We start from the raw sequence: 72,089 nt of genomic DNA on the forward strand, positions 1-72,089 counted from the left end.
GATGTTGTCAAATATTTATGAATTTATATAAAATGTGAAAAAAACAACTTATTATACATATATTTCAAGATAAATTAAAACTAGTTAAGAAGAACATGTGTAGGAAAATGCGAAATAAGCCAGATATTTTATTCTGAAATCGAAAATGTCTGTACAGTCGCCAGTATATCATGCATGCACGAAGTTAATCTAAATTTAGTTTTAGTGCTTATTCGTTCATACGACACAAAGGCACAACTTTTTTTTTACGGATTATTTTAATTTCCTGCAACGATATCTATTCAAACGACACATAAACACTGACTTCGATCCTAATAAAAAGACGAATGCTTCGGTTATTGTAGGAAAATATTTACGAAATATCTTCGTCACAATCGGCTCGGGGCGCTAATTTGTCTTTGTAGCATTTTATGAAATTCGTCTTCAATGTATAATTTTTCTTGCCTTTTTTGTGTTATTGTAACATCTATTCATCAATATATTACAATTGAACACAAATACAAATCGCATAATTTCCGTTTAACTAGTACAAACAATGCAGATATCGATTACATTTTGGCCCCCGAAAGTGGGCGTCACCATTCAATTTGATATGGAAGGCTTAAGTCAGTTGCATCCCCGGAATGCTTACCTGAAACTGTCATTGTTATATTATTTATATAACATAACTATGTAAAAAAAATACAATAAAAGTCCGCTTTATCACTATGAGAAACAACAATAACAACCGAGGATTCCAAATTATTGGACTAATGTAGAATTCGGATAATCTTGGTAGTTATCTGCTCAGGAAGACAGAAAGAGGTATATAAGTCACTAAAGTGCACTTTTTATAGTTCAATTAAGTGTAAACACATAACATACTCCGATGAAATGATAAACCGTTATATATGGGTAAAATAAACAACACTAATACTATTTTGTGCAACATTACCAACTTTGAAATAGTTATATTGATCATTGAAATGGTAAACTGACTAAAGCAATTATTCGGAAACAAACTTTGTTTAGTATTCGGGGTCCTGTTTTCAGGCACTGAGCATGCGCACAACATCCTCCGCTCGCCAAGGGCTTCTCTGATCTGGATTGTGCGCGAGAATATCGAGACTGCACGTCAATTCACGGCAACGTATAACCTGAATACGAAATGCATCACCCCGAACGAGGCTGATTTAGTGTTCCAAGATACTGAGTACGAATAGATTAAGCGTCATCGACACATCATGATGACCTTCACAACCACCTCCTCCTCCTCGTCGTCATCATCATCATCATCATCATCATCAGCAGCAGCAGCAGCAGCAGCATCAGCATCATCGTCATCGTCGTCGTCGTCGTCATCATCATCATCATCATCATCATCATCATCATCATCATCATCATCATCATCATCATCATCATCATCATTATCATCATAACCATCATCGATCGACGTTGGCCTTCTCACCCCCTCTCCTCGTAGTTGTTTTCATGATCACCATTATCATTTATTCTTCTTTTCACATCTTGGATAAATAGGATTTGTAAGAAGAACATTTTCAATAAATTGAAACTGCACATCTATCGGTATGTGAAATGTACATGATTATTTTGATTGAATTTGAATGTCCTTTGGATTAATACATCGATATTTTGAAGGTTTCGTCCGAAATATTTCAGAAGAGCACTTGAAGATGAAGCTTTTTCGAATGTCACCCAAATGCCACTCTAGAACACAAAACTCCAAAGAACGCGACAAACAAAATTTGTAATAAATGCTTTATTTTTTTGTAACACGTATTTGTTATAGCGTGAAAGCGGTGATGATCGTCTCACCTTCATCAACGCATAAGGATCTAATAAAGCGGGCACTGGAAGCTGGTAAAGTATAATCTGGATCATTTTCAGTTGTACAATGTCAAAGGCCGTTCAAGCGTACTGATGCGCATGCGCGCTATGATAATATCCATTAATATCTGTACATTAGGTTATACGTCTATTATGACTTAAGTCAAAACTTAAGGTTTAATACACAAATTATGCACACACTATTTTACAAGGTTACATTTACGTGTGATACAATCTATTCAAATATGACCCAATTTGCTTTTTTCCAGCAAAAAACATTCAGAACTGCACAAACAAACAAATCACATGCAAAATCAGTATATTTATTCTGACATCTTTTCGACTTTTTGCGAAGAGCGCTTCTTAATGGTTCATAAAAGTAATTTGGTATTCATTTAAAATCAATATATTTATATATATATATATATATATATATATATATATATATATATATATATATATATATATATATATATATATAGACAGGGATCCATTTTGTTCGGAACCTTAAAGCCCCTTTAACATTCAAAATCAACGAACATTTAGTAAAATATTTCGTAAAATAAAATTGTTTCTTCGGTGTTTCTTCTAGCAATAGCCAAACTTTGAATGCTATCTGTGGTTTGGTATCGTAGATTTAACGAGAAACAAATTGCTCGTTTTTATTTAGTGTGAGACAATATATTCCATGTAAATGTCAGGCGACTGAAAAAATGTAACTAGTCGGTAGGCCCGTATATTTCGTCAAACATTTTGTTAATCCTTGCTAACTTCAGGCAAGGCCGTGTTTTGCGAGAAACCCCTTACAACAACGGTCGAATCTACTAAAGAGTGTTATGAGCTGGCCGAAAAGGAAGGGAAGCCACTCTTCTGCGCTTTTCATAGGTAAAACAACTCTGGATTACCGAAATCATCCATTGTGTACACACCGGTCTTACTGACCTGTGTACTCATGCACAAGGAATTGTGGGTAGCACTTCTTTTACAAGTGAAAAGTAAAAGCAAAAGTAAGTCAAGTAATCGTGCTTCTGAAAAATGCCATCAGTCTTAATAGAGATTCAAAATCGCATTTAAACATACTAAATAAAATTTCTTTAAACAACATTCTATTTTAAACACATATATAACACCGTTTTCTCATTATAGAAAAATATTCATTCCTACGCGGAACTATTTTGGCGGAAGTACAAATCCCCAAATCAGGGGAATGTGATGCGTCCTAGCATAGAGGTGACAATAACGAAGTGACGTCACCATTTATGTATAGAATGGAAATCATCGATAAAACAAAAAGATAAATAACTACAGGTCACAATATACTAATATTAATCCTTAATTAGCATGTTACTTTCCGTAGTATCGGCCCTCTTAATAAATACATACGAATTTTGGAAGTGAAAACACGTATGTGTTATATGCCAATCTATAGTTAAATGTGTATTCTCGGACCAAACAACAAACACTGCATTTAAATCGGCAACGTTTTGACAAAATACTGGTTATCGGTAATAATCTGTGTCATGTGCAATTGTCTCATAGTATCGGCCCCTCTGATGGGTTGCTAAGGTTTGTTACTATGCACATGTGCTTTTTCTAAATAGTGTAACTTAATGGAAAAACGATACTCTTGCTCATGTTGTTCTAAAAATATTTTTACATTTTATTAAAAAATAAGCGGCATATAAAACATTTGATAAAGCTACTATTAATCCACGAACAAACTAACATAAGTGTGTTTTACGTAATTAAAAATCATAGCAACACCCTGGAATAAACATGACCTACTTTCCAACGATCACCGGAAATCATGAGAATGATCGTCGTGTAATAATCATGGATAACAATAAAATAAATTATAACTTCTAAACATTGAAAAAAAAAACACATTAACTTTCCAGCAATCCTTAAAGGTTTTTCGTTAAAGGCACGATACCATGAGGAGGACCGATACCATGAGAGTAAGGGAAAATGTAAAATCTTTAAATTACGTAAAAAAATAAGCCATTTTTTCACACGAGGAACCCGTTTCATACCTATCTTGTAATGAGTGTTGGAAGCAAAATGCATTGAAGAAATGAAAAAAGATATTTCATGTGATAAACAAAATAATTCTTGCACGTAACTAAGTTCAATATTTTTTTTACCGATACTTTTTAGTTGTGTGTTACCCGCCCATGCAGACGTTTACCGTTGTAGTTCTGAATCCTAAAACATAACTTGATTTCTTTGTGAACATTTGATGCTTTCCTTGAACACGGGTCGATTTTAGATGTACGAGACTTACAGTCAAATATAGATAGAATGTTGCATTACATTTATATTGGTAAATAGTCCGTGCCCTTTAGAGGCGTTTTAATTCGAAACGCGCACTCGTGATTTTATTATTTTGACAAAAACAACTCTACAAACGAATACAACAACAGCTAGAAAACAATTTCATAGAAATATTTTTTTCCATTTGCATTTAGGCGATTTGATCCCAGCCACTTCGCTGTTTACCAACAAATACGAACCGGAAGTACGGGGCCGGTGCGCATAATAAAATCTACCAGTCGGGATTTTCAGCACCCTCCAAACGAATACGTCAAATTATCCGGTATTTTTTTTTATATGTTTTATTTCTGTTCAAGCAAGGGCCGATTTTTTTTGCATTGGTCACTGGTTCATGTTTAAAATTTTGATTTTGTTTTATATATAACGTTTCATTTTCAGCTCACGTAATAAAGTTACTGGGTTCTAGTATATTCACTTTCATTAAGACGGCACATATTTGATGCAAAGTATTGATATGATACTTTCAACTATTAAGGATCCGTAAATGCTTAAAATTTATTTAAAAAAACTTATTAAAATAAAGTTAACCAATAAAACACATTAGTGTTTCGTGAGGCAAAAGCCGAAATTTCAACGCTAGATTTGATCTGGTAACATTGATTTAACGAGATACTAAGTGCTCTTTTTTATTTTTTGTGTGGGCCAATATATTCTATTTGAATTTCCCGTGACGATACCCGAACGTTAACAAGCAAACGCGGGGGCGTCGGAAGCATAACGTTGTTCTTTTAAATAATCACTATATGTTAGTAAAGATCCGTTAATTCTCAAAAACAACGTTAATTCGTAAAACAAATTGGACCCATAAAAAATCAGTGTTCCTTATAAAAGTAGCCGAATGTCAACGCTAGATTTGAAACTGGTAGCATTGATTTAACGAGATACAAAATGCTTTTTTTTTAAACACAGTTGAATTTCGGAATTTGATGACGGCAGCTGCAGATTTCGGGGATAGCTTGCATAAATTATGCAAATTGACGCAAACCGAATTAATCCGATCCTGACTCGAGATCCTCCGTAAAACGAAACAAGATTACATCGTGAAAGGAGTTTTAGATGCTAAAAAGTTGCCGAATGAATTTGTTTTTAACAAGTTTCAACACCAATGCTACTTTTAAGAGTCTTCCTATTGAAATAATCCATCGAATTGCACTTGCTGTTGTTGGAAGCTTTTTAATATAGCATAATAGTATTGGGCAGTATATACACATCTTTAATAACGTTATAAAGAGGTTAATCGAGTGTACCCCCCCCCCCCCCCCCCCTCGCCTCTTCTTCGATATAGACATTTTTATAACAATGCAAATTCTCTTTTCCCGGTAGTTGGTGTACTAATACCAATGTTATACTTATGAAATCATTAATAAAATTGTATACAATGCTAGACACATATTTTCGACCGTGCCTCTGAAGGGAGTCGAAATAACAATAAGTAAGAAAACTATTGACTTCAATGAACAGTTTTTACTCGATAGTCCTGATTATATCGTTAGTGCGCACACTTAAAGAGGTACTTCATTTAAATTCCATTCATAACTTTTTTATGCTACTAATGATTTTTCCGTTTGTCCGGGGACAACTTTTTTATTTAGCGTGAAAAAAACGAGACATATAAATGAAACTTTTAAAAAGATGATCTTAACTTTGTTATATAATCCCGTATTTACCGTCGACATGCCCCTTAAATATATTGATTATTTTTAAATATTACAAATCGTCCCAAATCGTCCCATTGGTGCAAAAAGGTACCATGTGGCATATATGTTTGCACCGATGGGGCGAAATGCACAAAGACGAAGAAACATACACAAAAATACAAGGCAATTAACAAATGAGTCGCGTTCTTAGAAAACTGGGCTTAATTCATATGCGTAAAGTGTCGTCCAAGATAAGCCTGTGCAGTCCGCACAGGCTTATCAGAGACGACACTTTTTGCTTGTAAGATATTTTTAGTTTCAAGGAAGTCCCTCCTTACCGAAAATCAAGTTTAGGCGGAAAGTGTCGTCCCTGATTAGCCTGTGCGGACTGCATGGGCTAATCTTGGACGACACTTTACGCACATGCATTAAGCCCAGTTTTCTCAGAACAAGGCTCAAATAATGCACTTCAGAGAGCTTAAACTACTTGGTTTTGGTTGACGATGAAACAACAACAACAATATAACAAATTAAAACTGGTCGAAGAAAATAAAAAAAATAGAAAATTGTATTTTATATTATTTGTTATGTCAGGGGGCATATTTAAGGACTCCACAATACATGATCTGGATATGGGCGCTTGGATTGCCGGAAGTAAACCGACGAGCGTGTTCGCACAAGGATTCGCTCACAAGAAAGATCTGAAAGCGCTTGGCGACAAAGATCAAGTTGTTGTTGTCGTGACTTACCAAAATGGCGCCATTTCCGTCGTTGACAACGGCCGATGGTGCCCGTTCGGATACGATCAACGTCTGGAGGTAAAAAAAACTCATGTACCAACTTGGTGACGTCATCATTATTGTTTTACGTAGTTGCGTGATTTTTACCTATGGTTAACAGGGTGCAGAATCAATTGGGTTTCTCGGGTTTTTCACATGGGCTGGACATAATGTAAATACGCCGTTAAGAACTTTATTTTTGCCAATATCTCAAGTTATTGAAATACGTTTGCAAAAAACTTATGTGCATGAAAGACAGTTTTTCTTGAGGTTTGCCTATATCTTAAGGTATGAGAATAAATCCTTGAATACGTCTGAAATCGGTGACAAAGTTTCACGTTGCATGAAGCATAACCGTGTACAATGAATGCAGTGGATACGAACCTTTTAAACAAGAACACAGGGTTATTAGATAAAGTTATTCTGATGTATTTCACATTGCCACAAGCAGCATAAACATCTGTCTTTTTTGCAAAAGTTGACATTCTTAAGAATTAAAAAAAAATATTGGAAAAAAGCACCACTCAGCGACATGTATACATCAATTAACGTTTAATTGGGAACCCCACAAAGTCACGTGATCCTGCACCTTGTTTAAGGTAGAACTTTTTGTGAAGTAATTGATTTTGTTATACAATTTTTGTCGTAATTACAACTCAGGAGCACAGGCGCTCGATGACAATGACTCGATGATCGACTATCCGTTGTGACGCAATTTTAGTTACCCGTTGTTTATGCATGATGCTTCACTCACTTTTTTAAGAAGACGTTTTGTCGGAAGATTTTTATTGATTTAGCACGTGTATGCTTTATAATAAACAACGGATAACTAAAATTGCGTCACAACGGATAGTCGATCAATGAGTCATTGCCATCGAGCGCTTGTGCTCAGGGGTAGACTTTAAAATTTTGAATGGCGTCACAATCATTGAGTCATTTTTGACGTGGTTAAGTACACTAAATTGAAGTAAAATGTTGTGACGTTGATCAGCTAGATGACAATTGTTGTATAGGCCTTAAAATCTGATAAAAAAAATATCGTCGTAATGTGTTTGGGGTTTCTTTAATTCCTATATTTGTATTTTGAAGTGAATAACACCTCATGTGACGAATTGCTACCGTCTCTTTAACGATGTTAAGATGACAAACATATTGCGATAAATGATACCGATTTTCTATTCGAATCTACTTTTATTTTCAGATTCTTTGCGAAAATTCGCAACTAACGATTGAAAACCGGGGAGCTAACTGTGTAACTACAGCCAATTGTCACGGGAAGCTACTCTCGCCACCGGAAGCTAACTATATGAGCAGGTACTCGGAAGCATACGCGCTGGAGCTGGAACATTTTCTGGATGTTTTGGAAGGTGACTGTTTTCCCCATTTGTATGTCCCCCAGTCTATACCGGGGGACATATGGTTTCGGCCCTGTCTGTTTGTTTGTTTGTTTGCGTCAAACTTTAACATTTGCCATAACTTTTGCAATATTAAGGATAGCAACTTCATATTTGGCATGCATGTGTATCTCATGGAGCTGCACATTTTGAGTGGTGAAAGGTCAAGGTCATCCTTCAAGGTCAAAGGTAAAATATAGGGGGGGGGGGGAACATAGTGTTTCACAAACACATCTTGTTAATTTGTTGTGTATTGGTCGTTACATAACGACGACGCGGAAATTTCAGTTAAATCGCATTTTATTTCATTATCCTTCATACTACATGCATTTTTAATTATGATATTATCAGAATGGCATTTTGAACAAGGATATATCTCTATCGAAATTGTTCAATTCATTATGTTTCTCAAATAATTACAAAATGATATTATTGTTTATTTCATTTCATTTCTTTTTCAGGTAAAGAGGAACTGAGGGTTAAGAAGCAAGACACCATCCAAGCTATGCGCTTGGCAGAACTGTGTTACGAGTCTTTGGCCAAACAAGCCGCCGTAAAATACACCGACTAATTGAAATAAATGGAAAAAACTGCGTCCAGCGTCAAAACACCGTTGGCAGGGAACGAATTATCATAAATGCTACTTAAGCGTATTATGTGTTTATTGTTATAATTTTCGGATAACATGACTGAACTTGTCGGTGTGAACGAAAATAAAGTTGTCTGGATATGAGCGGATCTATTTTCTTTTTAACCCATTTATGCCTAGTGGGCTCTCACATCCTTCTATATTGGATCAATTTATTTCCAAAATTAGGGATGTCAAGTATATTCATTTCTATATTTAGAATATTTATACAGAAATTCCTTTAAGCAAACAGCGCAGACCCTGATGAGACGCCGCATCATGCGGCGTCTCCTCTGGATCTACGATGTTTGTCAAGGCCTTTTTTCTAGACGCTAGGCATACATGGGTTAAGTAGGTATGAATAACAGATAGCTTCACTGCCTAACAAGCGGTGATGAGGGTGATTATTATAAAGATTAATTTTTGAAATCACTTGGCAATGTTCGAACCAGCCAATTAACCAGTAAGTAATTAATTAAAATATATTTAATATAAAGAGAGCTAAACAAAGATCATATTTCATTCATATTACGTGATTTGATATCTATAGAAAATTGATTTGAAAATTTAGGATATATAAGTCTGTAATTTTTACCTAAAACATGTGAATACAGACCCGGTGGCGAGCCTGTCTCGAAAGCTCGGGTGGCGGTTGCAACGAATGGTTTTTATTGTCGTTTGAGACGAAACGGGATTTTCTCTGGTGAGCAGTCAATTTCCACGCTATGCTGGTACCAGTCAATTTTTTTTGCGCGGAGGTTTGTGAGCTGTGCATACAACGTGACTGATACACATTTGGTCAAATTCCAATCAATAATAAAAAGAAAATAAATAAAAAAAACGTCACTCGAAATAAAATTATGATCGCGGTGGATAAATTATATTTATACCCCTCTGATGGTGTGAAAAGTTCCGAGTTCTTAGAAGGTATATAGTTTGCTTCGTTTTAGACAAAAGCATACATGTCTCTCGCCAAAGGCTTCGAGTTGTTTTCGTGCACGGCGAATGTTGTTACATTAAGATATTCACAGGAAACCATCTACGTTCGACTTCGTACAGGTTGAAAAACTATATTCTTGTTCATGTTACGTACAAGATAAGTATTGATGCAAAGCATCTACTAGCGTTGGGAATTCCAGTGTTAAAGGCACTCAATGAAGTTACATGGAACGATTTTTTTCTACTGTAAATATTAATATATTGGCCGATTATTTTAAACAAAATAGAAAAAGATACTGGTATAAACATTATCTATAATTTTATGTTATAACCCCCTAATAACCATTATTTATGATGTTGTGTTATAACCCCCAAATAAACATTATCTATAATTTTGTGTTGTAACCCCCAAATATTTCATAGTTCAATTTAATACATTGGTTTCCTTTTTTTACTGGCATCCGTGTGCAGTTTTCATTAATGGAACAGAACTGTGTAGGTTTTAAAAAATCTGCTTCATCTTGTAAGCGTAATTTCATAATTTTCTCAACTTCAAGGGGAGATTATTGTGAACTTATTCTTACGTTGCTCATTTACGATAGGAGTTGAGTACTCATTAATATGAAAACACTGTAAAAGTTTGAAAAACAATTGAATGAAAACTGTAAATTGCATAAAGAAGCTGCATTTCACAATACTTTGAAATTCAGTAAAAGATCATAATAGATTTATTGCTCCGATATTCATCATTTTCAATAGGGTTCGAGTAATACTGATATAAAAACACTAAATAAGTTTGGAAAGATTCAGACGAAATTTGTGAACTCTTTTAAACAAGTGGAAATTGTTTATTTTAACATTTTTTTTTAATCTGGACTTATTTTCCCGATGTTTCTCATTTTAAATGAGATATAAATGCTCATTGATATGAAGACACTGTAAGTTTGGAAAGAATCTGATGAACTTTTTTTCCAAAATCACCTTACCAAGCAGTTTTTCACTTTTATTTTTAAATTCAAAGAGACATAATTCTGGACTTATGGTCCGATATTGCTCATATAGAGAGTTTGGGTTCGGTCCTCATTGATAAAAAACCCTGTGCAAGTTTGGGAACAATCGGATGAAAATTATGGACTTCGAACAACGATTTCAAAATTTCTCAAATTCTAAGGGAGATAACTATGGACGTTATGGTCGGATAATGCTAAAGAGCCCATACCACCTGGATAGTAATACGTGTCGCGCTTCGCGCTCTATATGTGGTTCTTAAAAAAACTCCGAGGAGTGCTTGACTCTACGGAAACGGGTTGCTGGGACACAGCTCCTCCTTGATAAGCGGCTGCTTCCTTTATCGCAACTAATTGTTACAATCAATAATACGTGTCGCGCTTCGCGCTCTATATGTTGTAGGGATAGTACTTAGGGCCTATGACAGACAACCATAAAATACATGGATAATAGATGTGTTGTTTGCATTTATTTGTTAATATAAAAACACGTGTATTTTTTTAAAGATATGTTAGTGATGTATGAAATTTTAATTAACGTTGTCACCACGCGGCATCCATTGATTTTAATAAAAATGTCCAATTGTAGTAAAATGGATTTTAAAATGTCTACATAAATCAAGCTTTACTATATTTATTAACCTGACTGGAAAAAAATTGTCAGCCGCCGAACTGTTCTGTTCGTGCCGGAACCCGGGATTAAACCGGAACTTTAGATGATTGATGCATAAACATCTTCAGTCTAACGCTCTCCCAACTGAGCTATTCCGGCTGACATCATTTATGTACTACTATTTGGTGAAGTTGTGTATAGCGATCGTTATTATAAGTCTATTAATAAACTAATACACTGTACGTTTTCGTACCACTACGCCTTCCAATAAACTTGCTTGCGCGATAGGTCGTAAAATATCGTACTACATTGATTCTCCACTAAATACGCAAATTAGAAAAAACATAAAAATAAATATAGTTTGATTATGTTTTGTTTTTATACAAAACCAGAAAGTTTCGCGTATTTGCCCAGTCCCTGTGATCTTTCCCCTGTGATCAGTTGTGGATCACTTATTAATTAAAGCTATTAGCTTTGCATTATTGGCAATAAATGTTGTAATACATGTAAAAGGCACAAATGCAGTACTTATTTACACAAATTTACACAAAAAATCACCACTATGCAAGACATTCTTAAAACAAAAATATATACATTGATCCGTAAAATACATTCTCCTCCCATAAGCGAAAAAAATGCATTACATACTAGTCGCCGCTCTCCAGAGCGACGCCAATTAATAACACAACACAAAACGAATATTTATATCTATTTGTGTTTTTACAGCAAATATCAAAATAATTGTTTATACGTATTGCCAGTCAAATCCGCCCTTTAGGCTGCATGCCCTGAAAGAAAGTAGCATTTGGACTTACTTTACTAGGTGAATGACAAATCATTGGCTGAATGAACAATAAAGTTAGATATACCTGTATTATGTAGTAGAAGAAAACAAAATATTTATGAAGGGCAGCTTTAACAAAAATAAGTGTATACAGAACATATTTTGGTTATAATTCTACTTCTCCATCTCTTGAATTTGCAAACATTCATAAATAACCCTCAGTTGGCATGCATTACTCAAATTTAATGCATCGCAATGCATGCTGAATTGAAATCATTAACTTAAACAATGTTTTATAGAAATTATCTTTTAGGATGCAATTTCTGGCTTTTTACTGTACATTTTAAGCATACCAAGTGTTATCATGTACGATGCACATGCTGAATCATATATTTGTTAACACCCACTCAATAAGTTATTGTTTTTACGACCGAAATACTAAAACATATCGTATTGGATTAAAGGGCATCGCTTAAAAGCGCTAACTTGAATCTTTTCTGAACCAGCAATAATATACTAGTATCATTTGTCGTAACATTCTTACCAGAATCATGCCTGTTCGTTATTGCTTAACATATCTGCAGCATCGATTCTGGCAGAGAGGACGGATAAGGCAAAACTTAGAGCACTTGCCAGCGTTGGTCCATCCGCGTTTGCAACTAAAAAATTTACAATAGCAGAATAATTTTTTTCCCACACGTCCATCACCCAAGCCCATTTTCCCATCAATCTTGCTGTGGTATTCGTCTATCATTCCGCCATCGTATTCGTCCATGTTTGCTTGGGCATTCTTGCCGCGAATGTCTGCAGAATAAAAGAAGCAGAATTATTGTGTTAATGTGCTGTAAGGTCAGTAAGTGCGTTTGTCAAATAATATCACTTATTCCCGAAATGATTTTGTTATGCATAGACAATATGAACTCGATTTGTAAATTAATGATCACACATAAATGAAAGTGTGTAAAGAAAAATCGTGATTGAATGTGATATAAAAAAACAACATGTCTTTAATTCGATTAGAGCATTAAATTCGCTCAGTCAGATTGAACATTACCAATACCTCCGTCACCTGTGCCATAATTGTCGGGGTTTCCGAGGACTGGAATGAAATAAAAAGAACCGATATAAATACAGTGGCCCAACATGAGGTGTCCATCGGTGTGATTCACAGAATGGCGTTTTTGATTCTTACTTCAGTCGAATTAAACAAATTATCCAATGTGTTTATTCAACATCGGCTTTAAACTGAGTTTATAACTGGTACGCTTTAATTTATATATTTATGATTTCAGTGATTTTTAAAATGCAAAACCATATTATCAGTTAGTCCCGATCATGCAGAATTTGGCAAATCGTAAATGCTTATGGAATGACGAATCTTTTAATTTCCACATTAAATTATGATTTTTGTTAAGATATCTTAAATAATTCATATGTAAATAAGATATACGTGTACTATTATCTACACATTATGGTATACTTTTATTCGTTCCAGTTGTTTTGAAATGACTTACAAACTAATAAAAGAGAAAATATGGGCGTGGACTTACCGCACGAGGCTGTCAGAACGATGGTCAAGAAAGCGAAAAGCAGTGTAGACCTCATGGTGGACTTTATTTACCTCCTTGTTGCAAGTGTCGTCTTTTTTTCAGGCTTCATAAATGTAAATTAAATGATCAATTAGCAGTATATATTGCATATTTGCATTTTAGACATGTTGAATCGTCGAAATGTATTGCAATTATTGGCGTTGAAAATAACTAAGGAAAATCAATTCTAAAAGAGTTTTATAATGGTCAATATTTATAAAAGCATATGCCATTTAATGCTTTAAACATGTGTCAAAGATAATGTAAAATACGATTGACAAACCACACTGATGCAAAATAAGTTATTTATTTGAGTATTAGTGGGTGTGTCTTATTTTACAAGAGAATGTTTTTAACGAGGTTTGGTGATCAAATGTATCAACTCAATAACGGTTTACTCAATTAGAGAACTGAATATTACCGCATATGATATAGGATTTATGCAAACCTAAGCAGACGATATTATCCCGTGGGTACAATAAAGACAATTTAGACAGAAAGTGAAAATACAGCAGTAGGACAGAAGAAAACTTAGCCAAAAATTATATGTTGTTGGAGTCCATTAACATCTCCAAAACAATCGTGTACATAGGTGGTGTAAACTTTCAAATAATTGTATCTCACTTTCATATGGTTATTCAATTACATTACATTTCCCAATCTCCTTACAGCATTGTTTTTTTTTTATAATAAAAGTTATAATAAATTCAAGCAAGTATGATCGACTTCAGCAACAAAGGATTGACAATTAAAACTTAAAAACCGAAAAAAGTTTAGGATTTGCACACACTATTAATGTTCGTCGTGTTAGTGGAATGAAACAACTTTGTATTTTACGCCTTAAGTTTGATATATTTATTTCCATGTTATTGGATATATGTTTGATATATTTATTTCCATGTTATTGGATATATGTTTCGAAAGTTGAACGCGGAAAAACTTGATGAAAAGAAAGGATGTGATGCTCTTCGAAAGAGACACATTTATGACTTGGGCATCCCCCCAACCAAGAATTGTTACGGTATATGTCAGTTTGTTAACTGCTCAATGATACAATATGTAGTTGTCCTCTGGTATAATTTGAACTTAAATGACTTCAACGTTATAAATTTTTATTGTGCAGATAATGATTTTAAATCGATGTCCCGAAGGTAAATAACGTAACAAATTCCGAATGTATTTTATTAATTAAATTTCGAAATACGCGCTAAATCATGTTCAAGTTAGATAATAGTTTATTGATATATGATCTAAATGAAAATAGCACCAATACATTGCACGAATAAACATAAAGTGTCCACTCACCCTTTAAGCCAGATGTCCTCTGCCGTGGATAAAAAACCCAGGCCAGTGTCGTCTTTTTATTCCTTAATTACGGATGTTTAGAAGTGGTTTATTTGTTAAGATGGACTATATTAGGATTCTTTTTTGGTAAATATAACAACCAATAATAGCCATCTCATTACAACAATGATCTATATAATATGAGTGAATTAAGTAGTTAAACCCTTAAAGTAGTGACCGAGGATAAATCTGCATCTTTCCCTGACCTCAGTTTTGAAGTTTTTGCTACTTAAATAAAATACATACTTGAACATACTAGCTGTTAAAAACAAAACACTTACGATTTCAAAACAAGAGGAAGACTATAATAAAGCATACCAGGATTCGCACACGGATCTAAATATGTTTTCATCCTGAAGATTTAAATTATTGTGATACATATTTCGGACACAGGACTTAAGATGTTTACTTGCAATACAGAACTATCACGCGTGACCATTATCGTTATCTTTCATTCCAAAAGTTATTTGACCAAACATGTCGCTTAAGTATTAAAAAGTACTAAACAGCATTCTAGCTAAAATATAAAGAATGCAAAACTCGCTTTTCACCAGCTTGTTCATATTTTTACAAATCAATATGTTTCACATTTATTAGAATTAAAACCAGTCAGCCTTATCTTTTCATGACTGAATAATTTATAAAAATCAGTGCAATGAGATCATTTAATCATTACTACAAGTGGGTTGAACACCCTGGAACGATCATTTGAAAGTATATCATGGCAACGGAGGTTTAAAATAAACACAAAGTGCGACTTCTGCTGTTCCAGCAGGAGAGCAAACCCTAATCATACATTGCGGTCTTTTATTGATGTAAATATGGCGGTCATTTTCTGATGGAAAGGAATCGATTGCGCACAGAAAAATGATACACAAGACATATGTACTAGACAAGAAATACATGCACATAACAAACCGAACAAACAGGAACAAATATTGTGTTACCGCCTTGAAACGGTCTTATGAAGCCCCATACCTCAAACTTAGCTAAAAACCATTCACTTAAATTGCACATTTGCACAATTAAGAATACGGAAAACATTATACAACGATAACACGGAAAATGAATCAATCTGGGGTCACCGCCTTTGAAATGTCAATCGAAAGAAACAACAGTGTGGGCTTAAACCGGTTTTAAGGAGCTCCAAACCTCACACATTGTCCAGAAGTATTCAGCAAACATGTAATGGTACATAAAAATAATAAGCATCATATCATCATCATTCAAATTAAATAGCAATACAAGAGCTGATATTTCAATTTAATTACTTCGTTACTACTTAATGACTACATACAGGACAGAGCACAAGAAGCAAAACTTTCTGAGGCACGATGAAATGAAATAAAAATGAATACCATCTACATTTCGTCCTTATCAAAAAGCTTTAGAGACATAACAATATCTAGTATTTACTTAAGAATTGAATAGCATTTTTCTGCATTTTATTGGTGTATGAACTGTCGGGAAAATTACGCCTAATTTGCATAATGGCCGTAGGCGTTAATGCAAATTAGGCGTAATTTTCCCGACAGTTCATACACCGATTGAATGCAGGAAAATGCTATTCAATTCTTATAATTACAACACAAAATGATCTTAAAGCTGAAATTATATCGTCATAAAGGGTCATAAAAGTCCTTTTTAATCTAGCGTATGAATCTATTTTCAGTTTCGGTTTCATCTCCGTCAAACGGGTATATCGTTGAAGTTCGCGCAAAAAAAAAATAACGTCATTTCGCTAATGATCAATAAAAAACAACGCCATTAAAGGGATCTTTTCACGCTTTGGTAAATTGACAAAATTGAAAAAAGTTGTTTCAGATTCGTAAGTTTTCGTTTTAGTTATGATATTTGTGAGGAAACAGTAATACTGAACATTAACCATGCTCTAATATAGCCATTATATGCATCTTTTGACGATTTTAAAACCTAAAAATTATTAAGCGTTGCAACGCGAAACGATTGAATAATTTGGAGAGTTCTGTTTTTGGCGTTAAATTTTGTGAAACTACGAAGATTGCTTATATAAGGTATAAAATACGTCAAGAATGTGTACTCGGCGGAATAGCTCAGTAGGCTAAACACAGAAACCATAATGGAAAATACCTATAAACTGAAAGGAACACCGTTCGGCATCGACAGGCAATACCCCAGAGAAATAGCCAGAGCACGATCAGAGCTGTACAATAGCCACGAAGCACGTGACGCGAGAAGCAGACGCCTTAAAATGCAGATCCGATACCCAGCAAGACTATATGTTGAGGGGAAAATGGTTAAGGATAAATTCCCAGACTGGTATGAAACACTGAACATGGACCGACTGGGTAATACCACGACTGACTTAAGAAATAACACTACTGATACAAGAAATAGGCAAGACCGAAAACACTACAGTGTTTATTCGAATGACACAGTTGTCGACAGCACAATCCCAACAACTGATCGGAGAAGTCACTCTGAAAATGAAGAAGTGTTCGAAGTAGCCGAAAATAGTGAACACAGCTGCGAAGAAAATGACAGAGGCCACGCCCCCATGGAGGTAAACAAACCACACAAAACAGCAGCCTATGAAGAAAAGCAACATAGAATCGAAAACAAACCTTGTGCTGATCAATGCTCAGATTCATCGGCTACAGAAGGACGTAATCAGTCCTTTAGTGAAGTGGTTAGGTCAACACAAAACAAAATTAACAATGATAACAAACAGTTACACAAGAACACGTCAACAAATAAATCTAAACCGGAACCACGTGGAAATGCGACGATGACAAAACGCGAAACTAAAAATAGACAAGGAAACCCGTCAGATGAGGTAAAACGTGACTACTCGCTGGGATCCCAGCAAGTCGACACCGAGGACACGCGGCGTGCAGAAATACCGGCCAATCAGAAACGTACTTAGGAATGCGGGGAGGGGTTAAACGAGGTCAGGATGTGTTTACTGAACGTTCAAGGACTTGTGGGTAAAACCTATAACAAATTAGACGATGTAGAAATGCAAAAACTGTTTATGTCTCACAAAATTTTGCTATTTACGGAAACATGGCTAAATGATTTTTACAATTACGATGTTCTAAACTTTCACTCATTTATATTAAATAGAGACAAGCGAGTAGGATCAAAGCGGAGCAGCGGAGGTGTTATTGTTTACATACATGATTCTTTAAAGAGGCATGTTGACTTTGTAAAAAATTCTGATGATTGTATTATATGGATAAAAATAAAAGGGAATTTGTTCAATCTAGAAAGAGATATTTTACTATGTCTTACATATAATGTCCCTCATGGGAGTAGCAGATTTTTACTAAGCGAAAATAATATCTTTGAAATAATTACTGATGATATTATTAAATTTGAATCAATGTATGGAAATGACTTAAATTTTATTGTTACTGGAGATCTAAATGCAAGAGTAGCGGGGAAAGCCGATTATGTTGAAAATGAAAATTCTTTTGTATCAAATATCTTACCTGATGGATATACTTTTGATGTCGAATTACCAAGAATAAGCCAGGATAAATGTGTTAATGAACATGGCAAGAATTTATTAGATTTTTGTAAATCAACAGGATTGAGAATATTAAATGGGAGATGTGGTGTTGATAGAAATATTGGGAAATTCACATTTGTAAGTACTCAAGGGTGTAGTGTTGTTGATTATGTGTTATGTAAACCGACTTTTTTTAAACATGTGAATAATTTCGAAGTACAAGACCCTAACATTCTTTCTGATCATTGTGCAATAACTTTTAGCATAAATGCTGTTGTTGATGATGAAAATGCCATTGTTGTTGAAAATAATGAAAAATGTGTACCTTACAAATATAAATGGGATTCCAATAAGGAAGATGCATATTTTTATGCTCTCTCAGATGAAAACATTTCTAGGAAATTTGATGAACTTACAGAAACTATCGAATTATCTAATAGTAGTTGTGATTTGGATTGTAACCTCCAATCATTTTGTGATATTGTAGAAAGTGTTTGTAGTCCTTTTTTTAGAAAACAATTAAACATAAATAAAAATAAACAATTTAAAAATACCGAAAACAAATTATACTTTGATAAAGATTGTAACGATGCTAAATCAAAATACTATAAATGTCTGAATATATATAGGAATCACCCGAATATAGAAACAAGGCAGGAAATGGTACAGGCAAGGAATACTTATAAGAACACAGTTAGAAAGAAAAAATTTGTCTTTGATGAAAATGAAACTCAAAAATTAGAAAAGTCAAAACTCGAAAATGCTAAATCGTACTGGAAACTATTGAAAGGAACCGCTGTGCAAGAAAAGTGTCCCATAAGTACTCAACATTTTTTTGAATATTTTAAATCTGTAAATGATCCCCAATCTGTGTTTTTTCAACCAGACGAAGATATTTTATACTTCAATGAAAGATATTTAAACGGAGAACTACAGGTGATGTTCGATGAACTGAATAGTCCCATAAGTGTAGAGGAAATTAAAAAGGCATGTGCAACTTTAAATAATGGCAAGTCCGCTGGACCAGATAAACTTTTAAATGAATTTTTTAAATACGGAGTGCAAAATGTATCATTTATTAATGTTCTGCACACGCTGTTTAATAAATTGTTTAACGCTAGTCATTTTCCAGATAAATGGGCGGTAGGGCATATAGTGCCGATTTATAAAAAGGGGGACGCATCTTTACCAGAAAATTATAGGGGCATTACGTTACTAAGCACTTTCGGAAAACTGTTTACAAAACTTCTTAATAATAGGTTAAATATTTGGGCAGAGAAATATCATGTATATATCGAAGCACAGGCAGGTTTTAGAGGGAAAATGGGAACAGTAGACAATATTTTTGTACTACATAGTGCTATTATGCATCTGATAAACAATGGTAAGAAATTATATACAGCTTTTGTCGATTTTACAAAGGCATTTGATTACCTGGTTAGGGATGTTATTTGGTTTAAATTAATAAAATTTGGGGTTAGAGGGAAAATGCTAGATATAATTAAAGCGATGTATATTACCGTCAGATCGAAAGTAAAAAATAATAACCAGCTCAGTGAAGATTTTGAATGCTTTCTTGGTGTAAGACAAGGTGAATCGCTCTCACCATTTTTATTTTCAATGTACCTTAACGACATTGAAGAATATTTTATATCACATGACTTCAGAGGGCTAGATATAGGTACCTTAAAATTATTTTTGCTGTTATATGCAGATGATATCGTACTACTATCAGAGACTGAAACTGGACTTCAAAACGGATTACACTTGTTAGAAGCTTACTGTGAAAAATGGAAGCTATGTGTAAATACTGCTAAGACTAAGATTATGATTTTTAGAAAAGGTACACTAAGAAAAAACATTATTTTTACATATATGGAGAAAAATATAGAAATTGTTCAACATTTTACTTATCTTGGGATTGTCTTTACAACGGGGGGCTCTTTTAATGGCACGTTTATTTCACTGACAGGCCAAGCTATGAAAGCTATTTTTAAGTTAAAAAGTTGTTTTACAAGATTTCCCACAATGTCAATAAGTCACAAGTTAGATTTGTTCGACAAATTAATTGCACCAGTCTTAAGTTACGGATCAGAGGTTTGGGGGCTAAACAAAAATATCATACAAATAGAAAGAATACATTTAAAATTTTGCAAAGAACTACTCGGTGTAAGGTCTCAAACACAAAATAATTTCGTATACGGGGAACTGGGCAGAACCCCATTGAAAAATAAATTTTATATAAATGTCATAAAATACTGGTTTAAAATATTACAAATGGAACCAATTAAATATGCAAAAATAGTATATAATACCATGGTAGAAAATGTAGAAAACAATAATGATACCAAGTCATGGGCATATAATGTTAAGATTTTATTACAATCTATTGGTTTTTTCCATGCGTGGATATATCAAGGTGTTGGGGACATAGATATGTTTCTTCTCGCGTTTAAAGAAAGAATCAGAGATGTATTTTTACAAAATTGGATAAATGAATTAAACGAGTCAACACGATCTAGTTCATATACTATGTATTCTATTTTTAAGTTACAGCCATATTTATACCAGGTTAATATAGACAGTTGTAGGATTGCATTATCAAGATTAAGAATGTCTGCACATAATTTAGAAATAGAAGCTGGTAGATGGAAAAAACCAATACCTACTCCACGTGAAAATAGAACATGTTGTATATGTCATAAGTTAGAGGACGAATTCCATCTTTTATTGGAATGCCAACTTTACACTGAATTAAGAAAAACATACATTAACAAATATTACTATGTCAGACCAAACGTACCGAAATTTATCGAACTTCTTCAGTGCAATAATAGTAAAATAAATAGAAACCTTGCAATTTTTGTTAAAAAAGCTTTCGAATTGAGAAATACATACTATACATACTATGAATAATTAAACAGTACTAAAAATACATACCTCTCACACGCTCACCTAACACATATCATAGATGGCAATCCATCCTTTCTATGTTTTTCTCAGCCTCTTATTACAATACCGAAGAAAACACACACCACTATTTTTTAACCAAATTGGTAGAAAAACAATTTGTGTCAAGAAACAGTAGTGGTACCTGAAATAGACAAAAAAAACTGGTATTACAAATAGATACAACATAACATACAATTATGTTTATTAGGTGTATTGCAAACATAAGAATCAAATAAACGTCATTAGTAAACGTCATATTCTATTTACATGTAAGCCAGTATATATATATTGCTCATTTTTATGTACATGTATATGTATGTATCTAAGTTTATAATAGTTGTCCATCATATAACATGCTATTTTATTCTATGTTGTTACTAAAACTTACAAAATGTGCAAAATGTGTAAAATGTGTAAGGTGTACTTATTTTGTGAACGCAAATACAATGCATTTGTTTACCACATAACATTCGATAAATGTGTGCTCTAATTGTCTAAATGTGTAACTTTTAAATCTTCATAAAAAAGTTTTTTAGCATGATGAATTGGCCATCACATATCAAGCCACTCAATAGATAGAGTTCTATCATGTGTAGTAACCTAATTGCTTGAATTAGGTTACTCGACAAACATGAGATGAGTCATGAGCAGAATTACACACTTATTATATAAAAGTTGGCCAACTTTACACATGCGACTCAACCTAACGTTTTGATTTCGGGTTAGGTTGTCAAGCTTGTAAAACTGTACCACACTTACAACGTTGACTTACCATGATAAAATCCATTTAACTGTATTCACGACGTTAGTTAATCCGATTATTCCCAGACACATTGCTCCACTTTTAAATCGATTGTGTAACGGAAACACGCGTTAATATATCTGATAGTAAAATCGTTATGAGCTTGGATATGAAAGGCTACACAACACCAACATCAATTGCAAAATACACATGCACCAATTACATTAACAAGGCTGTAAAAATGTTATATGATACCAAATATTTGTATACATATATTTATGTGTGTGTGTGTGTGTGTGTGTGTGTGTGTGTGTGTGTGTGTGTGTGTGTGTGTGTGTGTGTGTGTGTGTGTGTGTGTGTGTGTGTGTGTGTGTGTGTGTGTGTGTGTGTGTGTGTGTGTGTGTGTGTGTGTGTGTGTGTGTGTGTGTGTGTGTGTGTGTGTGTGTGTGTGTGTGTGTGTGTGTGTGTGTGTGAGTTTGTAAAACCTACCAACCGGGGAAAATCGTATGAATACACACCAACAAACCGGGGAACACCTACCAACCGGGGAATTCCCCGGTTGGTTTTAGGCGAAAATCTCTAATCTACGTGAATGAAATACCAAACTGTCAATTTATATTAGAAATCCAACGCCTTCCCCGATTAGCGGGTTTGTGGCATGCACAAAATATACACAAATCTTGACCATATTACAATCGAGTGTGTATCCAGGCTTATAACAGTTCCCCGGTTGCGCTGTTTAAAAATCATACACTCGGTATTTATATCATTTAGTGAAAGTCAGTTGGAAAAATGGAGTTTCGAGCGAACAAACGCATTAAACTAAGGTAAGTTTTTTAATTATGTTTATAATTTTTAATTACTATTAAAAAGCGCTTTTATGTAAACGTTAAAGTAATACTGAAAGACGAATTTTAAGATCGATTTATATAAATATCATTTGATTACAAAGCTTGTTTTACGGTACATATTTCAAGAATATATTTTATAAATATACGTTAAACAAAGTAGAGCTCTAGGCAGTTTTTAGCTCGACTATATATATATAGTGGAGCTATCCTACTCACCCCGGCGTCGGCGTTAGCATGAGCGTTAGCGTGAGCGTTGGAATGTTAAAGTTTGCGTACCACCTCAAATATTGTCTATGTCCCTTGACATATTGCTTTTATATTTTGCATACTTCTTTACCAACATGACCCCAATCTATAAACAAGAGCAGACAACTGTAACAATCTTGTAAGAATTATGGTCACTTTTTTCCACTTAAAATATGCATATTATTGATAAATCTTTGTGAAAGTTTACGTACCACCTCAAATATTTTCTATGTCCCTTGACATATTGCTTTTATATTTTGCATACTTCTTTACCAACATGACCCCAATCTATAAACAAGAGCAGACAACTGTAACAAGCATTTTGTAAGAATTATGGCCCCGTTTTTCCACTTAAAATATGCATATTATTGATAAATCTTTGTTAAAGTTTACGTACCACCTCAAATATGTTCTATGCTCCTTGACATATTGCTTTTATATTTTGCATACTTCTTTACCAACATGACCCCAATCTATAAACAAGAGCAGACTACTGTAAACAGCATTTTGTAAGAATTATGGCTCCTTAGTGAAATACATATTATGTATATCATGAAATTAATGTAATTTGTGTACAAGGAATTAATGTCAATGTGTTGTACTAAATGTTTTTATGAATAACGAACTTTTTAACTCTGACTAGATTATGTGTTATACCATTTTTTATTGTTGTTGTGAATAGGCAACACAATGACTACTAGATCTACGGACAGCCAGGAACCAGGACAAACAACATCCGTACACACGGAAGAAGTCGATGAGACGGTTTGTAATATTTCACTATGTCGAAGCTACTAAGGCGTATTTTCTGGTTTGGTTTAGTCTTCAGTGAAATAGGCGTAATTTTGCCTTAAATTATATTGTGCCAATATTTATTCCGGGTGATGCTAATTGGTATTTGGGCTTAACATAACACGTACGTCGATGATCATTATATTAAAATGTTATGCGAATTTTAAAAGAATAAAATATTGTTTACCAGTTGTAGTGACTTTGAACTACTTGTCTTTCAAAATCTTCATATACACTATAATTTAGAATTTACACCTGTCAATGAAACTGGTGCGCATGTGTATTAACCACTGTAGTTTATAAACATCGACTTCATCATAATCACAAAAACGTTATCACGCTTATCCAAGAAGTGTAATATCATTAATTTTTATTTTCAGTGTAAGACTTATACGCTGCCAATTACTGTGTATGAAACTCTGAGACATTAAGAAATTTAAATTGCGTGTTACATATGGTCATTGGTTGATATTTTATCTTAACGACAAAAAAACAATAGCATCTACTCGATATTTTGCTATACGATACATTCTGACATGGGTAAGAAAGGATAGTTCATTTTACACCAACCACCGCACAATACATACAGGATTTACCGTGAACCACAGTCCGTTCACCAGTTCTTTTTTCTTCCAACACATTTGTCCAGAGAAGTACAATACCTTTCATTTAACCGTGCATACATTTTGTCTTATTAGTATCTGTAAAAAAATATTCCTTGTATACTTTTTTGAACTTTGATAACATGTTTGGAACAACCTGGTATATGTTAAGACTTACTACGTCGGTGTATTCAGCCAATCTTTAAACAAGCTTGATACGTTCAAGATAAATAATCAAAGATATGTTAAATTTGAAACCGTTTTGTTGAAATTGATCATTTAAATGCAACCTTTAAAAATGTTCTATGGGTGTTTTTCAGTTTGTTATTATGTCGACAAAACAAGTTATCAATCTGTTTCAAATCTTCCCCAATGACAGTGAACGGCAAAAAATAAAACATGTGATGTAAGATAAGCAAAAGTAAACTATTTTGGACGAAGGTGAATTAAACTTGTATTATACCATCGGTTGCAAACATTTACACAAAATTCTCATGTCACTTAGATTTTCTACATCATAATAAAAAGCCACATGAGTGATGATATCAATTGAAAATGCTGCTACTAAAGAATTGCAATTTCAACTGATACTAAGGAACGTGGATGTATGAATCTTACTCTATTATTGTCTTATTGAATTGTGTTGCAGAGTACCGAAACTAAAGAACATAGCGACACTGCACACGAGTACAATTCACAAGATGCAGCAGAAAATATGTTGAACAGTGAATCATCGGATATCGATGTACGTAAACTTATAACGATTTTGTGATTGCAATACAGTACACACATTTAAACATTTAATTTAAGATTATATATAGTTCCGATTTTTTTCAAGCTCTAGTATCGAACTGTAATTAAGACATGCATTCTGGTAAGTGTTATGTTACACTTACACATTTTTATGGATGTAGTTCACCAACAACAAATTATGATGTTGTGATATTTTCATATTTTTATATGATCTCACACACAGGAAAACAACTTTATTTTACAGGATAGTGACAATGACAAAGACTATATTCCGGAAGAAGGCGATGCATCGTCAGATGAGTCGATAGTTGTCGAACTCATACCAAACATTCAAAGATTTCAAAAGAAGACAGCGTCAACACTACCTCCTGTTGAATCCTTGCAATCTCGTGAACGTGACGAATCATCCGCAGAGGCACACAAAACCAACATCACCATCGCTTAAACAAATAACAGTGAATACAGACATTACGATAAGAGATTTTATTGCATGTTTTGCGAAAAGGCTCAAACAAAACTAAAAAAAACATTTGCTTTCGCAGCATAAAGATGGGCAAGATGTGAAAGATCTATTAAATACGGAAAATTCAGCAGAAAATAAAAAAATGTATGATAAAATAAGGAACGTTGGGAACCATCTCCATAATGTTTAAGTATTGCGAGATGGCCAAGGACAGCTGTTTGTGTCATACAGACAACGTCACAATCAACGCGTAGCTGCAGACGAGTATGGACCTTGTCCTTACTGTTATTGGTATTACCCGAAGAAAATCCTGTGGAGGCACACTCAAAAATGTAAGTTTACAAATGCGGCGGGATCAAGAAAACGACTCGCTTTAGAGAGCAGCCTGCTATTACCAAAATCAAAAGAAGGAAGCACTATTTTAAGACGAGTAATCGAGTCCATGAGAAACGACGAAATAAGTCGCAAAGTCAAAAGTGATAATACAATCCTTGCATTCGGTGAAAAACTCTGTACAAAAAGGGGCCATGATGAAGAGCAACACAATTATATTAGACAGAAGTTAAGAGAAGTTGGTAGATTGCTGAAAGACATGCGATCATGTTCAGGCAATGTTGAAAAGTCTTTGGAGAATTTCATGTATCCAGATGCTTTCAAATTTATTACACAATCTTGCAAAAACGTTGCAGGCTTCGACGGAAACACCAACACTTATGCTACACCATCATTAGCCTTAAAGATTGGCAAAACGCTTCAGAAATGTCTAAAAATTCTAATTTCGAAAGGAATCGAAACAAACAACCAGGATCTGCAAACAAGGGCTGAGGAGCTTTCCAAACTATTTCAAATAAATTGGACGGATGACGTGTCTTCCAATGCCTTAAGAACACTTCATGAGGCTAAGCAGAACAGTCAGAAAGAACTGTTGCCATTGGCAAATGATGTCAAAGTAATGTCTGAATACTTACGACATGAAGCAGAAACACATGCAAATACCTTACAAGAATCAGCAAGTAATTGCGAGAAAAGGCAAGCATGGCATAAATTGTCTGAAATCTGCTTGTGTTTAATCGAAACGATAAGGCGATGTGTCAAAAATGACAGTCGAAGAATATTAAAAAAACAAATCGACAAATGACGATGGAGAATTAGATGGATGTTTAACAAAACTGGAAAAAAACCTGTGCCGTTATTTTTACCGTACAGAGATTATTGCAAAACGAGGTCGAAATAGCTGCAGTACTGTTTCCAAGACAGGTGAAAGAAAATATCGACCTGCTCATACGCAGCAGAAATTCTCTAACAAACTGTTTAAATAGTAAATATCTTTTCCCAACAAAATCTGCATCATCGCATATTCGTGGGACAGATGTATTACGTTCAATTGCAATTGACTGTGGAGCTGAACATCCGAAAAGGCTTCGTTCTACAAAGTTAAGGAAACATATTGCCACAATGACTCAGCTTTTTAACTTGTCTGAAAATGAAATAGACATTCTAGCTAAATTTCTTGGTCACGACATTCGGGTACATAGATAATTCTACAGATTACCAGATGGAACCATGCAGGTTGCCAAAGTCAGCAAGCTGCTCATGATGATGGAAAGTGGACAAATTACCAGAAATTCTGTCAATTTGCTAGACGATATTGATGTGGACGACGAATGTATTGTAGGTATGTCGCATTTTTAGTGTTAAATTCATGCAGTAAACTTAATGTTAATAATGGGCTCATTACCGAACTTGATTATCTGAAGTGATAAAAAGAATTACAAACATTTTCTGAAATATACTTGTGTTATGCAAGGTAATTCTTTTTTATCGGAGACGACCAGGTAAGGCGGAATTTAAAGTCTACACTCATTTTGTGCTCAGTAAGGTTTACATTGGCTACTTCTAATTTTTCAATTTCAATGCACTAACTGCATATTTATTTGGTGTGCTTCGGTTGTTTCCATCATTGTTATATTATAAACTATATATAATTTTTGATCTTGTGATTTACACGAAAGATGAACAATATTCTTCTGAATTATCAGAAAATGAAAATACTGAAGATCTTGAAACTCTGCTTCCCAGCACCAGTCAACCAAAAATAACAGACAAAGGTATGCATACACATGTGAATGCATTTAAGTTATGTATCTCCAAGTTTCTTATGTTTCTTAGAACATGATTGGCTTACATGTAATTGTTTGATTCATTAGGCAAAATAATGTTTCCAAATTTGTCGTGTGACATCGATGTCATTATCAGGTGCCGTAAGTACCTGGACGCTTTTGTCGTAATTTTGCTATGAAAAATTGTACTGAAGTATATATATTTAATATGGATATCTTACACATGGCAGTTAGCGACGTCATATGGTGTTTTATTATCCATGTACAGAAAAGGGTACTTCAAATACCAGGAGAACAAAACAAGCAGCCAAAAAGCAACGGAGTGAAGACGAAAACAGGAGCTGTTCACAGACACTTAGATCGTTTTTTGATAATTGGTAAATTACCAGGGAAAAAATCATTACTTGCATGTATTGAAAGTGAGAATGACCTTCACAACAGAAGTTGGAAAAATGTCAAAGACTGTTGCATACATTTTATTGAAACAAAAAAGCGACGGGGACTTTTAACTTAAAAAAATATAACACATATAATGCACATTTAGGAGAATACGTTAAAGGATGAAGTTGCCACATGTGTTTTGTGTGTTTTCTTGTTCTATATACTCTTTTCGAAAACGATATATGTGTGCTTATTGTATTTGAATGTTTTATTAATACGGTTCAGTCAAAAACGATATTTGTTCATAATCATATCGCCGAACCAATTAGGATTGGTATATAGTTCGGCCAAAGAGTGTTTCTTTGTACTTTCAATTACGAGTTTCTACGAGTTACTCACTATACAAGTTATTTTTTACCCCAAACTTGGTGAATATGAATGAATATAGCAAACATGATAACAAATCAATCTAGAAGGCTAAACGTTCAGAGAAGGCACAAAAAAATCAGTCGGATAAATGGAAACAAACATTTTGTTCAAGCATAACAAACAAACACTTTTAGATATAATAAGATAAATGTAAATAACATAAAAAAACTACTGCTGAACTACTACTACAATGTGAAGAATACAAATGAATATTTTGTCAATTTTACAAAATTTGTTTTGAATGACAGGTGTCTGACTTGCAGTTGAGTACTTAATAGTTATTTTAAAGTAAAAATTTACCAATATGTAAATTATTGCGTAAATATCGCACTAGAATTGATTAAATAGTTGTTAACTATTACAATAATTTCCTACACAGACTTTTGTGCATTTGTTTTGCGTGTAGATATTCACATTAACTATCAATTCACATATTTGCTTTGTGTATATAATTGGTATGTTTATTTTCAGAATTGAGTCACACTGTTATAATTTCCCTGTTGGTACATATTATTTTTAAGTTGGCACCAACAAGGGTCTAACAATTGATTCACATGTGCACTCCCCAGTAAGTATATATACTATAATGTAAATGATGCAAAATAATATTAAACTACGTGTTTGATAAGTGTTTGCTTTGGTACATATTTAATTATTAGTGTTTTTATAAAATGATAATGCTGTCAAAGTCAGCGGTGATTATACGTGTATAACAACATTAATTATAACTTTTATATTGTTTTCAACAAATAATATATGGTTGACACATCGGCATAAATTTTCAGTGCTTAAAATACACTCTTTCTATCATATTTTATGCAAAAATTAGGTACATAAGTTGGTTTACATAAAGGTAGTTTGAACAAAATACGTGAATTCAAATCTTGAAAAAAGGTGTTTGGTTTGCAATGGAAAACTAAGCGATTCCAGTGACTATTTTCCTTAAAATATAATCTGTTATTTCGACAGGTAGAATTTAATGTAAGTTCATTATTAACGTTAACCCGTTTTTGGCATTCTCTACTCAAACAAGTGCATACATACTGTATATTTTTAATACAGCACATGTGTAATGGTATCACAGTTGTAGAATTGGAATTCATATATTATAACAATAAATACTGATCATTATTCAGATTGACCTACCGCCGTAGACTAAGTCACTGGCGCATCTAAATGCATTGTTATCAAGTCGTTTTGCTAGTTTACTAAACTATTTTGTTTCTCAGGCCTCGCCACATTCGTTGTGAAACGTTCATGATTGTTTAAAGTTACAGATTTTATTATTTTTGAAAATGCAATAAATGTATTTAAGACAATTTAAGTGAAGTGGAAGTTGCCATGCGTGTGAATGAATTTTCTGATGTTTACCTGTTTCAGGGGATTAAATGCATGAGTTATTTTATAATGTCAGAGTAAGGACAAAGTAAATTTACACTTCTCAATCTACATGCTTATGGGCAGTTCTACTTTTAGGATAAAAAACTTCATAGTACGTGAACATCGTGAATATTTTTTTCTGATGGAAAAAAGGAATTAAACAAATAAGCCGCCTCCCCCTCTCCTTCATTCGGTTTGACAAATAGCGTGGCCTAAAACAAAAACATTATTTTTTAGTTTTAAGAACGAATTGTATTCATTTGTTGATTAATTCACCATGGTTGTTATGGTATAATGCAGCACTCGCATGTTTGTAGTCGGCTTATAGCTAATAAAGTCATAAATGTATTGTTTGATTTGCGTTATGTCTCGTATGCTTATTTTGATGTGAATAATATTTGAGTCAATCAAATGAGGCATTTTTGCAGAACTTATATAAGGTCATATAATAAACATATTTAATTTAAATATTGTTTCATACATATTCTTTTCAATTTTTGTACTAACTTAAATATTATCCATGAACGTGCACGCCATTGTCCTATCAACAACGGTACAATGATAACACACAATTACCCCTGTTGGTAAACGCAAGTTCCCCGTTGGACATTATTGAAGTTCCACAGGGATAGCGCGCTTAAGTTCCTCTCTTGGTTAACACAATTCCCCTGTTGGCACACATTAAAGTTCCACGGTTGGTACGCACATATTACCCCTGTTGGTATACACCGTTCCCCAGTTGGAACACATTGAAGTGCCACAGTTGGAACGCACTAAGTTCCCCTGTTGGTATACACCATTCCCCTGTTGGTACACATTGATGTTCCACAGTTGGTACGCACTTAGTACCCCTGTTGGTATACACCGTTCCCCAGTTGGTACACATCGCAGTTCCTCATTTGGTACGCACATAATTCCCCGGTGTGCATGTACAATTTTCTTTGATTTATTACCCTATTTATCATAATTGTTATGTCAAAATCGTATTTTAGGTTCGAAACTTGTCTGTTTTTTATCACTTTCAGCTTTCTAGAATATGTGGAAATGGTGGTCCCCGGTTGGTAGGTTTAGAACACATTTCCCCGGTTGGAAGGTTTAACAAGTATGTGTGTGTGTGTGTGTGTGTGTGTGTGTGCGTGCGTGCGTGCGTGCGTGCGTGCGTGCGTGCGTGCGTGTGTGTGTGTGTGTGTGTATAACAAATGTTACTTTGTAAACTGTTAAACATATATGTAAATATATATGTAAATAACTTTTACTGATAAATGCACCTGATATGTACATGTACCTGAAATCAAACACTTTGGCACGCCTACGTGAGTTTTTCTATATTTTTGGTTTTCTAACAAGGAATATACAATTTCACCCCCCACACCAAAAAAAGGCTACCTAGATCTAATATCCATTTTTGTGTTAACTCACCTTTGTGTCTCAAATATATACTAAATATAACGTTCATATCTAAATTTACACTTTTTAATATATAAACTCTAGTTACATTTCATTAGAATAGAACTTACATTTTTCTCTGAAATGACCCAATAACCCTGGCCTAAGACATATACACGTTATATTAATTTTTGTTATACATTTTCCTCCCATTGCTTCCAAACGTTTACTCATCTATTTATCTTTTATTGTATTTTCACAATCAAAACTACATGCTGATGCATCAGCATATATCTAACAGATATCTAACGCGATGCAACATATCTCACCATTAACCGGTTATATGCTTCTTTGTCATGTGTTGCATGAGGCATATTGCCTCTTTTCCTGAATAAACATCTACATTATGTTATATTTTCCTCAGTACATGTATTATTCTGTACTACGTATTATATAACAAATGCTTTATTATTGGATTGTAAAACATTTCACTTGTTCATATGCCTTTGTATTTTCATAGAGAATATATTGTACTTCATAACATTGTGTAACAATATGCATGTTTTTATTATGACCTTGACTTTGATATGTGTAGAACATCTTTTGTATACTTTTGTGTACTCATGGGCATTTTTGCCCCGATGTATTTGGAAATAAATCCTATTAATCCTAAAGCGTTTTTTACTTCAGGACTCTGGCAGGACTCCAGGGGTCACTGGTTCGAAACCTGCTCCGGGCAATGTTCTTTTCCTTTTTCTAATTTTTTTCTTGATTTTTTACTGGAGCTTTTATGATCCAATGTTTACATTTATCAATATATAGCATTTAATGAATAAGTTAAAAAAATGCCAAAATCTGTGAAAAGGCCCCTTTAAGTTTCGAGCAAAACATAACGTCATTTTGCCAACTTGTTTATGACCAGAAAGTAGCGTCATGAATATTCATGTTTAAATTTGCATACAAAGTGAGTTCATCGGAAAATGAAAAACCGGTCACATTAACAATCAGAATGCAGCATTTATATATATGTAACAGGAGTATTTATTATTTTCAGATCGTCGAGGTGCAATGCAGATAGAAGCCACTTTAAGGTTGTTAAAGGCCAAATTACAAAGCTTGGTTCTGTATGCCTTTCTTTTGCCACACAAAATAGCACACTTAAATAGTTTCAAATTAGTTGAATTGTCTTAAATGCCATTGCAAATGTCATCGTAAACACGTTCTCATCCTCTCCAACTTTTGCCCATCTAGATCAATACGAGACTGAACAATAAACCATACAGCTGCTTCGCACGTGAACCTACAACCAGGTCAAGGATACATGTAACACCCTCCATCCTCAATGGAAAGTTTTGCACGTCATTGCTGTCAAACAACCAGACCTTGCTGGCTGATTGGAGAAACACATCTCTCAATTGTAATGTCTAGGTCAAATACAATTGGTAAAATCAAACACAATTCGTTGTAGGATGGACATACTGGAAAACATCCTGGTAATATTTATATACATTCGATCACTTACGAGATTATCAGTGTTTTAATCAATTCAACGTAGGCTTGCAAGCTTAGATCGCGGATCTCTCCATCCGCGATCATTCACATTATATGAGTACCTCTTGAAAAGCATATCACTTATACGAGATAATCTGTGTTTTCAATCAGTTCGGTACATGTTTAAAAGATAACATCGCGGATCTCACGATCACCACTTTTCATATTTAATGAAATGCAAAGGCCATTAATTTGACTTCACGTAGGACGAAAGAGTGCATCAACTTGTCATTTAGAAGAACACGGATATGTAAAGTTGTTTACTATTTAACGTGAACAATATATGATATTTTGCTTATGATTTTGATTTGTATGATCTGTACCGACATCTGTATCGATGAAATATTTGATTTATTTGTATTATCCTAAATCAATTTAATATTACATTTGTATATTAAGTTTTTTTTATTGTTGACTTATGTATGCATGATGGTTATGCCGGTGCTTTTACTTTAAGTTAGTCATTTTAGGTGCAATATTGTATACTAATTTGACGTCTAAATAACATCATTCACTCATAGCATATGCTTGGCTTTCTGTAACTTTTTAGGGGAATACAACAACAACAAACCTGTGGTCGTTATATGTTAATGATTTGAGAATGAATTTTTTAAAATTAATGTAGTTACAGTGGTGAAAACAATTTATAATTAGTAGTTTATTATAATAAAGAGAAGACAGTCTTCATCAATGAGAAACATTAAGAAATACTTAAACGTTCAGAAGAAAATTCAAAACTGTGTAACAGAAAGTGACATCGGCTAAATGGGTATGCCATAGAAATATTGAACGCGGAAGAACCAGTTCGGATGAATTATACGAAGACAATAATTACAACCACATTTTTAAGGTGTTCAGGTCAGGTCATGGATTGTTTCTTAAAACAAAAACTAACGTCAAATGACAGTTTAATTGAGAAATACAATCACATTTAAGACGCACACTTATATTTTATCAGGGCCTCTCTGATACTAATTCAGAGTCGAATATAACGATATTATGACTTTTCAATATATTAACACACTGACAAAAGAGACACGCTTTGATATGTTCAGTGCACGTTGGTATAGGTGTTGGTAATTAATTATGTTTAAATGACAATAAGCATGTATAATTAATATAATTAATGTATAATTTATTATAATATAATAATTTGTCATTTAAATAAATCCCGTTTGATAAGAATAAGTGTATGTGTGCATGTGTGTTTGTGAAGTTCGAAATTTATCAGGCCCTTCCGTGCCTGAGGCTGTATTATGTAAGGACCAGGACCAGGAGTGTGTCCTATACTCACCCCTAATTTGCCTAATAGTTTTACAAAATATGGGACACATTTTGGATTATAGCTGCAATTTGCAGCTATTTAGTTGTTTCTGACAGATTTTTCGCATTTTGGTGTGGTCTTGTATTGTGTGTGTGGGGGAATGGTTGTAAAGCCAGAGTACCATACAATGTCCGGTACGGGGACCACTAGACTAGGAAAACTCTCATTCTTTCTGGAACGGGGTCGCATAGGTGAAAAGCGATTGAAGTAACACTTGCTGAAGCGTAGGTATTAAATTTAGCGCTCACGTGGCTATGTGCTCTTTACAAGTTATCTTGATTCCGCGCTGTCCGTTCTCTGTCCGCAAGTACGTTCGTGCGTCCATACGTCAGAATTTTGTTTAAACGACTATTTCTCATTGAATTTTTTACGAAATTTCTCTGGAATTATTCCTATGTAACTCTTTACGGAAAATATTCAAATTAATCTGTTCCGTTTATAATACATGTCATGCTGCTCAAAAAGGGTTTACAATGCCAGCTGCTTAAAAACTCATCTTCACTGATACATTAAGGCAAATTGGTAAATTTTACATATGTAACTGTTTCATAACGTTTCTTGACATCAACCACATTGGGTCAAAACGCGAAGTTACTTCCCTTAACTTTGTTACTAACCCCAGCCTTCGTCGACTTTCCAAGCATAAATGGAGAAGTGAATAAGCACCAGTTTCCTCATGCATACAGAGATAAAGGCAATACATATTTCAATTCTTTTTTTCAAATTATACCATATGCACTCTCTTGACAACAGCTTTATTTTATTGGCAACGTCAATGAAGTTAAGGTTATTTACTCAACACTTTCAAATACTTCAGTGACAATATGCTGGCAGTATTAATTTTAAGAAAATTTAGTTGGAACGAAATAAGATACAGATAGACCTGTACGAAAGAAACATCTATGAAAACAATGACTTATTCTGACGATATTTGTATCCGTCACGACCAATCAATTCCAAAATAATTCCTCATTTCTTACTTTGCGCGGCTTCATTTCAAATTTGCATTAATCCACTGTTTGAACACATTTTAAATCGAAATTTTGTCGATGTCGAATGAACAAGACATATTGTTTTCAATGTTAATTTATTTTGTTAGGTGTGATTTGTTTATGCAATAATAGCCAATATACACATTATCTCGGACATCATCATCCGCGGGCGCTCTCAAAATCCGTTCCTGCCATATTGCTGCGCACTCGGTCAGGAACGGATTTTTCGAGCGCCCGCAGATGATCATGCCCTCGAAAACGTGTGTTATCCCTATAATGATGTCATTTTTTGATGAATAACGTCTTTATTCCATTGAAATTCTCCAGTTAAACTCATTTACAATGTAAATTAACGGCGAAAAAGACATCAAATAAAAAGAAAATTTGTTGGCTTCGGTGGAATATCGATTTTAATTCACTTTTGACCACTCGTGAAAATATTATTTTCTATGATCACTCGTGAATTAAAATCGTTATTCCACCGAACCCAACACATATCCTTTAAGTAATTAATACGTATTAAGATCACAAGCATTAGGTGAATGTAGTTAAACTATATATTGCTTACGTTAATTGATTAAAATGCACATACATTTAATATAGAATACCACGAGCGCACAACTTGTATACCACATGCATATAAACGACAGTATATTAAGCCAACCCATATATATTATGTTGATAAACCCAAAAGATGACTCAAGACATCATTTAACCAAAAAGCGAACATTCAGTACCCAACTATACCCCATCAAAACGCTAAAGAATAAACTCTCTGTGTGCAAGATCAAAACAATCGCAAGAGTTATATTAAATGAATGCCGATACATGTTATATGATAAAAAGTATTTCGTTGATTTTGTTCATCGCCTACATGCTGTCAGCGTTCCGGTTTTACACGTTTGGCTGTGTTTGCCTTCATTTTGTGAAATTCTCGAACTGTCTGACCAAAAATGTGATCTTCGAACCTTTTTAAACAATATTTAATTTGTATAACAGGTAGAATTTTGCATTATTTCGAGGTAAGCCGTAAATAATGCTACTACTGTTGCTTAAATTTGGGCCATATAACTGACGATGCTATTCATAATTGTACAATTATTGCTTCTATTATTGATATACCAATGAGACAGCAGTCACAGCAACAACCGTTATGCTATATTGACTTAGTATTGCTGCTACTGCTTCTTCTATATACGTTCCTGTTAGTATAACACTACTAGCATAAAAACTACTAATGCTACTGCTATTGTTGATGCTGCTTCTTCTATATACGTTCCTGTTAGTATAACACTACTAACATAAAAACTACTAATGCTACTGCTATTGTTGATGCTGCTTATACTTCATCGTCTGAAGCTTTGATCGTAAATATTATTCTGTACTGCTATAATTACTGCTTTTAGAAATTTTACCCTTTGTTACACACTGCTAGCAGACCGCTACTAATGTTACCGCGAAGACTTATACTGCTGATACGGTTAAGATCAAACGTTAGTACAGCATATTTGTTTGATGTGCAATATTAATATAAATTTAATACTTTGTAATGAAAATTTATTTAACACTCATATGTTTTCAAAATTGTTTTCCATACCATTCAGTGTGTGCTAGCAAATATTATTAACGCGTTATTGATTTGATCATTTGGACATAAGGAATACGCCTACAACACTAAGGCCTTTCATATTTGTAGCAGACAAGCGCCCTCATCCATCCGGAGGAGACAAAGTTGCCATCGTGCTTATTTTGCAGAAGGTCCCGAAAAGCCAACATGCACTGAAAGTTATGTTCAAACAGATTTCCATCCAGCCATCAAACTGGCTAATCCGACTCTGCATCAATTTTGAGTTGAGGTGCCGGTCTTTTCCTTGAAGGCCACCCACGCGAAATCATCCCGGAATGCAGGAAGTAAAATTAGGCAATAACAATACAAATTCAAGTGTGTGCGCATATCCGAACAATTAAAAACGCCTTCTTCTCAGCCATAATTTAGCTATAAAAACAAGAAAGCGACATTGGATTGTGTCATCGACTGCAGAGAACTTCTTGTTTATAAGGTGAGCTGACAATTTATGTTCTTGCTTGCAATTTATTGGTGCTTTCTTCATAAATATCGTAGATCTAAAAACGCTTATTTTATTTGACAAGATGTTTTCGAATATTTCAACACTGTATTAATGATTTACAGGTAATACCCTAGGGAAATCACAATTATATAAGTTAGCCGTGACACTACATGCGTATATTTTACAAATCTATTATATTATTACAATATATGTGTGACATATTATTACATTTAACCTGATTTAATATGGTACAGTTGAGGAGTAAAATTGTCTGTGCACAAAACAAATTGACCTACATAGGATTAGAGAAATGGCCAATCAAACAAGACAGTGAGCATGACGTCACAAGACAGTGCGCATGAAGTCTCTGCATTCTAAAATGTATTATAGATTTATGAAACAAGTTCAAACTTGAAGGTGAAAAGATGTTGAATCACTATTTTAATGTATTAACGTTGGTTATTCCTTTTTGTCGGTCAATAGTACAATACATAAATTATACGGGATGGGTAAACGTATAATTGAAGAAATTGTAAAAAAATCTGTTTATCTTGCGTTTAATTAAGGCATATTGAGTCTTAGCCGACATGATTTTTATTAATATTTGAAGGACACTTTGACCTATACTAATTCATTACTTGGTTTTAGCACATGATGGCCGCAATATATATCTAACAATTTGAAAGATATGTTTACCGAATAACGCTAATGCTTTTTTTCCCACGCAGTCAGCAGTGCGAGATACATTAAACTTATAAAAAAGTAAAATTGGGCTTCAAAATTTTTTTTCAATATTAAATCAACTGCATTGCAAATACTAACATTTGCGATCCAAATGCCCGTTTCGAAACGTCACGTGACATTTGACATGCTTTACAAGAATGCCCTTCACCTTTGTCAACTTAGTAAACGCGTCCAAGAAGGAACGTTAAAATATTTAAATGACGTTAATATTGGCTTATTTATAAAAACATCAATTTAGTGACACGCCTTAGTTTCACATCGAATTATGATTTAAAATAAATTTATCTAACGACGTAATAGAATACGAAATGAAAGCAGGATAGTTTCTCTTGTTTCTGCGGGTTGTGTGAGCTTTTTATTCCATGATGTTATGTGTGCGTGTGTGTTTGTTATAGTTAGATGTTAAGAAATTGAAAGGCATATTAATTTTGCATTTTCGTTCTACAAAAAGCATTGGAAAAACTACAAACCGTTATGTGGGCTTCAAATGTTTCGAACAGACGCATACTCTCTCAAAAGTGTAAGATATCAGAACTCAGAGGACGGACATAAATGTTAATGGCATACACATACGTGGCATAGCTTTACGTAACTTGTATTGTAAGAAATCAATTATATTAAAAGTTTTGGTTTCCGGCACTAGTCCATTAAATAAAAGACACATACAAAATATATAATGTTATAAATTCATTTGATATTTAAACATTTTTCAGGATTGACATATGAATATTTTTGATATCAACAACAAAAACGTACATTAGAATACGCAGCATTTCAATTTCACGAACTGTTGAAATAATTAGAAATACAGTCCCGCGATTGTTCTAAATGAGTACAATATGCATTTAATTTCGTTACATCAGAACACTTCCATACAGAATGTAGACTGTATTTTATTTACTCGCCATCATTCTCTCACACATTTGCGATTTCATCCACATTTCATTTTGTTTCAGTCGAACACACCAGAAATGTCTCCCGTGTTTTATTTCGCTCTTCTCGTCGGTGTTGTTTTCCTAGCAACGCGTGACGTCAATTGCATCACGAACAAGGACTTTGTCGAGTTAGCTATCAAATATGGCGCTGGTAACTTAACAACTTTAACAAAGCTATGTTTAAGTTTAAGTATGTAATTGAATGAATTCACTCGAACATCAGTCAATGCCACAAAACAATGAACAGTCTCTAGATTATGGTATAGTTGGCTCCTGTAACATGCTTCTGAACATATGTAATGTATAGTAAATTAAAATGTTGCTTTACCCAAATGCCTAGTACATTAAAATGTTGCTTCACCCAAATGCCTACTACATTAAAGTGTTGCTTCACCCAAAGTTATTGCACATAATTAAGCAAAGAAATCTTGGAAACCTTGTATTAGCAAAAACTATTCGAGAGCTCCTACGACGCACTCTCTTTATAATATTATAAAGCAACAAATGTTTGTTTGCCAAAACGATAATGAAACGCTTGAATTATCTATTTTAGAAGTTCATTCCGAAGACTACGTGTATGACGTCACCCAGAAGGATGATGACGTTATCTTTCTCCCAGGGGACCAGGATGACGAGCTTGACGTCAATGTCTTGATTGAAAAGTTTGGAATCACGATCTCCGAGGATGGCTCAAGTAGTTAATAAATTGTTTTAAATGGCTTATATTCGATGATTGGTTGTAATCGGCAAATAAACAGCGATTCTTAGTTTCACGAGGATCCAATCTTTCTATAAAACAGATCTTTAGAGTATTCAAACTATAACAAGATAAGATATTTAGTGCAATATAAGTTTCGTGTTATTACATATAAGATAACATTAATAATTATAAGTTTATAGAAGTAGTATTTCTTCTACAATTAGTAGTCGCATTAAAAGTAGTAGTAGTAGAAGAAGTAGTAGTAGTAGTAACAGCAGTAGTAACAGAAGTAGCTTAAGCAGCATTAGCAGCAGCATCAGTAGCAACAGCACTAATGAAATTTGACGTAGTTGACACATACCTCGGCGACGTTGGCTGCGTGTGTTTTTTAATTGCATGTATAGTTCCAGCCTGGTTTCCTACGTAAACCGTCTTTAATAAGACAAGAAACTAACATTCAAAACGACGTAATAAACAGTCCAAACAATTTGTTTCTGGTTTTCAGACGTTTACGTGAAAAGTCTAGGTGCATCGTGTAATTGCGCAAACAACGCCTGTAGCTGTTGCGCGTCGCAAACTTTCAACCTTTGGTGGAAGAGATTCACATTCTCGGGTAAGCTATAGTTTTGCCTTGACCTTTCAAAGGCCGTCACCCAAATGTTATTCATTTTAACCAAGGCAAATTTTAACTATTCCAAGGACGTGACCTAATTTTAATCATTTCTTTATGTTTAATGTTTGTTCCGTGTCCACTAGTCGTGATACTGTATCCTGAGGTTTATTTAGATTTTATTTCAAATAAAAGTAAAAATGTTTGCAATCTCTTCCTAAATCAAGTGACCCCAGTTAATCATTGTTTAAATTTCGTTAAGGTTTTATGTTATCATAATTATGTATTGTCTTTCATCTGTTGTTCGGTCATCTAATTAAATATCACTGAACGTGAATAAGCATTTATCTCCTTATAATATCTGAGGATTTTTATTCAAAACTTTTAATAATTATTGTTTTCTTTAAGTTGTCTTATGTATTGTTTTGTCTTGTAATTAGCTATTTGGTCACAAAGAGACCTACGGATTGCGCAGATTGTTAATTTCTTAGAAATATATTTGCGGTTTCAATATTTCTCTAAAGTTGTAAAGCCTTTTGACATGACTTACTTATACAGACACTGTGCGATATTCAATACATTTCATAGTGCGGTCAACGAATATTTGAAGTACTAATACTAAATTTACTAATCACGCCGCAACTTCTCGCAATACAGATAAGTATTGGAAATACATAGACTTTTCGTGATGTATAGACAAAAGAAAGAGACAATCTTTTATGTTTCGTACATGTAACGATCATAATCAATTGTTACATTTGAGTTTGTGTTATTTGCTTTTTGATTTGACCATTATATAAAAAGTGCCGACTTGAATTTTGTCAAATTAGCCATAAGTTGTAAAATGACTGTGATGTCATTTCAGGATGCATCCGCCTTGCCTACTTGCCCGCTGCAACTGGATTCCGTCTGACAATCGAGTTAAATGGAAGAGAAATTTACAGACACGAGATATCGCGTAAGTGAATTTAAAGGGACCTTTTCACAGATTTCAGCATGTATTGAAGTTTGTCATTCAATGCGTTATGTTGATTATTGTAAACATTAGATCTAAAAAGCTCCAGTTAAAAAATCAAGAATAACATTAAAGAAAGAAAAAAGCAACCCTCAACTGGGCTCGAATCATTGACCCCTGAAGTAAAAGAGTATCGTTTGGACCACTCGGCCATTCCGAACGCATACAACAATTGATGCATTTTATACTTTATATAAGCAAACCTCGTAGTATCACAAAATATAACGACAACAACAGAACTCTCCAAATTATTCAATCATTTCGCGTTGCAACGCTTTATAATTTTCAGCTTTTTTAATCGTAAAAAGATGCTGATAATGGATGTTTTAGAGCATGGTAAATGTTCATAATTACTCAACTGTTTCCCCACAAATATCATAACTACAACGGAAATGTGTGAATCTGAAACATTTTTAAAATATTTTTTTCAAGTTACCAAACGTGAAAAGGCCCCTTTAAGAAATAAGAACAGTAAAGTCCGTATTTTCCTTGGTTAAAAGAGGTTTTCCATAGGCATTTGTCCCAAGAAAAGAACCCTTCCCCTAAGATCATTTCTTTTCAACGACGTAGACGTATTTATCTTACGAATGGTAGACCGGGCAATTTTGCCAAATTAAAGCCTTTTTAAGCGTCATCAAACTGATAATAAAATATATGGATCATGGGCCGTAAACCAGCTGCGTCCAGGCGTCTCGGTTCTGGGCGTTTCTCTCCAACTGCCTCCATTTTTCTGCTTAGCATCTGCGTCCACTTCACGGCGCCAGATGTTTCTATGCCTCCCTTTCATCCGTTGCCCTTGGGGGTTCCATGTGAGAGATCACCTTGCCGTATTGGATGCAGGCTTGCGAAGGGTGCGACCTATCCACCGCCAACTTCATAAAAAGGATGTCTTCTTCAACTGGCTGCTGCTTTGTTCTTCTTTAATTAGCAAGATTTAATCCATGTGCACAAGCAAAATTATTGCCTCCTTTATTTAATCCATAACATTATTTTTGCCGTTGATTCAGCCAGCAATGTAGCTGACTCCCTTAGCGGTGACATACGGCGTTATCAAACACTCGTTGCCAAACTATGAAGACACGAACCAAAATTTTCAACCCACCTTAAAGTACATCCCAGTAAGGATATCAGGTTATTTATAACGTTTGGAGAAAGGGACTCAGTCTTGAATTTTGAACAAGAAGCAACGCATTGCAAACTTTATTTGGGGATAAGTTGCTCGTGATGTAAGCGGAGAGATTAAGGAGTTTGTAAGGATGATGGTCATGTTGGGGGATTCAAATCATGCATATAAAGAGATTTTCGGAGGGATACTAGTCTATATTCGGATACAGCTTTAAAAAGATGACCATATGTATTTATCTGTTGTTGCACGTGTTTCAGTTAACCACCCACCAGCGCTGTGTTTCCCCATTCCCGGAATTCCGATTGCTAAGGTTTGCATCCAGCTCTACAACATCAACCTTGGGCGGAAAAGTCTCTGTGCTAAAATTGTCGGAAGAGTTAATCTCTGGGTAAGAGTAGTATGACAATCTTTCAGTGTTCCCGTGAAAATTTTCAAAGATATCCTTGTATTACTCAACAAAACTCATGTTCGCGTTAAGGCAAACATGTTTTGGCTGACGTATTATTAACTTCTAGTTTTATTTAAACATTATCTTAATGCTAAGTATGTAATATTTTTTTATAAATGTAGTATGATAGTTTATATATAACCATTAGACGAAAATATATTTTTTGTTTCGACAAATTTTTGCAAAATAGTTGATCGGCAAACGGTATATATGGGCCTTGCTCAGTTAAAAGGGGGTTTGATGCATGTGCGTAAAGCGTCGTCCAAAATTAGCCTCTGCAGTGCGCACAGGCAAATCAGGGACGACACGTTCTGCTTTTATGGTATTTTTTGTTTTAAAATGTCCCTTCTTAGCAAAATCCATTATAAGTGAAACGTGTCGTCTCTGATTGTTCGGACTGAACAGGCTAATCTCGGACGACGCTTAACGCACATGCATTAACCCTCCTTGTCAAAAAGCGCGGCTCATATTTTTAATTTGTAGTACCGGTACTTAACTTCAATACAAGCCTTCTCTTAAAGAATTTTCATGACGCAACTATTTAACATACTAATTTTAAATTTAATTTGCGATTATAATTAAATACAAACTTTTCCAAAAAATATTTTTAACTATGGCTATTGTTGTAAATTAAAATTCTGCGATTTCAGTTGAAGACATTCAGCGTCGACGTCCATCTCGGATGTTTCCGTATTCCGTTTCTTGCCAAATCACACTTTGCCCAGCTGGCAGAAATTGCGAACTCTCAGAAGTTGACCTTTGCGCCCAAGGGTAACCGGCCATCTCAGAACGGTAAATGTACTTCCCATAGCCGATTATCTTATCTCGAACACGTACGGATATTAAATGCTCATTATTATATCAACGTAATAATCCTTATATCTATATGTCTTTACCTTCCATAGCCGAGTATCTGGTCTCGAAAAGTACTGATAGTAAATGCTTTTAATTATATTAACGTATAGAGCTAACGCCAATATATATATTACGTAAATGTCGCGTTATTTTTAAATGTATCAAACTAGTTGCATAGGTTTGTTTGAAAAATTGTTTTAAGATGTCAACGGAAGAAAACAACAAAAACGATCAAGAATATTTTTAAAACGGTAAAACTTGGCATAAAATTGTTGGTAATATATTCATAATGCGTTAGGGCTGATCAGTTCTATATAAAACTATGAAATCGCAGACATTTATTAAAAGTCGTTCGCAGTTAATGTGTTATACTCATCGTTCATTTCACAAATGAAGCAACATACTGAGCCAAACAATTGAATAGTATGTGGCAAAATGTACCTAAAATTATTGCTTCTATATAATTGAACATAATATTCTATAAGACCCTAAACGGGTAACTTTGGTTAAATGTTATTTAGATGGGTATGTATAATGCGAACTTAATAATGTTGGTTTCCTTTTCCAATTCGACAGATGACTATGCAGAGTTGACTTACCTTTCGGAGCTGCTCCGAATTCCACGAGGAATGGACAAAGACTATTAAATCCTCACCCGAGACAACCCAACGAAAACAAGACAGAGTAGAGAGGTTGATTCCTTATGTTAAAACATATGAATATATTTGTATCAAGTTTACGCATGGTAATTGCATATTCATTCTATATACAAAATGAAATGTGTTTCGCTGTTTTGTTGACAACATGTTAACCAGTGTTTCCAGTTTTAATGCGTGTATGTTAAGTTGTAAAAGTTGTATGTTTCCACAAATTCGACCGACCTTAATTTGTGTGCCGACAGAATGAGTATTTTAGGTCAGAGCTTTCGATCATGTTTGCAACATTCCTTGATATTCGCAAAACACAATTTTTAAATGTGAAAAACGTGTTTATAGCAAAAAAGTAAAAGAAAATAGGTTCGGCCGACCTTACTTCTCTGTCTTTGTAGATTCTAGTGGAAACAAACTCTTAATTTTTCTCGCCTAACGTACATGGACTTATTAAGTGGAGCATCTTTAGTTACATCAAACGTATTTCAAAACTCTGTAAACAAAATCCAATGAAAATAACAGCGTCAAATCCCTAACTTCCAGAAACAGCGTAAGTTTTATATTTTATTCCATGGACGCAATCCGAATATATTCTCATTTAGACATGTTGGTCAGAAACCCGACGAAATTTCAGTTGGTAAATTCCAGAAACATCTAAAGTCTAACACACATTTTGTTCATAAAATGTATGCCTTAAGAAACAATTGTAACATTGAGACCAGGGGCACACCCCACCTAAAAAAAATCTTATGTTTTGCAAAATATGTTCGATCCGAGTGTTTCCATATAGATGCGCTATCAGTTTATGTAAAAATATTTTACGTACTTTTTCGGGGTTTTGTTTTCGTTTTATCGCGCATAAACAGTAAGAAAACAGTTCTGTTGGATATAGTATGTTATTGATTTTAGAGATTTTCTCACCTTTTTACCACAAACCTATGTACTGTACTGTTCTATGATCTATATCTTTCTGATTTATGTCTTATTAAAATGTCAAAATATGTTACAAGACCGGCGAAACTATTGAAAAAATATAGGAGTACGCGTTTTTTATATACCTTTTAATAATTACAAAAGAAATAGGTAATTAATATAAGATTCGCAAGTTGAAATAAAATTACTAAAATGAAATACTGAGCGTTTTCCTGTAAACAAGTTTCTTAAAAAAATAAGGTAACGCTTGATTGTTAGCAAACAACTAATATACATGTTTACTTAGTATATACATGTGCCATTTATTGAGAGCATTTGGAAGACGATATACCAATGAATTAACTACTAACCAATTAAGTTGTGTTGGTGCATATAAATCAAGCGTCTTCCACAAATTCAATAATACGTTATTTGTTTCGTACATCATTTTGTATGCCGTGATCCGTACTGCACTGTGTTATGATTAAAAAGATACTGTAACATATTAAGACGAAATATAATAAACTTTTGCATCATCTGAAAGATATTGTTTTCTTTTTTCTCAGCCCTCAATTTTACAGTTAGACCTACAAAATGGTGGTTGTTTCCACAAACACGACCGACTATAATTCGTGTTGCTATCTATAAATTGTTTTTGCATACCGGGTTGATATTTAGATCAGTTTTACTGCATATCACATAAAAATAGATATGTTACTGTAATACGTAGACACTTCTAAGTTGTCAGGATAGAACTAACGACCGAGTTAAGGTTAAACAAATCTATTCAAATCGTAGAACGCGACTTAAGAAGTTTGGTTTACGAATAAATAACTATAAGTATGATGATGGTGCGCAGCATCACTGTTACTTGATTAATATTTTAAATAACTTATAAGAATACTTAAGAGTTTACAGAACTATTCCCTACCATTATGATGGCTTTAGCTTAAGCTGGTAGGATTCCGACTTTTAAATGACGTGGATTTTGAGTCATTGACCGAGGTGAAGAATCCGTGATGCTGCGCGCTATTTATAGTGAAGATGCTTTAGGATTCCGAAACTTAGGCGTCCCAACCAATCAACGTTCACTTAGGAATTCCTTAACCAATAAAACAAGTTTACAAAGAGCCATTTTCCTAAACAGCATTTCGGAATCCTAAATCAATAAAGTAAGTCAATAATATGAGTTGTTACATTATAAAAAGCAATTCGTATTAAAACACATTACATTAATACATAATATCAGACAGAAATGTTCTGCATTTAAATTATGTTAAACATTTTAATAATACACTGGAAACATGAAACTATATGATGCATAGGCTTTCTACGCGTAACAAAATAGTTCCAAAGCATTTGCAACTGGAACATAACTTTACCAAAATGCAATACACAAATGCATCCTTAGATTAATAATACAAGTGAAAGCCATTAATTTTGGAGAACAATAGTCAGGAAAAACAAATTATATTGTGCAATTGAAAATGTAGGTCATATTCCTACAGAGCTGGCTGACAGCGTTATAGTTAACAAACATGGAGCGTATTTTTGGATTGGAATTACTGAATTGTGATAAACAATGGATTGTTAGCAAGTATCTGGAGTTAATAAAACATATGTTAGTAGATTTAATTGATAATATCATAACTATTACATATTACATTTCCCCTACCTTAAAGAAATAAACTCCCTCTTGAGTTTGAAATATACAAGCTCAAGTACTTTTTTATGTCATTAAATTTAAACAGTCATTTAAAGCATATGATTTAATAAAATTTTATTATTTATACTAAACAACTTTAAACATTCAAAGTTAACATGACATCTTCTTTCTTCAGGGCCTGACTGGAATGTCCTTGATGATGGACAGGAGAGGATCGTCTTGATGTTCTGGGAGGGTCCTTAGTATCGTCGATTTGACTTCAGTTGGGAGAGAGCTGACGCCGCTGGCAATCTCTCGGACTGTTTCGTGTAAGTAGTGGCGGGCCTTTCCACTGCTGTCCAGGAGAATACCTGCTGTACCAGGGAGCATCAGGTGCTGAAATTGGTGGACCAACAGACATCGGTTGGTAATGCTCCATGATACAGCAGTGGACTGGAGGATGGATGTTGCAGCATACTCCAGTGCAAGTAATCGGCCGTCCGGATGTAGATTCCTCCATCCTTTTGGTGGCCAGCGTTAACCTTGTACGAGCGTAATTGCCTCATCCGGAACAGAAGACCAATCACGTTTGGAAGGGGGAAGCAGAGGCATTGCCCCACTGACCAGAAGGGCCTTCGCATGTGTTTGTAGGAGTGTGTTGGCAGGGGTCGGCACGTAGTGGTCAACCACAGACAATGGAGAAGGGGAATACCTCGCGACCTCGCTTTGAGCCTCGGTGGTTGGGGATGTTGGATGATATACAGGTGTTAAACCTCTAATAGGTGATAGAAGGCATCGGACAGAAAAAGGGACTGTTGTTGTGGGTAACGTTGATGAAGTGGTGATGGGACTTCTAATGGTTGATTGTGGCTTGAAAACAGATGTTGTTGGCAGGGAAGTCAGGTTGGCAGTGATGGGTGCTTGGAGTGTGGCTGCAGGCGTCGACATTATGACTGGAACTGGACAGACGGAAGATGTGTTAATAGGTGACAGATTGGTTGAAGATGGTGTCTGGCTGGAGAGTAAAGTGTTGGCTGTGGAGGCGATGACGGCAGTCACCTTATTGGTTCTTTGGAGATGGTGGATTATGGTATTTAGAGATGGAGTCGGGCTGGAGATTGAACTTGTTGCTGTGGAGGGGATGATGGCAGTTACCTCATTGGTCCTTCGGAGAGGGGCGATTGCGGTAGTTGATGATGGAGTCTGGCTGGAGAGAAAACTGGTGGCTGTGGATGTGATAATGGTAGTGACAACATTGTTTCTCTGGAGAGGGGCAATTGCGGTGGTTGAAGTTGGTACAGGGATGATCAACGAAGATGCAGGCACTGTGGGGAGAGGAGACAAATCAAATGATGGTATGGATTGGAGGGGTAGCTGGACCGGTGATGATGGATTAGACAGGTGGATAGACATTGGAGACGGTATAATGTCGATTTCCGATTCTCGTATTGCCTGGAACACAATGTCGCTCCTCTTCTGCACCCTTGCAACCAACCGGTCCTCAATCCCAAGCAATTGCGTGATATCCATATAAAGATCTGGATAGTTCTCTTCAGCCCAGGGACCTTGAGGTGGAGTCTGCGAAGGAGCGATACAATCCTTCTTAATGGTCGCCTTATAGACAGAAGGTCTATCTTCCAAATAGGCCACAGCACCGAAATCATCTAGTCGGATGTATGAAACACTTCCAGAAGATTTTCGTTTCCTGGATTTTGCAGACGATTCACATCCCAACTCCCAACCCTTAATCCATGAAGAAATCCCAGGAGATCTACCTGCAGCCCACTTTGTTACAAGATATTTTGCGTAGGACGCAGTGGCGCTGTTGGGGTTTTCAACTTCATGGCACTTGATGAATGCAGCTGGCTCCGTAGAGAAGTAGAAGGCCACCTTATTGCTGAAAAGGTCATTTGGTGCTACTCGGAGCTTAATGGGGTGCTTTGACTTCGCGTGGTAGCGTAAATCACCAGAACGGCTGAAGAGTTTGGGTCGATGATCAACACAGAAGGGGCAGATGAGTTGATATCCAAATTGGCTTGTATCCTGCAAGTACACAAGGGAAATACCTAATTGATGAGCTGATATGCTTTAACGTAGAATCTAATCATTCTCTGGAGTAAATCGCAATCGGGTGATCAAGCCAACTTCATTACTCAGCGTATGGTGCGCACCATTCATCATAGACTTCAATCTTCATTTAAGCATCATCATTTGTATCGGTATCAAATTATCATATTGCAGGATTCATGCAAATTTCAGAAGTTTGCCATCGAGTGATTGCAACCACAGCGAAGATTAAAATATATATATATATAATAAAGTGCAGATTGTATCGTTGTAGGAAGTGGTGTGTGTGAAGATAACAATTTGTGAGCTGTGTAAATTGTACTGATAAATATCTACTTCGCGTTAAGAATCCACTTAGGGATTTCGCTTCCGTTGAATTGCATCAACCTGTCAACATGGATTGGTTTAGCTTTGTGTTTCTGGGAGTTCTTTATAAGATAGACAAGATCGTCTATCTTTCCTAATACAAGATATGGCCCTTGCCATTGTGGACGTAGTTTACTACATACACTTGGTTTGCGTGTTGAATCCAGTAACCAGACAGGGTCACCAACCTTGAATTGCCTAGTTTTTGCGAGAAGGTCATAATGTCGCTTGCGGTAGACCACCTTTTTCGGAAGAACTTTACGAGCAACATCATGGATGTGTTCCAAATTTGCACGTAGGTTTGACACATAATCGTCAGGAATAGGTTTTTCGTTTGTACCAGATCCTGGTGGCAGTCCAATGCAGGCCTGCAAGGGCAATGTGATTTCTCTACCAAAAACCATTTTGTTGGGAGACTGTCCGGTGCTAGTGTTGATGGAAGACCGGTAAGCCATGAGCACTTGTGGCAGAAACTGGTCCCAAGATCGTTGGTTTGAGGCAGAGTACATGGTGAGCATGGTGCCTAGAGTGCGGTTAAAGCGCTCAACCATTCCGTTGGACTGCGGATGCAATGGATTGGACAGAGTATGCCTGATTCCCAACAATATAAAGAATTGAAACTCCAGCTGCTGGAGCAGTATTGAATTTTCATTAAAAACAATTAGTTGGTCCTTTATTTAAGGCAAGTGACCGATTGCCCAAACAGTACAAAACAGCACAATACAGTACAATACAAACCAACATAAACACAAAATATGAATAAAGCTGGGGTCACCACCTTGGAACGGTCAATGCAAAGCATTGAGGGTTTAAACCTGGTTATAGAGCGCTCAACTTCACACTTGGCCCAGCAATATTCATAATACATTTAAGTGTAAATAAAATTTAACGTCATAGCATTGTAACTCAAATTAAACAATAATAAAAGGGAATTAAAACGCATTCAATTTAATTACTATTAAATTACTCAATTGCATTGAAGATACAAGAGTAACAGAATTACAACTTTTTGACGAACGATCAAATAAAACTTTTAACAATTGTCAACTACATTCCTTCTTTATAGAAAAGATTTGAGAATATAGAATCATAGAGTTAATATCTCAGATAATCATCGCGCAAATACAGGAAGAAGCAGCAATAATGGGTGTAAAAATTCCATATTACATAACTTGGTTGTTTATGTGACTGCTAAAAGAATTAAAAATAATTAAATCAAACAAGAAACGTTTATCAGAGAGAAAATATAAATAAAATGGAACGTTATAAACCCAATGACCTATGCATGTAGATTACAACTGGGAAAGTCGGTCGTATGACGTCACAAAAATCCATAATGACATAATGACGTGAACAAATTCCAAGAGCAGTACTAAATAAAAATATTAATGGGGCTGTGCTACTAATAAAACAAGTTTAGGTGATTTAATATTAAGAAGCAAAGTCGCACATGTTTTTACACATGTAAAACAACTACCCTGATTCGAATGTATTGATAGAGGGACTCCAAATCGCGAAACATAATTGTCGACAAATGCTTTTGCAATAGTTTTGGCTTCTTGATTTGGTATCGCAATGGCTTCAGTCCACCGTGTAAAGCAGCGCATATCACAAGGGCAAATGCATTACCAGATTCAGACCTGGGAAGCGGCCCATATATGTCCACAGCACACCGCTCTAATGGGGCTTAGGTGTGATTCTGACCTAGGGGTGACTTAGGCGGCTTAGATTTCTTGCGTGATACGCAATGTGTACACATCGCGCAGTACCTCTCAACGTCTTCTCGCATACTTGGCCAGAAGAAAGTTTGCCGAATCTTTCCTAGTGTCTTCTTGACACCCAAGTGAGCACCAGACGGAATGTCATGGAAGTAATAAAGTACATCTTTTCGTCTGTGAGACGGCACGACAATCTGATCCCATGTGTGAAGCTCATCCTCATCCCATGTACGTACCAACGTCCAATTGGTCCCACATGCGCCAAAGGATTTTGACAGCAGATGCTTTGTCGCTGACGGCCTGCCATTGTGGCCTTGTCTCAGAACCTTCAAGAGCTTGAATGAGGTATGCAATGCAAGGATCTCTCAGCTGCTCGGTTTTGATTTCTGTGGGTGACCAGTTACTAAGAGTAGCCATTGAAGGTTTGCATTGGGACTTTTCATTTGCTTTGGATCGTGTAACGGCCCTTAAGCGATCATTGTCATGCTTGTCTACCTCAGGGAGACAATTTTCAGGTGTAGCAGTTTGTTGCTCGGACACTTCATCGCTGAGGCGTTGTTGCCGGGCACAATTACAGCACGGATTGCGTGAAAGGGCATCAGCATTCCTGTGCTGTGACCCACTACGGTGCGTAACCTCAAGGTTATACGTACCAAGTTCCTGTAGCCAGCGTGCAACTTGCCCAGTAGGGTGCTTCAGGTTTTTCATCCAGCTTACCGCTGCATTATCTGTCCGGACAAGGACTGGCTGTCCGTTCAAATAGGAGTGAAGTGCTTTCAATGTATTTATTACAGCAAGCAACTCCTTCCGTGTAACACAGTATGCTTTTTCATGGGAGTTGAGAGCCTTACTGTAATATGCAATCACAGTTTCGGTCCCGTTTTGAATTTGTGAGAGGACAGCACCAGTTGCTATGTCACTGGCGTCAGTGTCCAGGACAAACTTGGAACCAGGAACCGGATAACCTAGAATTGGTGAGAAAGTTAGAGAAGTCTTTAGAGATTGGAATGACTCGTCGCATTCTTGTGACTACTCAAATTTGGAGCTCTTATCCGAAACCTTGTGCAACGGTTTCGCTTTAAGCGCAAAGTCCTTGATAAAGCGCCTATAATATGAGCAAAGTCCCAGAAAGCTGTTAACTTCCTTTGCATCTCTCGGCGTTGGCCATCTCAGCACTGCTTCAATCTTTGCTGGGTCCGTAGAGATACCATCCTCTGAGACAATGTGGCCAAGAAATTTTATTTTCTTTTGAAACAAGCTGCATTTTGAGGGCTTACATTTAAGGTTAGCATCAAGAAGCCTTTCGAAGATATGTTCAAGGCGGGCTAAACCTTCGGACAGTGGCACATGGAACAACAATGTCATCCATATATAGGAGACACTCCTCCCACTGAACACCTCTTAGAACGTTCTCCATCAGCCTTTCAAATGTAGATGGAGCATTTGCCAGTCCAAAACTCATTACTGTAAATTGGTACAGCCCCATAGTTGTTGCAAAAGCGGTCTTTTCTTTGTCAGCATCACTCATACCGACCTGCCAGTAGCCGCTATTAAGATCGAGCGAGCTGAAATATTTGGCGCCAGAAAGTGAATCTATGCAATCGTCAACCCTTGGTAGCGGTTATGCATCTTTGATGGTGACGTCATTTAGGCGCCGATAGTCTATACAGAACCGCGGGGTGCCATCTTTCTTGGTCACTAAAACAACTGGAGAAGCCCATGCACTGCTTGACGGCTCTATGATGCCACGTTCCAGCATTTTGGTAACTTCTTCCTTTTCAATTGCACGTTTACCAAGTGGTAAACGCCTTGGCGGTTGCCGAATTGGTGCAGCTTTACCAGTGTTGATGACATGTTTGACTAGTGAGGTTCGCCCAACGTCCTCTGAAGATTTGGAAAAGACAGGACTGTACTTGCAAAGCAAGTTTTGAAGATCAGATTTTTCCTAATCATTTAGATGGACTGAACTTCGATCATACAGATCAGTAAGGTGCTGTGGCAAAGTGTTACATTCAACTTGTTGTGTCACACGTGCAACTCGATGTTGTTGCGTGTTTTCAAAGAAAGGTTTGCAGGTGCCAAGATGCATTCGTTTGAAGATTGTGACAGATTCTGAACCATAGTTAACAACATTAACTAGAACATTCTCTGAGTGTGTTTCAACAATACCGCTCATGGGAAAAACTTCCTTTTCAGCCATTACATAAGGATCTGGTTCTACAAAACCAAGTGGTGCCATGGATTCAGCAAGGGGAATATTGACTGGAACCCACATTCTAGAATGTGCAGGTATCTTGACCGTGTCACGAACCTCTACACGACATATTTGACTGGAGCCGCCCACAGTTTGAAGTGGTACAATATCGGACCCCATCACCAAACAGGACTTTCCGTAATTGATGTGGTCCACATTTTGTCGAAGAAAATCCTGACCTAGGATTCCATCTGAATCAATGTCACCAACCACAAAAGTAACATCGTAGCACTCCTTACCAAGCTGAACCACAAGGTCGACTTTGCCAAAAATGTTCATTTGTTGCCCACTCACCGTGTGAAAAGATTGAGTAACTGGGGTCATAGAATTGCAATATTGTTGGATATTTGCAAATGTTTGAGTAGAAATCAAAGACGTTGTCGCGCCGCAATCGACAAGAAATCTAACAGGCTTAGAAGCAACCGTGCCAGTAACATAGAAACCATTGTCATAAGTGTGTGTATCCGTACCGGCTCGTGCAGAATGCATTGGAACAACGTTATCATAACAATGTGTGGGTCTGTTAATAATCTGCACCGACTCTTGACCCTCAGAGTCGGTTGAAACTAGTTTTCCGATCTATTGTCGTTCATCTGGCGGCGAGATGAAGAGACATCAAGAACATTGTGTTTCTGCTCAAACATGCGATTGGGCGGTTGTTGATTGTGGTGTAGCATATTGTTGGTGTTTGTGAACCTGTTTCTCTCAGTGTTGTTCGGGCAATCGCGCCAGTAGTGATCATTGGCTTTGCATCCAAAGCAACCAGGTGATTGGGGCTTTTTGTGGCGAGAGTTCTGAAATGGTGGGCCTCTGGGACAGACCTTTTTTAACCTGTCCAGACGTGACTCGATACGCTGAAGACACTTGCGCATATCAGTGTCAGAGTTTGTAGAGCTCTCTTCACTGAGTGCCCTTACAAATGTTGAATGCGTACCAAGAACTGCCTCGTAGCGCTCAATAACATTAACAGCATCTGTGATTGTGCGACAGCCATTATCAATGCACCGACACTGCATATCGGGTGAAACCTGTTTATAAAGTTGGTTGAGTGCAAGGCGCTCTTGGGAATGTATGTCCAGGTCTTGGTAGGCTCTCTGCGCAAACTGGCGTAGGTCATCCGCTAGAGCTGCAATTGATTCGCCCCTTTGCCTGCGCCGGCTTTCGAACTTCAAAAGCCAAAGGTTTTGATGCTTGCTGTTACTGAAGCGCGAAGCAAGTCTTCTACAGAGCAGAAAATAATCCCTTTTTTCAGATTGGGGCAAGCTCATGTAGAATGACCTTGCAGAGCCACGTAGGCAGCTGGCCAGGACAGGACATTTGGATTTATCATCCCATCCAGAGAGCTCTGCACAGTCCTCAAAGTGTGACATGTATGCTTCAAAGTCACCGGAGCCCTCATAATTATCTGGCCTTATCAATGAAGGATGAACTACTGGAATTGCAGGGGGTGCAAAGTTACCTCGATGTTCGAATCGTGGTCTACTAAGTTGTGTTTCACGATGTGTGTGTGAACTGTTATTGTTTGAAGAGAAATAGTGTTCTGCATCGCCTGTCACATTGATAAAACGATCGTCATCGGGCATGTGTCGATCAACTGAAGGGCGATGGTTTTGAGTATCATTTTCGTCATTCTCATGGTGCTGATTTTCTGTGTTTCTGTTGTCTGAAGTGTCATTATTTGAACGAAGATTAAATGAGATATCAGGGTCTGGGGATGCCATCTTTTATGTGGTGTAGATAATGTAGTAGTTGTAGTTGCACGTAGTAAGAGTTGAGTGTGACCTCGGTTTACTGATTTGTGTGATTGAATAAATTTACACTGCTTTAATATCAATGTATTCGTTTTTCTTTCTAACGTTAGGCTGTGTTCGTATCACTCGGAAAATTATTTAAAAATAAACCGCGCTTCTGACACCAATTGTAATACTTAGACACTTCTAAGTTGTCAGGATAGAACTAACGACCGAGTTAAGGTTTAACAAATCTATTCAAATCGTAGAACGCGACCTAAGAAGTTTGGTTTACGAACAAATAACTATAAGTATGATGAAGATGCGCAGCATCACTGTTACTTGATTAATATTTTAAATAACTTATAAGAATACTTAAGAGTTTACAGAACTATTCCCTACCATTATGATGGCTTTAGCTTAAGCTGGTAGGTTTCCGACTTTTAAATGACGTGGATTTTGAGTCATTGACCGAGGTGAAGAATCCGTGATGCTGCGCGCTATTTATAGTGAAGATGCTTTAGGATTCCGAAACTTAGGCGTCCCAACCAATCAACGTGCACTTAGGCACTAAAAGGCCTAGAAGATTTCTATCATTAGTTGTTCGCTTGCTAAGGTTAGTACCATGCGTTTCAGTGCCTTCAGCGCTTTGATCTTAAATCGTTATTGAAGTGGGAAATAACGCGTATCTCGAAAGGAAAGTAATGAAAAAAATGGTTGGCGTATTTACCCACCATATTTTTGGAGATGTAAGTTGAAACTGGGATGGTAATAATTTATATAAGCATATATAAGAGATATTTATTCGCCGGGAATTTGAAAGTGTGCAGCCAGTCTGGGACTCAAGTCCGGCTTCCCACACGAGCCTTTTTAACGGGTGGTAAAAGGTGTGCATGCAGTCTGTAACACAAACTCCAGACATCCCGTTCACAAGATTGTGCTATACTGCGTGAGCTTACCGGACCGTTTAAAGAGTTATTCACTTATCCGCCTAAATATTATACCGTTACATTATGTGAGATGGTCTTTAATTCGTTCACTGTATTATATGTACATATTTGAGAATAACTTAACAACACATAGTAAAACAACAACAACAACAACAACAACTACTACTACTACTACTACTACTACTACTACTACTACTACCACTACTACTACTACTACTACAGCAACAACAACTAATACTTCTACTACTACTACTACTACTACTACTACTACTACAACAACAACAACTACTACTACTACTACTAATTCTACTACTACTACTACTACTACTTCTACTACTACTACTACTACTACTACTATCCCATTTCTCTAAATAGCATTCGTCTGAAGTCATTTTTTATTGTACATGAGTACCGACTTCAGTTTTTGTTTATACGTGATAAGCATCAACAAAGTAACAATAATACCGAGCGATATCACCAGTATTGAAGTGACGGTTCTGCCTTAGCTTAAATGGTATTTCGCTTTGAGTTTTCACTTAATACTTTCGTTTTTTGTGACAATTGTGTGCAAATAAACGTTTTTTTCTTTAAATATTTAACACACACAGTATAATCCAACAAATAAAGATTAAGAATTTTGCTCATTTAATATCATTTTTTCCCTTATAGTTAAACAAAGTAAAGATATGATTTGCTTGCCGTACCTTATCCTATATGTTTGAATCTGGAAGTGGAAACCAACCACACTTTGATAAATGAACCCATCCCTGGCTTTCTGCTGTTTTACATTATCGTCAGTATGAGAACAGATTCAAAGTAAAGCGGTATGGTTGGAGCAAACGCACAATAACTTGACCATGCTAGACTATCGTAACACACTTCATCAGCGGGTACATATTCATACCCAAGGTTATATATTTACACCGCGGTTACATAGCCAGGTTAATACGTCTGAACCGCGGTTTCATTTTCGTAGCCTGTGCGGTACATGTATAATTTCGGTATATTTATCAATGAAATTAATCCTATGATTTGCCTCACAACAGTAATAAAATAATATAGTATGAATGATATATAATTCATACCATTGCTTTGTAAATTTAAATGTACGCATGTATAATTGAATCCGCTTTATTTACACCTGACCGAGCATGCTCATCATATAATTAAGGTTCACGTTTACGTACAAACTAAGACATATATTTGTCTGGCAGTCAATGAGCTTACATTATTGACACATATTTGATTGCTGTACATTTGCTGTCATTGCATTTTATTTTGGAATTGTTAGTTAGGAAGAAAACTTCTCCGGAATACGCACGTGCATATGTATTTGCCAGAAAAGACGTTTTCGCCCATTCTTAATAACATGATACAATTCCATGTACCCGATTTCGGTGAGCTTTTCTATAAATTGTGCAACGAATATGTAATATCTAGGCGCTTTACAGTTCACATAACCTAAATAGAAACTAAGTTTAACTAGTTGTTTAAGTTGCATAACAAAACAAAATCAATATTTAAAGTTAAATATGTCATTTTGACAGGTTCGTTACTGTTGTTAGTCAACAGTGTCATGTTTAAGCGTACGCACGACTTTTATTGAACAAAGTACAACTATAAAAATTGTATGATTTTAATACGCAATTTATATTGTATATAGCCTAAACAATACAAAAGGATACAATGTTTGTTTTTGCTACAAGCATATAAAATACGGTTAGTCTCTAAGTCAGAAGAAAGGTTCGTTGAATTACATTGGTAAGGAACAGTTCCTTTCTTTAACACATTAATACCTATTGACATTTTGAAATACATACGTACTGATCATGTTCCCTGTCAAGATAAAACAAGAAACTTGAAAAATGCAAAGAAAACGCAATTACTTTATGTTTGTTCCCTCGAATTACGATTTTGACTTTTCATTGAAAGGTTCGTTACTCTTAATTTGAACTTAAGTTTTACATTTACGTGCTTATAAACCTAAATGTAATTTATAAACCATTGCAATTCGGTTACAAAAAAATCGTATTGCGAAATTGCGCGCTCTCTTAATTCTATAATGAAGTCAATTGAAAGGTTTGTTATGTCAGGTTCGTTACCGGGTTTATCAAAATACATGCAAAAAGGCCATATTTGGAAGAAGGGTGAGAATTTGTTTTGCATGTTATCGTATTACGTTACCAATGAGAACTATATATTTGTTATTCCAATTTCGGAACTGGACAGTGGACATACCTACCGTTAAACTGATACTAGATTTGCTCTTAAATAAAGAAAAGTCAAGAAAATAAAAGACAATTCCCCTACAAGCTGGCCATTATTTACGTTATTGATAATTCACTTAAAGTTTTTTGTGTATTTGTATTCTTTTCCTACGAGACATGCTTTACTGGTATATACACGTAACAGGATGAGTTCTTTTATTAAGTGCGATGAGTTATCATTTTCTGTTTGAAACAAGCATAATAATATCGAGTAATTGTATAATAGAAACACATACCATTTTTTCATTATATTTATTTATGGTTTTGAATTCATGTTGCATTTTATTATGTGTTTTTTTCGTAAAAACTGTCGATCCTATGTACTGCAAATGACATTAAGTCTCGTCTAATTATCTACCATGTTGTACTTTATGTGATCGTTTTTCCATAAACTCATTACAAGTATTATGGATATGTGAATAATACAGCGCAAACATGTAGTAGCACATGTAAATGGGGGGACACACCTTCATATAGTGGCAATAAACGTCATTCGTTTTCTTATTTCGTTCAACCTGGAAAGATCCCTTTAACAACCCTAGTTTTTTCCCGCGGATCATATTACAAGATTCATGTTTACAGCACGCAGCGGTTACATGTTATGAAACGGCAACTAAATCGCATGTTAAAACTCACTTAAAAATGCAATTATTTATGTAAATGCTTCAATTTCATTGTGGGAAAGTATACCGTACTTAAGTATGGCCTACGTGCATGTTAGCGCTGAAACACATGACAGTGCGCCCTTAGTTTTCAAACAAACAGTTGAATATGCATTGTATCTTTGCAATCCGATGCAACGCCCGGGAATCGCGGCTGATAAAATCAACATCCCAGCCAAGCCTGCCCTACATAAATATATTTTGCATATCAACAGTTTCTTAATTGTCCATGACAGCAGGAAGATAATTATCGAATGTGCAGAATTTCCACCGACTAACCAAGAGAGTATTAACAGTTAAGGACGAACAGTTGCATGCCATGGTGGTCTGATGTGTCATTATACAAGGATATTTAATACATATTTCTTCCGGTCATATTATTTTCCTGCCATTGTAAATGTTTTGCAATATACATGGTATTTTACATCAAGCCTTTTCGGAAAACTATTTTTATGATCAAGAATATGAAACATTCATGAACAACAAGCTTTACATTGTAGTTAAGATCTTGTATCCTGTTACTTGTAAGCGCCTATCCGTCATATTGTGTTTTTCAGTAGCTTTGTGAATCACATTATATTCATGTTAACTTGTATAAACAGCCATTGTATTCAAGTACGTCATGGTTGAATTGATTGCTGAATATTCGCTTGGAGAGGCTTCTTAATTTACAGGCGCGATTATGTCAATTGATTGTCTATAATAGTATCCAGGTGATCACTTTTGTCGTCATGTTAAAGCTTTCAGGAAATGCGATCATTTTACATAAAATATTTTTCTAAATATTAAACTTGTAAACATTGCAAAGTATGTACATAATGTTCAAATACCCGTTATAATATAAAAATGAAGCTTGAACTCTAGTATATATTGTTGGGACGCATCGTCCATGGCATGTATTAATATTATGTATTTTTCTATTGTTGAAGATCGTGTACCTTTAACATGATGAACGGGAGGGCTTGTGTGCATGATATTTAGATTATATTTATACAACCGATATTTATAAGAACTTGTGGCTAACATGCCGTTTCCAAGACGAAAGGCGGGAGCAAGAATGCGAGTAACGAAGGCTCTTGAAAAGCAGAGACAGGAGTGTAAAAAGCTGCAGGCAAAACACTTTGAACTGAAAAAGAAAATCAATACAATACCAAACTGAGAGCAATTCAGAGAATGAAAAAACGAATGCAACGTTCAGCGCTATCTATCGATACCCAGACCACCACTATGTCACCAAAAACTTTGACAAAATATCAACTCAAAGATATGAGTTCTGCTTCTAAGATACCTCAAAATGTTAAACGTCAGCTACTTCTTGGATAACAGTATTAAGCGAAATTAGAGCAAGCATAATATATAAGTTTAAGTCGTTAAGTAGATCGCTGTCGATTCGACGTCTGAAAAAATACCGACTCATAAGACAATTCAGTCAGAATACACACATAAGCCACCAACGTAAAACATTTTTACCTCAGCATGTAAGCTAAGAAGGCGACGAGAAATTGAAAAGTACCGAACATCGGTGATAGAATTCATGTCCCGAAACGACAACTCTAGACAGAACCCGGGAAAGAAAGACACACTCAAGTGCAAAGGTGAAACCCATCAGACTAGAATTCTCAACGACTACCTGAAAACTCTACATAGAAAATATATCGGTGAATATTCAGATGTAAAACTATCTTTGGCTTCGTTTTGTCGAATCAGACCAACCTACATCAAATTAACGTCATTTACATCTCGAAGTATTTGTCTTTGTACAAAACACCAAAATGTTGCTTTATGTTTAAAAGCACTTAAATCTTCTGGATTAGATATACCATTAAATCCTGAAACAGTTATCAAAGAGGAAAGTCATATGGGAATCGTGAAAATGAACATGCCAAAGAAATTGAAAATGGTCAGTGGAAACGCGTTAAGGTGGACGATAAAGACAGAACAAAGATGGTGACAAAATCGTTGAGATTGAACTGTCAGAAGAAACTTTTGTCCCAACATTTAAAAACAAATTGAAGAGTTTGTTGCTCATGAAGAAAGAGTGCGTAAATAATATAATGAAGTTAGAACACTAAAAAAATATGAGAGCCAATGATGTACTACTTCAAATGGACTTTGCAGAAAATTATAACTGTAGAAGTGTTGACAAGGTTCAGTCTGCATATTGCTCTCAGTCTGCAGTAGCGCTGCATCCTGTTGTTTATTATAACAAGGGAAAAGAAGACAACCAAATTAAACACAAAAGTCTAGTCTTGGTTTCGGATGCAATGGGCCATAATACAGCAACGGTTCAATGTTTCATGGAAAGAATTGTATCCGAGATCAAAGCCAATGTTCTGGGTGTCCAAACATTGCACTATTGGACAGATAGTCCTACAAGTCAAAACCGAAATAAGTCAATTTTCCAAACAGTAGACAACCACGATGCTTTGTACGGAGTAAAAGCTGTTTGGAATTTTTTCGAGGCAGGTCATGGAAAGGGGCCTTGCGTTGTCCTCGGTGGAACTACTAAACAGCTAGCTGAAGGGGCTGTCTGGACCGGGAAGACCGTTATTCAAACTGCACAGGACTATTATACATGGACTCAGTAGCCTTATTTCCCAATGACAAATGTCATATTTTTGTTTGTGTCATCTCAAGAATGCCAAGTAGTAGCAAAACAGCAAATTCAATTGAAAACTATAAATGGCACCATGAAAATACACGCAGTAGTTGGCCAAGGTAATAACAAAGTCTTAGTAGGCGAAAAGAGTTGTTACTGCGAAAATTGTATTGGCGGTATCTATTACTGCCGTCATTGGCAACCACAAACATTAGTTGTGATCTATGCCAGCCAACAAATTGACCCAGAGCAAGAAACTTCAATTCCAGTGTTTGATACCCCCATTCCTGAGCCAAGCACTCTCATTCCAGAACCAGAAACTCACATTCAATAGTTAAAAACTCCATTTGCAGAGTCAGACAAACAAATTCCTACACCAGAAGCTCAGATGTGTCCATTTGAAGTTGGAAACTTTGTAGCGGCTAAGAATGAACATAGATGTTACGATGGCAAAATTTTACAGGTTGATTCAGAAGATCATCGATGTTACGTTTTTGCAACTGTCAAAAGACCTGTTTCGCTGGCCAAGAAAAGAAGACAAGATTCGGATAGATTTCACAGATGTAATATGCCAAGTTTCGGAACCACTGACCGCTGGGCGACCACAACGAACGTTCAAATTGGCGGAAGAGGACAATCAGCAACTCAAGATTAGATTTTCCGAATTACATTAAATACGTGTGCCTACAAATCGGCAAAGTCTCTCATTCGTTTTTTACGTGTGCAAAAAAGCTAAAGTTATCTCAAGTCAATTTGCATTACACGTGAAAGGTTAGTTACTTAAATAAAAAGATTGTGTGTCTTTCTATAATTTTATACGAATAAATTTGAAAATGAATCTTAATTGTTTTTCTAAAATCAGTCATTCCTTTGTTAAGTATGTTCTTTTATTTAAATGATTACGTAAGGAATTTGTTGAAAGGTTCGTAACCAAATAGTAGCAATTATGCAGTTGCCTTTTCTCCTACTTATGTCATTAAATGGCTATTAAAGTTCTATTAACATTTTTTTGTTATGATGTGTTTTTGCAATAGTTGAACAACAAAACATATTGAACTTTTATTTTCATATACCAGTTATCTAATAGATATGTAAAAATGGTCTGTTACATGGTTAAGTTAATTCAAATCTTTAATGTGTTTATATTGTAATCAACATGAAAAGAGATATGCGAATTATTCTTTAAGTCGTCCTTTATGATGTTATCATACTATTATCTGTTTTATAGCTTGAAATAAATGTTTTGTCGTTTGAAGTAACTTAGTTGTAGTTATCTATTCAATAGGTAACAAACCTTTCAGAGGATTGTAGTATATAGGATTCAATGTACAGAAAAAAATATAAGAACTAAATTGATGATCGAGATTTTTCATGAAACACTTATACACACGTGCTACATTAAGCTACATAACTTTTAAAATTGATATTGAAATACCGATACGCCGATACTAATTAATCCTTAATTGTACTAATTAAATGAGACTGGGCGTTTTACATCAACCAAAACTCCTTTTTTGGTAATTTTGTCTTATGTAACTAATGTTTATTCGCTTCAGAAAAAAACATTTCATCCAACGCAAGCTATTTAACTATATTGATATATATACGAATTATCCGTCATACAAGAGTTAACTTTCATGAAAATTATTCTCTTGTAAGGGCGCTGAACCATCGTATATACTGGGCTCCAATTCCACATGCGTTCGTTTACCCTGTTGCCTCAATGCTGAGTAAGTTGTATTTCATTGTTTATTTGGAAATTTATTAAAAAACTCGCCCACCTCCCTGTGACGTTTTAGAATGAACATCGATACTCGCCATTTTTCATATGCTTTCAGCCTTTGTTTCCATGACTTCGTGTTCACTTCGCCTGTCGTCGTCAAGGCTGATCAGAGACTGAGTGAATATGCTATTGACTTCCGGTGCCAGAGTGCTGTCTGTGTTGAGAACTATATCAGGGACTTTCGGTATCGTGGTCTTGATAAATTTTACAAATCTGTCTTAAAGTGGCACTGTGCTTTTTTATGATAAATGGCATGATCCTATTATAACACATTCTTCCGGGGTCGGGGGTAGTAAGCTATCATAATTATATTGTATTATTTTTGTAAATGTATTAATTCTTTTAAAAAAACTTTGCATTTGTTGTTTAAACTCAGCCTTGACAGATATTTTGCCAAACTTAAATAATAAATTAATTCCAAACTTATTGTGCTTGTCGTTGGATAATTAATTCACAAACTCCGCATATGGATATTGTATCCATCATTACGGCAGTATATCTGTTTTTGTGTGCAATATTAAAAAACATTCCATTTTCTGTATTGTCAAACTTTGTGAAATATTTAAAAAAAATCCATTTTCTGTTTTGTAAGTCTATTTAACAATCTCGACTATGTCTTTGAATATGTGTTCTAAAAGCCAGTCATGCCCATACCCGTAGCCGGGGGGGGGGGGGTGCGTTTTTTTGACGAGTAAAAAAAAATTGTTCTATAAGTTGCTCCCAACTTTATTTGACGCAAAAACGGTTATTTATTTTTTCCTGAAACCCAGTGAGTCTTTAAGTATTTAAGCGTTCAAATAATGTATTCAATATGCAACCGACAGGTCACCATATAATTAATTTCCCGATTAAGTCATTTCCAAGATAGCCCGTGATTTTTATTAACAATTTTAACCGTAGAATTGTTGATATCAAAAGAAGTTTTGACAGCAAAATTTGAGTTCTAAGAAGCCGGTCCCCGCAAAATGGAATTGGAATCTTTGTTATAAATGGATATTTGTTTTCTTTATAATGAAATTTATTAACCTGGCACTCTAATCCGTATAAAATCGATACGTATTTATAGATATTTGATACTAAATGATTTTTTTGTAAATTTTGTCATCGTTATAAATGTCTGTTAAAGCTATAATTTTAATAGATATCATAACAAAATGATGAAGCCTACTTATTGTGGGTTGACATCCCAGTCCAATAACCTGTTTCGACAATGAACTAAATGGCTTGAACAATAATTTGATTAACTTGAATAAATAAGCTTATAAAAAAGAATATACATTTTAGATGATTATTAACGGAATGTTACGTCAGCTTCCGAAAATGACTGAAACATTTCGACTATTGCTGAAGACTAATGAATCACTGGTTAATAACTTTGCATTATACCACGATTTATAACAATTAATTATTGTGCACAGCATTTTCGACGGACTGCGTTGTCTTTTTGTTATATCCCCGTACAACCATTTTTCGGATCCCCTAAAGGGTTTTCCAGCAACAAAAATATCAGCTATGACAGGATAATTTGTTTGTTGAATGACAAGAAAACAAATCATTTCTACAAAGCAATGTAGCTTTTTGTAGTTAACCGACACTTTATGGCATCTGTTCTGCCCCACATACATATCTTTCCACAATGTTGTAATTATGTCAAACGTGACACTAGGAATGTACTACTCTTTAACAGTTGTTATAATGAATTTAAAACGTTATAACATATGATCAGGGGGACGTTAACGGTTAATGCTAATCAGCTGTGACGGATCTTAAGCATATAATGGGCAAATAAGTACATCTTTTTTCTTCAACGTCCTGGTATACAATGTTTAGCACTTTAAGACCATAGAGCCAGTAGTTTGTGGTTATAGGGTCTTTGAAGCCTGTAATATGTTTCTGAAATTCGTTTAGAAAAAGATAACTAAACACAGTTTAAAAAAAAATAAAGTAACCAGTTATACCATTTTTATTTCTTTTTAGTATTGATGCAGATTAGAGAAGACCCAGTTTTGTTAATCAGTGTTTGTACAATACACTTTTAGCACGTTTAGAGCAATGCTAGGCCTCTGGTACTATCCATAGTAGCAGACAAACAATTGTTATGGAAACAAAGTCAAATATTTTAATTTAATTTGCTCAATTTATGAATGGTAGAATGTTGGAATGGTAAAACACACCAATTTTATCATCAAGATTACAAGAGTCCAATAAATAATGATATTTTATACCGTTCTTATTGTTGATTTTACATTCTATATTTTTGTATTGCATATGTAAACAAAGTGTGTGCGCGCATACTAGTGTCGGGTTAAACACCGTATAAAATGATGTATATCCGTGACTGATAAAAAAATGTGGTTATTGAAAAACGTGGTGGGGAAAACATGTATATTTTATCATATTCATGTCGATCAGTCACTGAGTATGGTCAATGAAAGTGAAATTTCATATAAAAATGCTCTATAACCGCATATACCCCCTTCGCAACTTCGTTGCTCAATAACAATCGTCGATGGCAAAAATTAACACACCCCTTTTCAAAACCCTTGCTACGGGCCTGCATGCTGTGTTAACCGGTTAACCAATGACAGAATTGTTATCGGATTGATCATTGGGCCATATGAAATTCACTCAAAACTATGTGACTGTGCATATTTTTGCCAAGTCATTTACCAACCATAGTAAAGCGTATGCGTTTAATGTGAAACATTTATTACAATGTATGCTTTGTTATTGAAATATATTGCACAGTCCGAACTAAGTGTGTGCATATTTGTTTACCAGACCATTACCCAGCATTAATACATCATATTTGGGCCATGCTCTGTGAAAAGGGGGTTTTATGCATGTGCGTAAAGTGTTTTCCCAGATAAGCCTGTGCAGTCCGCACAGGCTAATCAGGGACAATATTTTCCAATTTATGATATTTTTACGTTTTTAGAAAGTCTCTTCTGAGCAACAATCAAGTTTAGGCGGAAAATGTCGTCCCTGATCAGCATGTGCGCACTGCACAGATTGCCAGATGCCCGATTGTTTCAAGAATCCAACTACTTTTTATTTTCTCTGTAACTGCCTGCACTCAAACCACTTTTTGTTGTCATGTAACCTGGTTGTAAAACAACTCACGCTAACGCTATGTTAGTTTTATTCCTTCACATCAGCTTTAAAAAAAAATTGACTGAGAAACAGTAATGAGAGGACACTATACTATTTATCTAGATCAGCGGTTTTAAAAACTAGTTCATTATTTTTTTGTAGAAGATTACATTCAAGACCTTAGTCGGGCAAAGATAAAATCGAAACTTAGGCTACAAAAAGGGTCTGCGCACATCCCCACAATAAAAAAGGCCTTCTTCTCAGCCATAATTTAGCAATAAAAACCAGAAAGTGTCATTGGATTTTTTCATAACTGATGGGAACTTCTGGCTTTTAAGGTGAGCTGACACTTAATGTTTTGCTTGGGATTTATTGGTGCTTTATTCATTGATATCGTAGAGAAAAAAAAACCGCTTATTTTATTTGAGTTTATTTTAAGTTTTTTGAGAATATTTCGACACTTTATGAATGATTTACTCTCTGTAATACCCTCGGGAATTCACAATTATATAAGTTAGCCGTGACACTACATACTTATATTTTACACCTGTATTATATGACACAGTTGAGGGGTAAATTGTCTGTGCATATGATTAGAGAAATGGCGAATCAAACAAGACAGTGCGCATGACGTCACAATACAGTGCGCATGACGTCTCTGCATTTAAAATGTTGACGTATTATAGATACATGAGAGAAAATCAAACTTGAAGGTGCATAATCGGTGAATCATTCATTATTTTAAAATGTATTAATGTTAAATATCTCTTCTTTGTGGGTCAATAGTACAATAGATAAAATAAACGTTATGGGTAAACGTATAATTGAAGAAATTGTAAAAAGTTTGGAGATCTTGCGTTTTTAGAAAAAGGCATATTTCGGTAGATGATTTTAATTAACAATTGTTGGACACTTTGACCTATACTAGTGCATTGCTTGTTTGAATTACATGATGGCCGTAATATATAAATAACTAATATTTGAAAGATACGTTTGCCGAATTATGCTAATGACAATACCTTTAACTTAAAAACAGGTAAATTTGCTCTACAATTATTTTATTCAATATTAAAGCAACTTAATTGTAAATGTTAAGATTGCCGATCCCAATGCTTGTTTGGAAAGTTTGGATATATAATAACCCGTAGATATGCAACGAATACAAATTGAACATGAGATGAATATTGTTGTGTTCTGTAAATCAACTGATATTTTCATTTTAATATATATCAATTTAAAAGAGAAATGTCATACTTCTCATAAAAAAAACCTTTTTGATTTTATCAATATACATGCTTTTCATAATTGTTTTTGTAAGATGACAGCATAAAGTGAGCCATTTTGAGGGCTAGAACGTATGTTGTGTGGTTTTTGCAGTTTATAATTTGTAGTGAATTTACTGCTCATGAACTCAAATGACATAAACATGTTTATGACCACTTATAAGTTAGTTTTCACCATGCCAATCAAGTGACACGTGCCTTGATTGAAATTAACCTTTGTTCTGTAATCGTTTTTGTAAAAATTTCCTCAATTAACTTAAATACTAGATGAGAAAACCCATAGTTGCTATTTTTGACGGAATCCGTTTTTTTTTTATTAATGTCACACGCCTTACTGTCGTGTTCGTTATAGTTCATTGCAACCAGTGAAAATGCATTAATTAAGATAAACCGGGCTATTTTTAAAGAAAATGTCGACAATAATATGACTAGTTTAGGTTTATATCCGTTTGAAATGAAAATGCGTGAACGTACAGAATGATTTCATTAAAATAAGCTTTGGATATAGCAATTTATGAATTGTTGCTGGAATTCATGACGATTACAAACATTTTCATCACATACATTTAGCATATCATTGAGTATTCTACGTCTACGTGTAATCGGTGAATGACATTTCCAGAAACGTGAAAAACAATGTCATCAACTAAATCTATGCCCGGTGGTTGGCAACCGATACCGGTAACCGATAAAATCGTAGAAATGGCGAGAAAAGCAGCTCATACATTATGGCCAGACCTTTTCATGGACCAAGTAGTAAAGGCTTATTCGCAGGTACTTATGTATTATTTCTTACATGTGTGTATATAATGGAAACAGTTGGTGCGGTCAAGAACTGTAAATGCAATTGTATTAGGTTTTTGCCTAGTACTCTAACTACGTATGAAAACGTTAAATATAATATAAGTATGATATAAGCGGCATTGGCATAAACTTATATTCTTATTCGTTGTTGTTGATTAAAGGGACTGTCAACCACGAATGACGAAAACAGAAAAGTTCTAAAATCCCGTATTGGTATACAATTATTAGTTTATATTGATTAAAATATCAAGAATGGTATATTACATTACTTGAAATAAGTTCATATTTTCAATATATCCGGTAATAAAATTTCGCTATGTGAAATCGAAAGTACATCGCGAAAATAGGTGACATAACGATATACACACTATAATTAACGCAAGTAGATTGATCATTTTATATATATAATATATGCAATTCACTACGCATGCACAATTTGCATTCCTGGGTTTACCACGTGACGACGATGATCAATCTACTGGCGTTATTTATAGTTAACTGGCAATTACCTGGTAGACATACCCAGTAAAATGTATTACCAAATATACTGAAAATATGAAAACTTAGCAACTTTTTTCAAGTAATGTAATAAACCAGCCGTGATATTTTAATCAATATAAACTAATAATTGTAAACAAATACGGTATTTTACAACTTTTCTTTTCTTCGTCGTCGTGGTTGACAGTCCCTTTAAGTCTAAAAATAGGTCGGTAATTACGGGGTTACATTTAACATTGTGAATAACAATTATGTATCATTTGATGATAATATGATGATAACTATAATAAATAATACATAATTTATATCAATTTTTGATACTATTAATAACAATTGGTTAATGAATTCTAAATGGAATTAAAGGTCGTTGCAGGTACGAACTACCGCCTGAAGATAAAGTTGTACAATATCAAAAATGATCAGGTACGTAAAAAGAGAGATGCATAAAGCTGTTTAGCGATGGTCACGATGATGTTCATGTTTATAACATATAAGCAAGAATGTCATTGTCATAAAGGTACGCCCTTCGGTTTACAAACTCACGTTAAGAAATGACAACGTCTCAATCGGTTACGCTGTTCTGCCTTTGACTTTAACACTTCAACTTAACCTTAAACTAAGGGACGTGGTATTAGTGTGTGTGTTTTAAATAATGTTAAAATAGTTCAAAGTTCTTAATTTGCTAAAGGCTATGTTTCGATCATTGAGCGTAATTTGTGACCGTTGTCCTATGACCTAATATGTTGAATTTCTTTCTGTCTTATTATTCTTATAATGTTAATATAGGTCAATTATAACGGCTTTTACTTAGTAATGTATATTGCGAAGTTATTGATTAGTCATAAAACATAGTTCAGCATCAATACTTATGATTTTCTGCTGTAAGTCTGTTTGAATATGTTCAGCCTGATTTGGATAGTAACATGACCCAATACTAAACCATTTTTAATATGGTGATGAAAACTGATTTTCATTAGCATGTATTTGTATATGACATGTTAAGACATAGCAGGTGATGCCAACCAAAAAATAATGATTTGCACAATATTTAAGTCACCACGTGCCATTTAACTTATCGGTGAACCACTAGAAAATAAGAAATTGGTGATTGTTTGTTTTCATGAGCAGTGGAATTACTAGCATACACTTAGATTCCTTTTCACAGATGTTGGCATGTATTGAAGTTTGTCATTAAATGCTTTATATTGATTAATGAAAACATTGGATCCAAAAAGCCACAGTTAAAAATCAAGAATAACATTTAAAAAAGGGAAATAAAAGTAACCCTCAACAGGGCTCGAATCACTGATCCCTGTATTCCTGGAGTAAAAGTCTACCATTTAGACCACTAGGCTAATTTACATGTATTTTAAACAAAATAACATGCCTTGTATAATACATTTATATGTAGGTGACAGTGAAGCACACGGTGAAGGTGTTTGAGCCCTTCCCAGGCTCGAAATAGCCGAAGATGTTGAATGTCGTTCAATGCGAATAGCTACCACATCTGCATTACATTGGAATTAATACCAGGTTACTCTTGCAAATGAGCGTTTTCATTTACTGTTTTCCGTTCACTGCAAAATAACATACCACGCCGATGTTCACTTTTATTAGAATACGAACACATATTTCTAACACATGTGTTAATGAGACAAGTATCTTCAATTTGATAAATTTTACTCCTGTAAACATTATATATTGTCAATTCATTGTAGACGTTGTATTAATTTAGACAAGAGTACACATAATTTCTGTTTGAATGAAAATTATAACAAGAGATGTGTTTGTCAGAAACACAATGCCCCCTATTGCGCCGCTTTGAAATAAAATTTCAATATATCATTTGGCAGGTTTAGAAATTATCTCCTTTTAAAGCTTATTACTTTCCTTGGATTGTATTTTTTTATACTTTTGACCTTGATGGATGACTTTGACCTTTCACCATTTAAAATGTGCAGCTTCATGAGATACACATGCATGCCAAATATCAAGTTGTTATCTTCAAAAAAGCAAAAGTTATGGCCAATGTTAAAGTTTTCGGACGGACGGACGGACAGTTCAACTGCTTTAAGCCACCCTACCCGGGGCATAAGAGGCCTTACTGGATGTTACACGAGCATTCATGTTTTGTTTGTAAATGGAATCAAACATATATTTATATAGACATAAACGAAATGTGTTTTTCACACGTACCATGTATGCAATTCTTTCTTTTTCACTTTTCATTCTTCATTGATTTACATTATTCCTTGTAAGCGTGGTACATTTATGATGCTTTTATGCATTGCCGTATTCAGTAATGGGAACTACAATAACAAAATCTGCATTTTTTACTGTGCTTTATTTTATAATGCAACTTTTAGACTATCTTGATTCCTGTATTTAAGTGAATGTCAGTTTGAATAAATGATCAGCATTGACGTGTTCGTTATCAAATCTTTAAACCATTGCTTTTTATTTGTTGTATCAACTTATGTTTATAAAAGTCATAAATTATATTTAAAATACGCCACACGCTATCGGTTAACATTCTCACATGAAAATCCGATGATATTTTCTAAACATTAAATGTGTACTTAAAGCGATGTACTTGTAAGTTTAGTATGCCCATAACCACGTGTCTAAAAACTCTGACGAGTACATACACAGTTAATCCATTTTTGATCGATTATCAATCACATGGTTTGAGTTGCACGAATACATCTGCAAAAGTGTATGGATACGATTTGCAAGTAACATGCACTATATTTGTGACTTCCCTATTGACTTTAGTTCATATTTACACATAACTTTTAGGTCAACAGATATTAAAATAAAAATATAAATAGATATAAATAAATAGCATATTTTAAGCTTTAACATATTTTATTTTAAAGGGGCCTTTTCACAGATTTTGGCATTTTTTAACTTATTCATTAAATGCTTTATATTGATAAATGTAAACATTGGATCGTAAAAGCTCCAGTAAAAA

The 72,089-nt window shown here is 35.0% G+C and overlaps 3 protein-coding genes and 2 long non-coding RNA genes across 7 annotated transcripts in view; 4 read left to right on the forward strand and 1 right to left on the reverse strand.

Annotated features, from left to right (window-relative positions):
• Window positions 1–8,704, forward strand: part of LOC127848835 (inositol 2-dehydrogenase-like) — a 10,126-nt gene extending 1,422 nt beyond the window's left edge. For both annotated transcript variants that reach the window (XM_052381489.1, XM_052381490.1), the window contains exons 3-9: window positions 1,033–1,192; window positions 1,790–1,860; window positions 2,604–2,712; window positions 4,296–4,423; window positions 6,393–6,616; window positions 7,779–7,944; window positions 8,433–8,704. In XM_052381489.1, the coding sequence (XP_052237449.1) occupies window positions 1,033–1,192; window positions 1,790–1,860; window positions 2,604–2,712; window positions 4,296–4,423; window positions 6,393–6,616; window positions 7,779–7,944; window positions 8,433–8,542 (968 nt within the window). In that variant the 3' untranslated portion in view covers window positions 8,543–8,704. The remainder of the gene's footprint in view (window positions 1–1,032; window positions 1,193–1,789; window positions 1,861–2,603; window positions 2,713–4,295; window positions 4,424–6,392; window positions 6,617–7,778; window positions 7,945–8,432) is intronic.
• A 3,150-nt stretch (window positions 8,705–11,854) lies between these two features.
• LOC127848846 (uncharacterized) lies at window positions 11,855–15,083 on the reverse strand. Its single transcript, XR_008034786.1, has 5 exons — window positions 14,837–15,083; window positions 13,493–13,595; window positions 13,003–13,041; window positions 12,487–12,746; window positions 11,855–11,946 (listed from the first exon to the last, which is right to left on the reverse strand). It is a non-coding gene; the product is annotated as an uncharacterized LOC127848846 (long non-coding RNA).
• Window positions 15,084–22,770: 7,687 nt separating this feature from the next.
• On the forward strand, window positions 22,771–25,926 carry LOC127848845 (uncharacterized). The gene is made up of 4 exons (XM_052381512.1): window positions 22,771–22,889; window positions 23,842–23,924; window positions 25,203–25,298; window positions 25,551–25,926. The coding sequence occupies exons 2-4, from the start codon at window positions 23,850–23,852 to the stop codon at window positions 25,749–25,751; spliced, it is 372 nt and encodes a 123-aa protein (XP_052237472.1). The 5' UTR covers window positions 22,771–22,889; window positions 23,842–23,849; the 3' UTR covers window positions 25,752–25,926.
• Window positions 25,927–37,273: 11,347 nt separating this feature from the next.
• On the forward strand, window positions 37,274–45,939 carry LOC127848838 (uncharacterized). 2 transcript variants are annotated; one of them, XM_052381494.1, is made up of 8 exons: window positions 37,274–37,392; window positions 39,102–39,231; window positions 39,634–39,774; window positions 40,286–40,393; window positions 41,256–41,348; window positions 42,789–42,919; window positions 43,630–43,771; window positions 44,411–45,939. In XM_052381494.1, exons 2-8 carry the CDS (start codon window positions 39,117–39,119, stop codon window positions 44,479–44,481), a joined length of 801 nt encoding a protein of 266 aa, XP_052237454.1. In that variant the 5' UTR covers window positions 37,274–37,392; window positions 39,102–39,116; the 3' UTR covers window positions 44,482–45,939. The 2 variants fall into 2 exon arrangements, with proteins under 2 accessions (XP_052237454.1, XP_052237455.1); XM_052381495.1 differs by having other exon boundaries at window positions 39,637–39,774.
• A 22,247-nt stretch (window positions 45,940–68,186) lies between these two features.
• On the forward strand, window positions 68,187–71,538 carry LOC127848850 (uncharacterized). Its single transcript, XR_008034789.1, has 3 exons — window positions 68,187–68,587; window positions 69,479–69,538; window positions 70,527–71,538. It is a non-coding gene; the product is annotated as an uncharacterized LOC127848850 (long non-coding RNA).
• The last annotated feature ends 551 nt before the right edge of the window (window positions 71,539–72,089 follow it).

The sequence above is a fragment of the Dreissena polymorpha genome, chromosome 10 (assembly GCF_020536995.1).
Source record: "Dreissena polymorpha isolate Duluth1 chromosome 10, UMN_Dpol_1.0, whole genome shotgun sequence".
NCBI lineage: Eukaryota > Metazoa > Mollusca > Bivalvia > Myida > Dreissenidae > Dreissena > Dreissena polymorpha.

Bases quoted from the DNA above. Each gene is read 5' to 3' on its own strand.
- LOC127848845 (XM_052381512.1), top strand. From the start codon at position 23,850: ATGACTACTAGATCTACGGACAGCCAGGAACCAGGACAAACAACATCC. The intron at 23,925-25,202 runs GTTTGTAATATT...ATTGTGTTGCAG, and splicing joins CGGAAGAAGTCGATGAGACG to AGTACCGAAACTAAAGAACA. The intron at 25,299-25,550 runs GTACGTAAACTT...TTTATTTTACAG, and splicing joins GTGAATCATCGGATATCGAT to GATAGTGACAATGACAAAGA.
- LOC127848838 (XM_052381494.1), top strand. From the start codon at position 39,117: ATGTCTCCCGTGTTTTATTTCGCTCTTCTCGTCGGTGTTGTTTTCCTA. The intron at 42,920-43,629 runs GTAAGAGTAGTA...CTGCGATTTCAG, and splicing joins TCGGAAGAGTTAATCTCTGG to TTGAAGACATTCAGCGTCGA. The intron at 43,772-44,410 runs GTAAATGTACTT...CCAATTCGACAG, and splicing joins TAACCGGCCATCTCAGAACG to ATGACTATGCAGAGTTGACT.